The sequence below is a fragment of the Lytechinus variegatus genome, chromosome 5 (genome assembly GCF_018143015.1).
Source record: "Lytechinus variegatus isolate NC3 chromosome 5, Lvar_3.0, whole genome shotgun sequence".
NCBI classification, from domain to species: Eukaryota; Metazoa; Echinodermata; class Echinoidea; order Temnopleuroida; family Toxopneustidae; genus Lytechinus; species Lytechinus variegatus.
In genome coordinates, this window is record NC_054744.1 from 6,690,387 (window position 1) to 6,762,475 (window position 72,089).

Below are 72,089 nucleotides of genomic sequence, written 5' to 3' on the forward strand. Positions count from 1 at the left end.
AAGCGTGTATTGGTCGACTATGTAATTATTCCACTGATGGATCTCTTGCTGGCGCGCGCAATAATCGAAGAATAATAATAGAACATGTTTTTTACAGCGCATTACACCCTACAAAGGTCTCAATGCGCGTAGGATTAAAGAAGAAAAGGATGAGAGAAAGCTGAAAGTAATGCTTTGATGATAATTCTTTTCAGTTAAATAAATATGTTTTCAATGCAGAATTAAATTGCCCATATTGTATGAACTTGCCTTTAATTGTCAAGGGATACTATCCAGAGTTTCGAGGCTGCGTGAGTGTGCAAACCCTCGCTCGCCACAATACTTTGTCTTAACAGATTTTGAACAGGTTCATATTTTACAAGTAACTCAAACAGATAAAGGCCACCGCACGCCTTACGATTGGTCTGCGACCCGATTTCAGAATAAAATGTAATACTAACATTGAGACTTGGAATATCTTACTGTGTAATGTTCTAAATCATCGTACGAATACCTATGTTCAAATCTGTGACTCTGCTATTATCCTTCTTAGAATAGAAGCGAATTTCATATCTAGTCGTAATGACGTCATAGCAGTCGTAAGATTGGCTACGATTTGAAACTAATTTGGCCTTTACTCCAAAATAAAGGCTTGCAATCTTTCAAAATGGTTATTTTAGTATTCTTTGAATTAATTTTAACCTGAAATAAAATGATATGTTCCATTCACATTTTCAGAAAATGAGCAAAATGCGATATGTTCCAAAATCGGATCGGGAACAGTCGCAAGGTGTGCGGTGGCCTTAAGATTGAGCCATTTGTCAAAAACACTGAAATGAGGGTGTTAAGATCTTGAACTTCATATATGACCTGACCGACCGGCAGCCAATGCAGGATCTTAATACCGATACAATTGATTTGTGTGTGGGGTGTGTGTGTGTGTTTGGTAACAATCCTAGCAGCCGAGTTTTGAATGAGACCTGAAGTTTCTGGAGTTGAGTGTCTTGTACTCCATACAACAGCCCATTGCAATATTTTAAATGGCACATGAGAAATGCATGCACCAACCTTTTAGAGGAATCTGTATCAATATCTGATCGAATTTTCCCAATCTTATGCAATGCATATGACAAAGATCTACATTCAGAATTGATGTAATTTTGCAAAATAAACTGATCATCAAATAGGACACCAATATTTCTTGCTGTCTTAACAGGACCAACCTCTACACCCTAAATTTCAAAAGGGCGCAAAGGTTCATGAGGTCAAAATCGAGATTTTATAAGCATAACCTCTGTTTTTATACTATTCAACTTAGGACCATTCAATTTTGACCACTCTAATTCCGCTGATACAATTGCGCACTCTTGGAATTAGATCTTCTCTATCCGATGACTCTGACTGTCATAAACATCTTAATATTGCACGAGGTCAGCTGTAGCTGAATCCTCTGAATGTCATACCGGGATGTCACAAGACGCATGCACACTGTAAAAACTGTGTTGTTAAAACTGACACCAATTGGTGATAATACAGAACCACACCCTGAGGTGTTAAAATAACACCCTAGAGATTGAACATAACACCAATGAGTGTAAATGTAACAACCATAGGTGTTGTAGTAACACCTATATGTGTAAAACTAACACCACCAATATCACACCAGTGTAAAATAACTGGTGTGGTCCTCTATGTACACCGGTTAACACCACAGTTTTTGCTGTGCACATTCACCAAATCAGCTCTCAATAATCTTTCTAGGTGTTGCTGAGAGCCTTTGGATCGTTGTAACTACGCAGAAGATCCTGATCGAGTACCTATTTATCATAGGATGAGATTTTAAAGTGATAAGAGTGAAAGAGAGGATGTCATGGTCAAGGTTGTCAAAAAGAGTTCTGTTGCGCGCGGCAATGCAAGGACTGCAGTATCGGTCAAAGTAATGAAATGCCCCAGAGCGATGTCACGTTATGGCTTGTTCAATATTGATTAGCTGCGTTTGATGCTTTCAGGAGTGTCGTAACCAAACAGAAGAGCATCTCTAGCAAGACCCTGGCTGAATGAAAGATCTTTGTACTCCCCACCAGCCAATTGTGAATAGAAAGTCTGAAGGGTGTCTCCTTGAGAGCTGTTTGTCTGATGATGTCTCTGCTCCTCTGGAAAGGGCATCCCTATGTTCAGTAGGTTCATCAGATAACCCGAGTCCTCTTTAAGCGTCTCCAGGTGGCCAATGAAATCGTAGTGGATCATGCAAGGATGACATAGCTCAATCATGTCCTCCCAGTGGACATTCTTAACGGTTGACTTTGTATAGTAGTTAACAAATTGCTTGAATGTAAAGTACTTCGAAGAATTCATGCGTTTCAATTCGTTCGGGTCGTGAAGTTTGTACCACTTCAAGACCTCATGTCGGAACTTCGATTCCCCTTCAGAGAGAATTTTATTCTTATACGCTGAGAGAATCCTGGCATATGGATTTCGAACGAAAAAGAACGTTGTGTATGTCCTTAATATCCTCCTTGCTTCCCACGGAGGGAAGGATGCTAGGTTTGGAAACACTCGTTTGCTTTTTTTATGAGGTTGAGATGAATCTTCGTTGACGGCAGTCAGGAGAAGTCGTAGCCATGATGTCGACGCCACTTTGGGGATTGGGCAGTAGACGACTTTGAGCTCGGGTATCACGTGGACTCGAGAGAACTTCCTCAGAGTAGCACGATCAAGGTTCTTGTTGACGAAGCGTTGGCTGTATCCCAAGGCAGCACAACCCTTCTTCAAATGCTCCTTTCTCTGCTCTTGAATGTGCTGAACCTAGGACCACGTCAGATCGTCGTCAAATTGGAAAAAGAAAAGAAAATAATAAAGAAATTAGACATGATTTCGACCCTTAACTCGGTAGGATCATAGAGTTGTTTTCTGGAAGAGGGGCGAGTTCCATGGAGGCTCCTTCAACCTCAACGTAATATGACACTCCCTACCAAATATTGAACATTATCACAATTAGTAGGTTTTGATTTTGGTTGTTTTTGGAAGGAATGCTTCAGGGGAGTGGAAAATGTTCACCGCTGGCAATGTTTTGACTGCGTTCTGAGACTATGGGAAGCCGAAAATGTCAAAGTTTTTGTAAACATCGTATGCTTCACATATTCTCAGTGCTCTTTGGTCATGACACTTTGGCGAATAAAACTGAACCAGTCATTTTCCCAGACAGTTTATTATGAATGGCCTGAGTAAGAGATGAGCTTATATTCCTGTACTTTTAAAGATATGTGTTGCATTTGGCTACCCATAGATAAATGATCCCTAAATCACAGACTTTATTCCAGAGTTAACAATAAACCGGAGTTGGGAATAAGGATCAGTCGGTCTGCAGCTATTGATCGAGGCTACTTCTCCAAATTGCCAGATTAACCTAGATCTTTGAACATGCTGAAACAAGTGTCTGTATCCACTTTGACGTTCTGTAAATGAATAACCAGCTCAAATTGCATTCATATAAATTCAATGTTCAAACATTCAATACTCTTTTATCATAAATAATAATAATGATAATCCGCTTTTATAATTCACCCAGCCATTCCCGCACACAATCATGCATGCACATCCTCCACTCCCTGGGAAGTATTCCAGTCAGTACCCGTTGGGGCGCACACGCTACAATGATTTTCACGTCCTACCAGGTACCCATGTAGCACCTGCATGGGTCGCGAGTCGCGAAGTATTGAGTAATGCCTTGCCAAAGGACGCAAGACCGTTGTGGAATTTGAACACACGACCCTCTAGCTGTTTACAAGGCGAGAGTCAGAACCAATAGGGACGGCTCTCTCCCCCATTGATTTGAGGGCCTGATATAGATCTTTACCTCACATTCACTAATCCTGTAATGTATCTTATTTTTCTGATTTTAATGAGACCTATTAATGAAAAACCGTACTCACATCCTCAACTTGGTTCGCCATCTGATCCTGTCCATGTCCTACTGAACCTCGATACAGTTCAAGCCAAACTGGAGAAAATATAATTTTCAAACTGAAATTAGTCTTCATCTTTGTAACAGCAACAATATCAAGTAATGATGTTAGTAACTTTAATAATAATAATAATAATGATAATGATAAAAAATAATAAAATATTAAGGCGCTACAACTGGTGTTTCTAAGCGCACCACTTTCAATACTTGGGGACCAACTGAAATGGCCTGCAAGATTAAAAAAAGGGGGAGGAAGAGAATTATGAAACAATTATTCATAATACATGTAACTAATTATTTGATATTTACTCTCATAATTGCTGATAGACTTACCCAAATGCCCTCGTTTTAAAACTTCATAAGATATGGAAGATCGATCAATAAAAATATTATATAGGGCTACATTTTTAGAATTATACTAAAAATTCTCAGGGATTTTATCTTAACCCAAATTGATTGACATAACATTACTATTACGTTAAAACTGTACCTATCAATATGAAAGATTAAAAGTTTAATTTTGTACTAAATGTAACTGACTTATCTGCAAAATGTCTAATGATTTTAAGTATACATTCTAAATTACAGGGATTTAAAATAAGTCCAGATGGACTGTAGTTAGGGACCAATCGATTTCTGGATTTAGTTTTAATTCTAAAGACTTAAATTTAAATTCAAATCTCAAATGATTTAAATTTAAATCTTTCGAGATTTAAAAATGAATCTTAAGGATTCAAACTGAATCCGGAATTCGATTGGTCCCTAACTACAGTCCATGTGGACTTAATTTAAATCCCTGTAATTTAGAGTGCATGCTTCTGGAATATGATTATTACATTCCGATTTTAGAAATGTGTAGCATTTGTTCATTTAGATATCTTAATTTCACCCATACACTTAGATATTTAAGATTTTTATACATCGCATCTTTCTCAAAATGTTTTGTGACATATCATTTTTAATTTGAATATGAACTGAAGTTTAAGGATTAACAGTCATAAAAAATCATTCCAAAATTGATTTATACGATCTTTATCCCAAACAGATAATGTTAAATGATACTGAAAGAGAGCAAACCCGTATTTTTTTTCAAGAGGGTGTTATTGATCGCACGTACCTGTTACGTCATGAGAAGTGGTGTGAATGAAAATAACAGTCAAGAAGATCATCAAACCAATGATGGTGATAAGAAGAGAATTATTTCTGGTACCCATCGAATAGATTCCAAGTTTGTCTACAACACGTTATTAACCAGAATATCCTCCACAGTTTCTACGCATCATAAACATGATAAACCGTAACCCAGGAGCTCCATGGTTAGATACACCGAAGCCATGGCACACTACATTAACTTCAAATGGATAATAGACCGCGTACAGCTTGGTACAAATCTTTTCTCCAACTTCGAATGGGTCGTATGTTGAGACAGCAAAACTCCTTGAAGCACAAAAAGAAGGCCTAGATGTACACCTTTCTTAAAGCTTCTTTTGTACTCGTATTGACACAAAGTTGTTGGTTACCACAGACTCTTAAATCTTGTTTGGAAGGACGATGTACTGGCTGTGATTCCCTACGGGTTAACCATCCAGTTGAAGGGACGTTACGTGGTGGTGGCGGTGATGATGATGATGATGGTGGTGGTGGTGGTGGTGGTAGTGGTTGTGATGATGATGATGATGATGGATATGATGATGGTGATGATGATGATGACAATGATGATGATGATGGTGATGATGATGATGATGATGACACGAATTCAAATTTTAAGGGTTAATAATTTTAGAATTGTTTAAAAAGTGAGAGATAATTTTTTTTATCCTAAAAGTAATAATAGTTAATGACAATGAATGAGATCAAATCCGTGTTTTTTTTCAAGAGGTTATTTTAACGCGCGTACCAGTTAAGTTGTGAGAAGTTGTGTGAAGGAAAATAACAGTCAAGAAGATCATCAAGCCAATGATGGTGACCCGGATGGTGATAAGAAGAGAATTCTTCCTGGTACCCATCGAATAGATTCGAAGTTTTCTTCAACACGTTATTAGATATAACATCGTTTAGTCTAATTGCTAGGCATAATAAACTGGATAAACCGAAGCCATGGCACATGCTACTTATACCTTTGGATATACAAAAAATGATAGGCAATATTATTGCGAACGAAATAAAAGATGATTACAACTATTGCATTCATAATTTTAGTGTGATCCAAAGACAAAAAAGACGACAAAGTTCGGCAGGTATTTCAGCGAATAATAAAAATTTAAAATATTCACCACTAAAATGAAGTGTGGGGAAGATAAATGATGGATGTTGCAAAAAAAAATATTTCAAGACATGAATACTTTAGATCAGCTGGTATAAAAACCCTCAACCACGACTATCCCAACACAAGGCAAAAGCGATTTTGTGTCTCGCCCACTTATGAAAATAACCAGAAATATCGTGATTTGCGAGGGCACGCAACAGAATTGTCATAAGAGCCTTGCACGTAAACTTTAATCTTGACCTGAAAATGACATTTGACCTTACCATGTGACCTCCCACTGCAGCAAAACATGCAGGTCGCCTAAGTACCTCTACCATCCAAGTTTTGTTGAAAAGTGACATACGGTTGTGGAGTTAGGTGTCATAAGAGAGAGTTTTGCATGTAAACATTAACACTGACCTGAAAATGAACTTTGACCATACCATGTGACCTCCGACTGCATGCAACATATAACATGCAGGTCCCCCAAGTCCATCTACCATCAAAGTTTGGTTGAAAAGTGACGTACGGTTGCGGAGTTAGGTGTCATAAGAGAGTCTTGCATGTAAACATTAACATTGACCTGAAAATGAACTTTGACCTTACCATGTGACCTCCGACTGCAGCAAAACATGCAGGTCCCCCAAGTCCATCTACCATCCAAGTCATGGTTGAAAAGTGACTTACGTTTGTGGAGTTAGGTGTCATATGAGAGTCTTGCATGTAAACTTTAACATTGACCTGAAAATGACCTTTCACCTTATCATGTGAACTCCGACTGCAGCATAACATGCAGGTCCCCCAAGTCCATTTTCCATCCAAGTTTGGTTGAAAAGCAACTAACGGTTGCGGAGTTAGGTGTCATAAGAGAGTCTTGCATGTAAACTTTAACGTTGACCTGAAAGTTACCTTTGACCTTACCATGTGACCTCCGACAGCATGCAACATATAACATGCAGGTCCCCCAAGTCCGTCTACCATCCAAGTTTGGTTGAAAAGCGACTTACGGTTGCGGAGTTAGGTGTCATAAGAGAGTCTTGCATGTAAACTTTAATGTTGACCTGAAAATGACCTTTGACCTTACCATGTGACCTCCGACTGCAGCATAACATGTAGGTCCCCCAAGTCCATCTACCATCCAAGTTTGGTTGAAAAGCGACGGACGGTTGTGGAGTTATGTGTCATTAAATTTGTGACGGACAGACGACAGACGGACGATGGATGGACGAAATTTGGGCGATACAAAAAAGGGCACGGGGGCAAGTATCCCCACTCCTTTTTTGTCAAAATTTACTTGGAGGTCGATCATTGCTTTCTTTGAAGCAATTAGCCCCTTATACCTTGCCAGTGGGAAGTCTTACGAAATCGATACACTTTGCAAAGTGCCCCTGTGCCCTATATTTTTTTTGGGATAGTCGTGGTTGAGGGTTTCTAAACCAGCCGATCTAAACTATTCGATCTGGATTACTCATATCTTGATTTTGTTTTTCTTTCATTTGCAACATCCATCATTTATCTCCACCACACTTCATTTCAGTGATGACGCACTTCCATGGGTGTCGATCACGGGGGGGATGGGGGGGATATATCCCCCCCAATATTTCAAGTGGGGGGGGATGGCCTGTATTATCATCCCCCCCAATAATTTAGGGTAGAAAAATTATAATAATGATGATGAAAAAATGAAAAGTTTGATCATGATGATTATAGTATGCCATCAATCAGTTTGTTTCCCTCGCAATTTGTGTATATTGTTATTAAATAAAAACATTCTTTTTCAGGACTATTAAACAGATGGGTGGAGGTTCAAGATGAAAAAGAATGAAATGTTTATGTATCTGATATTTTTCAACACATGACATAAAAGGACCCCAACGAAAATCAACTTTTGTTGATAGGGTGTTCCATCCCACCAGTGGTGAATAAATTAATTTAAATAAATCATTAACTCAAAAGGGTGGAAAAATAAACGGGAGTAAAAGGGTGGCAAGATAAATAAAGGAATGACGGTAAGCCCGATGGCGCACGAGAAGCCACACAGGTTGTAATTTGTGCTAGTCTTAATTGGTCCGAATCTGCATTTTATCATCATGCATTAAGAGAAGAATAAAGATATTGCCAGTCAGGTTAGATTTAAGAGAGAAGTTGTTTACACAGAGGCGTCGATCCTGGGTTGGGGGGGGGGCAGGGGGCGATCGCCCCATCGATGAAAATATTGGGGGGCAAACATCGTTTTGCCCCCCAATAATTCCGCATGTGCAACTAAAAAATAAAATAAGATTGTAATGCTACACTGAAATCAGTAAGCGAGATTGAGATACCAACTCGATTTTGATTTAAAATCGTGCTCAAAATGTCCGCTTTTCAGATTGGAATATAAAAATTTTTAGCTCGCGCTTCGCGCTCGCATCATGTACCAAAAACCCATACGTTTCATGATTATACAGGTGAATATAATGTCCCGTTTTCAATTCTAAACCTCAAAATAACTTTGATTTTGCAATAATCTTTTGTTGGATATATATCTTCCATTAAAGTGTCCTTTTTTCCAGATCAAAATATCAAAATTTTCAGCTCGCGCTCGCATCTATTGTTCTAGATACCCATCTTAATCATTGGTACCAAAAAATGCTTAGAATATCAAGGTTTCAGGTCAGAATATAAAGAAATTTCAGCTCGCTCTCTAGTGAGATACATGTATCGACCCTCCTCATGAGTTACTACAAACAAACCTAAACTGGTACATTTTTCCTGTTTTCATGACATACTAAAAAAATTTAGCTCGCGCTTCGCGCTCGCATTGTTGGTGAAGGTAAGATATGTGTCTCCTTCTCATGAGTTTATATATATATATATATATATATATACATATATATATATATATTGTGATCGAGCGCCTTTGGAACGTTGATTCATAATTTTGCCCCCCCCCCATCTGAAAAAAGGATCGACGCCCCTGTGTATACATCATGCTCAATAACCAGATCACTATGTACATGGTCCAGTCAATTTTTGTCATTTTTTTCTCGGTATGAGTTAAGAATATGCTTACTTGTAACACAAATTGAATTTTCAAAAAAAATTATAGAAGTATAGAAGGAATTTCCAAGAACACCATGCATATCAACCACTCCCAAATGTCCTAACTTGTGATTTCAGTGGGGGTAATGTTGTAATATCCCATCCACAAGAACATTTGTGTCAATCATCCCCCCCAACCAAGAATACCGATCGACACCCATGCACACTTCCCTTATTTGTTTATTTTACCAGCAAACAGGACCGGTGTATATGTCTTTTCATAGTGAAATCTTGAATTTCTCAGATCATTGTTAATCCGATATTTCGCGATAAGGATTTATTTATAATAATAATAATAGCCAATTTTTATAAAGCGCTTTTCCCAGAATGGCCCAAAGCGCGTTACAGCATATTATTACCCCGGTCATTGGATTCATTTCAATCAAGCACGAAAAGTGCACAATTTCCACTCCCTGGGGAGCATTCCTTGCTCTCGTCGCAGCCACATTATTTATAAAATGATTTCAAAGGCAACTCTCAAAGAACACATGCCATAAGTTGTTGTTTTTCGTGCTCAATACTTTTCCCGATTATTGGTGTAGGGAGTTCTTTCTTAAATTGGAATCCACAACAGAGACAATCAAAACGAGTTTGCTTCAATGTTCTTTTTTTATGATAGTAAAGTCGCTTTTATTATTATTATTATTTATTCGGCAATTCAAAATACATAAATTATTGTACAATACAAATTTCATAAACAATTTCAATTAACATACGTGACATAGTACAAAGGACCTGGAATAGAGATGAAGGGGCTGCCTGGGTTTGGAGATTCATCTTTTTCATGGTTTCTGAATCTCATTCCATTTCACTGTCTCATTTTGTATACTTTGTCTTTTTTTTGTTTTATCATGTAATGATAATAATAATAATAATAATAACAATAATAATAATAATAATAATAGGTATTTGTATAGCGCCATCTATCTAGAAATATTCTATTCCGGGGCGCGATGTTATCATTATCATTACCCCGGCTTTAGCTCGAGCTGCCTTTCAGCGCTGATGCATTCAAGGAATTAATCTTCCCGGGCACCCATTCAACTCACCTGGGTTGAGAGCACCACAATATGGATATTTTTTTTGCTGAAGGAAAGTACGTCTTGGCTGGCGATTCGAACCCAGGACCTTCTGTTCAAAGTCTGAAGACTAATCCACTGAGCCACAACGCTCCGTGTATGTATGAATGTCCTTCAAGATTTAGGCGATGAGATGTGTGTATGTGTGGGTGTGTGTGTGTGTGTGTGTGTGAAGGGGGAGTAGTGCAAATATAATATCAGGGACCGTGCCGGGGTCTTTTGAAGGAGGGATATAAACCCTATAAAGGAGGAAGAGTTCCTTAAAAGAACAGAAACATAATAATAAAACTAAAAAATCGTTATTCATAAAGTCACTCACAAGGGCTATGATTCTTAAGGTTCGCAATTTGTAATGTTAGATGACGGCCATTCTTCAATAATCGGTATGACAGCTCCCCCCCCCAAAAAAAAAAAAAAAAAAAAAAAAAAACGAAAAAGAAAAAGGGATGGGTGAATTATGTCAAAATCTATCACAAAATTAGGTTTAAAAAAAAAATTTGCTCGCTTTCTTATAATTTTAACGTGATATACGACAATTTTGACTCATAACGCCACTGTAAATAAATAATTTGTTTTAAGATAGTGCCGCTTTAAAAAAAAGAACACCCACAGACACACACACACACCCATCTCCGCACACCACACATATTACGTTTACATCATTCAGTTGATATGGAATCAGCCTCCAGGTAGTATGGAGTAGTATTGCCCGTCTCAAAAGAACAAGAATAGTAACAAGTAGCCATTTAGATGTTTAATAATTCGACGAGTATCTTCAGGATATTCAATGAAATGATGCCATGTTCATGACGAGAGAGAAAGCCAGACAAAGGAGAGTCAAACGTAATATTGCACGAAAGAAGAAACATTGTGTTGGAGAATATTGTTCATAATTTAATCAGGCAATTTTCCAAGGCTGATGGAAACTTGATTTTATCCCTATTATACCTTTCTTCTATATTTCTTCCCATTTGGTCCACATGGAGGACCATTTGCACTGTATTGATGTAGATGTGATAACCTTCTCAAGTCTTCTTTTCTTTTTCCTTCTCAACTTGATGGTATTTTTTCGGAAATCAATGTTATACAGCAGTACTTTTATTCCTAAGAACATCATTAAACGATTATTCTAGGGTAGTTATTAAAGGAGAATGAAACCATTGGAAAAAGATAGCTTGTGTGAAAACAGAAAAATCAAAGAAACAGATCAACGAAAGTTTGAGAAAAATCGGACAAATAATGAGAAAGTTATGAGCATTTGAATATTGCGATCACTATTGCTATGGAGATAGCAAATTGGCAATGCGACAAAGATGTGTGATGTCACTTGTGAACAACTCTCCCTATTACTTTAGTATATATTTCACTTGAATTGCCTCTTTTATCACATCTATCCATAGATCATGCTTTCTTCTACATGAGCTGCATGTAATACATATTTTTAAGAATACATCATGGATAAAGAGTTTGTATCATCATAAGAAAAAGCAAAAAGAAACATTTTGAGGGTATTTTATAGTCCACCAAAGGGAAAGTTGTTCATCAGTGACATCACACATCCTTGTTGCATTGCCAACGGGAGGATCTCCATAGCATTAGTGATTGCAATATTCAAATGCTCATAACTTTCTCATTATTTGTCTGATTTTTCTCAAACTTTCTATTCTTATTCTTTGATTTTTCTGTTTCGACACAAGCCTATTTGTTCCAAAGGTTTCATTCCCCTTTAAAATATACCTACATTTAAAAAAACGAAGAACTAATTTAGCTCTTAAAGAGCGTGTATAGTGACTGCACTTTGGAGTGCTGATTTGTCGGTTACACTTCGTAATTCCGAAGGTTCTTTATTCCGAAGGTTCGTAATTCCGAAACACGTAAATTGCCTATACCTCGATGTTCGTTATTTAAAAAACTAAAAAGGGTTCGTAAATCCGGACATTTATGGTGTTATTCCGAAGGTTCGTTAATCCGAAAACGAAATAAGGTTCGTTGTTCCGAAAGTTCGTTAGTCCGAAAACGAAATAAGGTTCGTTAATCATTTTGTTTTCGGACTAACGAACCTCATTTCTTTTTCGGATTAACGAACCTTCGGAATAACAAACCTGATTTCGTTTTCAGACTAACGAACCTTCGGAACTACGAACCTTCGGAAATACGAACTTTCGGAATAACGAACCTTCGGAATAACGGACCTTCGGAATATCCGAAGCTTCGGAATTACGAATGTATGCGGATTTGGTTAGGGCAAATTTAAACGAGAAAAATCAGTCACTGAACACGCTCTTTATAAGAGCTAAATTATCTCTTCGTAGTTCTTCGTTTCTAAGAGTGTACTATTTTATATCATTTCATGACAGAAATAAACAAGAAAAGAATCTAAAAGTTTTATACTCGCACAGTGGGGGAAAAATGGAAAACTTGTGTCATAAGACTAATGCCTTTCTTGGATTACCTACTTCCCTCATGAAAACTGCAACTACAGGATTCATATAATTCTGAAATCGTTATGTGATGAGAAATAATTGTTCAGCGGAGAATCATTTTTTTGAGGCATGACCTCCTCAATCCCTTCATTCTTCTTACATCGACAAGATAATTAATTATTTTACAGTGCAGATGATTAATTATTTGAAGACAGTAATCATACACATTGAACGCATGCGTCATACAAACTTCATAACATGAAAACCTTGACGGAGCTAGATATAAAATACGTTATATAATCTAGAAAAAAGGGTCACTTACTTCGTAACATGTTGTTACCTATTTTCTGACCATTAAGGAATCATTTTCGGACATCATCTCCTGTGATTGGCCGGAGCTGCATCGGGGTTTACATGTTTTGAATTTTCTGTGAGGCATGCGCCAGCGAATAAAAAGCAGCACGATCCGAGAGAATCATGGTTCATGCCCGCCATAGGATTGAGTGCTGTCAGTTTCTGTGATCTGTGTCTTACCGAGGAGTTCAGCAAAGTCCGCGACGTAGTTCGTTGCTCCGTAAAAGGCGAAAAAAGGTAATTTTCTTTTCTTTAGTTTTTTTTAAATGGCATGTTTAGAGAAGAATCTTCGACCCATGATTTAACAAATTTGATGAACCTCTTCTTTATGATTTGAACGAAGCTTGCCTTCTCATTGGCGATTCTATGTTCCCCTTGAGAGTGACAGAGCACTAGTATTGCGCGTATAGCAATAAAAATAAGGTTTCGCTTTGGAAGTCTTAAAAATTGAACAAATACAACATGGGGATAATTTGTTAACATATATACATATTCTTGGGCTTCGGTCTCTTCTGTCAGATGACAATATGATTATTGACAGAATACTATGCTTGAGTAAGCAATTCTCTTTTTTGTGTGTAAAGCTGACAGATATTGGTTTGCGCCATGTTTATGATGCCCAAGGAGAGGATGATCAAATGAACTTATCGAGTTGAACATTTCTCATACTTTCGTGGAATTAAAGTCGAAGAAAATAAAACAGATACTTTGTTACTTGTTTGAGAAACTTTGCTACCAATATGAAAATTTAAAAATTTCAAGTTGTTTGTGCCAGCTGGATCTACGGACATGAAATGGAACAAATCCACTTCATTTCAAACACCTCAAGTATTTTATTATCATTATTAGAATTATATGCCATAGAATTTTCATCAATTGGATGAAAGTTATATGACATATAACTAGTTGAAAATTTATTATAGTTATTTTTCACGAACTTCTTAAATGTACATTAGTGGCCACCAAAGCAGAAATTTCGTAGACAGTAGTGCACATTTAGAATAAAATTGTGCAAATAAAAGAATGTGTAAAAAGGATTCAAAATATTACAATATAATCATTTTTTTTATCTATTTAAATGTGAAATTTTGTTGATTTCTGTACAAATTTCAACCTCTTAAGGGCTGCTAGGCAATAGCCTATTGCAAAAACTAAAAAAAATATAATAAAAACGTTTCAATGACTTTCAGTTGTGATATTTGATTGAACTGCAATATAAAATTCACGTTTAGAATATGTCTTTACTTTCTTTTCTACTGATTCGCATGATAGCATAATTTTGTCGGCTTCATATACATTACATATATATATATATATATATATATATATATATATATATATATATATATATATATATATATATATATATATATATATGTATGTATATGAACCTACTTTTTACCTATTTTCAGATCAGGGGTGTCAGGATTTCAGCAGATGTGATGGCTGTGAATACAACTTTAAGATCCTCTTCAGTGGTATAGACTTGAAAGGAGACATGATGGCTGAAAGTTATCCTTCGCAATATATAACCACTGCGACCATCCTTACTTTGGTAGCCGTCACTGGCCTGGCGGGGAATGGCTTGACCATCATATCAGTGTTCCTGTCCACCAAACTACAGACCAAGACCAATGTCTTCGTGGTCAATCTGGCGGTCGGCGATGTGATAACCTGTACTGGCATTCTTGTCCAACTCGTGGCTCTCTTTTCACGGGGTGAACCATTCATTCCAGCCAGTTTTGGGGATTTGATTGCCATTCTTGGATCAGTGTCAATGAGTTCCACCATTTTGACCCTGGCTATGATCGGGATAATTAGGTGCACGAGGGCTATAAGGTCTCCGATCATCTTCGACAGACTCTTCTCAACCCTGAAACTGACGCTGATGGTTTTTCTCACCTGGGCCATCCCCGTTTCAAGCAATGTTCTATACTACCTGGGAGGGGGGCGGAATCTGTACGACTCGCAGATCAAAATGTATAAATTCGCGTTATTGGAAAACACCGGATTTGACATTCCAGTCGCAATCTTCTTCGTCATCGATGCAACGTTGGTCATCGTCTGTACCCTGATTATGCTGATTTGCTATCTGAAAATCGTCCTTCATGTGAGAGCTCACACGAGGAGAATATCTGTTGAATTGGGAGGTGTATCTCCGTCATCTCAGGCCCTAGAGTCAGGAAATCGAGCCGAGCCCCCACTAAGTCATCAAGCAGAGAACAGTCAACAGCGATCTGGGAGGCCTGCACGACCTCCTCTTCGGTTTGAGGTTGATTTGGTAAGGGCTCGTGAAGTCGCGATCACAAAAATCCTGGCACTGGTTACTATAGTATTTCTCGCCTGCTTTCTGCCTTTTATTATTCTATCAATCAATCCCAATCCATTCAATTCCAATCCATACATCTTTAATATTGTTTTTGTTTTGCTCCTGAGTAACTCTGCCATGAACCCGATAATATATACCCTCACACACGCCGAATATCGGAAGGTGTACCGGTGTATACTGACCGGGTCTTTTAGGGAAATTCACTCACCTTCTCGTTCACTGAGAGCGGCATTACAATGATCGGATCACATCTAGATGCAGGAATATGTACATACAGGGGTAAGATCGCTCAGAAAAGTCGCATCGCAAATTCACTCCATATAAAAATACCCTCACCAAAATATTGCGGAATGAAAAACGAAAATATTCTACAAACCAATTAATTCGTTTCAAGCATAATATCAATAGAAAATGAAAAAAAAAAAATAGCATGAATATAACAAGAAATTGCACATGATAACAATAAAACACGACAGTGTCAAAAGTCATGATTCTTTTCTAATACCAGATATATTTAATCAATATCATTCACAAACTCTTGCCGACAATATATGTCGTTAACACAAAAGAAATTTACCTACTTCAGGCACCAACCAAAGCTCAATTCTCTATTATTAGTACCAGTACACATGAATGAAATAATAGATACAGTGAGCAACTTTAAGAAAATAAAAAGAGTTGAGGGCACGATAGCATCGATAATGTTTTATTAAAGAATGTTATAGAATAAATTGTGTATAACTATAGACCGATATCATTATTGCCTAATTTATCCAGGTTTGCCTAAAGATTATTGAATTACTTGAATGAATGAATATAATATAATGTCTGACTTTCAATTTGGATTTCGCCAAAAATATAGTACATCGCATGCTACTCCCTCGTTTATAAAGAAAATCAAATAAGCTATTGATAACTTTGGGGTGTTTTTCTGGACCTCCTCAAGGCATTTGGCATTAATATTTCTATAGAAACTATAAAATTAAGGAGTTCGTGGGTAGGCCCTGGAGTGGTTTAGAAACTCTCTCAAATCGTAAACAAAATGTAAGCATAAATGAACCAAACTATTCTCTATACTATGTTAACTGGGTGTTCCCCAGGGTAGCCTACTGGGTCCTCTTTCATTTATAATCTATATTAATTACATCCAGAACTCTTCTACAATAATATCTTATATTATTTTTGTAGTTGATTCAAGTGTATATTCTCATCCTAATCCCGATTTGAAATAATGTATTGAACACTGATATGGATAAGGCTTTACATATTTGCGTACAAAAAAAACGAAATGCATGCTTTCTAGCAATTCTTTAGATCAATTATCATTCAATATCTTTTTTCAATTGTTCAATATAGACATTGACGTGGTTACAACGACAAAATTTAATGTATCACATTAAACAGCAAATTATCTTGAAAAACACATATTGATTCTATAAGTCGTACAATTTCACGCAATATTGGTGTTAAAAATTCGGTTTAGTTTTTTTTCCCAACTTCCTCCCTTAAAAATGCTTTACTCAATATCAATTTTGCTTTATTTACATTACGGGAGGATTGTCTGGGGAAATACACACTCATTTTACCTAGATCGAATATTGCGTTTACAGACATGACAGAAGAAGGAGTTGCGTGTTATGTTTAACTTATTCTAAACGTTACACTTCGTAATTCCGAAGGTTCTTTATTCCGAAGGTTCGTAATTCCGAAACACGCAAATTGCCTATACCTCGATGTTCGTTAATCCGAAAACGTAAAAGGGGTCGTTAATCTGAACATTTGTGGCGTTATTCCGAAGGTTCGATAATCCGAAAACGAAATAAGGTTAGTTAATCATTTAGTTTTCGGACCAACGAACCTTCGGACTTGCGAACCTCATTTATTTTTCGGATTAAGGAACCTTCGGAATTACGAACCTCACTTCGTTTTTCGGACTAACGAACCATCGGAATTACGAACCTTCGGAATGTCCCAACCTTCGGAATAACGAAGCTTCGGAATTACGAATGAATGCGATTAAAAAGATCCCATCCCATACACATCACTATACCAATATATACTTGGTCAATTCATGTATCAATTAAACTATAATAATCTACCACCCATCTTGAATTCTCAATTTAACAAACACAAAGCTATTCACAAATATCACACACGTCAATCTGATGAATATCACCCACCACAATACCCCAGACTATCCTTGCAAAAGCAATATTTACTTTCAAAGGCCCAATATTTAGGCTCTGGGGAAACTAATAATAATAACATTACAGAATCTCCAATAGTGAAATCATTTAAATCTTAGTTTTAAATTTTTTTCCAAGATATTCACTGACTGATTAAACTCTTCATCACCCAATCTCTCATACTTTTTAATGTATTATGGATACCTTTATGATACATACACTTTTGCATCCCTTTCTTAATCCTGTTCATCAGCGAGATCCATTTGTGAGTGCCGGGACAAGATTCTAGAGACCTTTAACATGTTTAATCTCTCTCTCTTTCCCATTTTATCTTTCTATTTTGAGTTTCCTTTTTTTATCATTTAACTGGTTTTATGCTATAGTTGTCATTTATATATATATATATATATATATATATATATATACTATCTACAAAAATATTTTTGTTAGCAGGCTGCATCCTGCAAGCTCCGCTTTTTAGCAGCCTACTCCATTCCCAACCTATTTGTATGGTAATATTGATTTTATTTTTTGTACAAAGCAATTTACTTCGTGTTTTCTTGCTTTAATTTGTCTATCAAAATGAGCGAAATATATTGTAAAGGTTGAAAATGAAAATAAACGAAATTAATTTCCAAACGGACTATTGATAACCGTACGTAGAAGCGTATGTTTTTGAAGAAACCCCGAAACCGACGAGCAAAGTGACCGAGCTTGTCATGGAGGCGCTTCTGTATTTTGTAAAATAAAATCGAAGGATAAATGCATACTTTTGGTGATTTTTGCGAACATTTCCGAAAAAAAAATAATTAAGTTAGAACTATGGTAACTTTGCCAACATGTCAATTACTATGGTGACATTGCTCAGCAGTAAATTGCAATCAATGTTTCCATGGTAGTTTCAATAATGGTGGCGTTACCATTGCTTTCTTAATTTATGAAACGCGCCCTACATAATCATTTTGGCTAATAGCCCTATAATACACATGAAAATGAGCTTACATATTCTGAAAGGAACTTGGGTAAAAAAAACCCCGAAAGTCAAATGTAACGAAAGAAAATAATGCTATCGTTGGAGTTGTTTTATTGGTCATTCGAGGAAATTCACTTTGTTACCGAATAACTCAACATACACAGAAAATTTATCCTTAAAATAAAAGAAGTTACTGCAGCAGAATCTCGAGAACACCTGTAATCTTACCAGATTGCGTAATCTTACAGGAAATTGGTATTTGGTTCGAGGAACCTTACAAATTTCATGTAATAAAACATCCTTTCCCCTTTTATAAGTAGACCTGTCTGAAAAATTCCCGTTTTATGAATTTAAAGAATAATTCTGTTAATGCTTTCTGCAAAATATTAAAAAAATAATAATAATAGGGCTTGAATATAGTCACAATTGTATGTATGATACATCATCCTATAGTCATCATCATTCTAATCATTATTATGACTATTTTATTGTGTAACCGTTTCCATCATTATTTACTATTCTTGATTATGGGTATTAATATTCTAACAAGTTCATTATTATTTTTGTTGAAATTGCTGTTGGTATATTAGCATTCTATTCCATAAGTTATTTTCTGCTGCTTTTCTGGTAAATTTTAACAGGTAGGGTCAAGCACCAAATTTATATTCATACGTGTAAATCCGTTTGCTTCTTACATTGTTTTAGACTCCTAGAGGGCTCAAAAAGAAGCAAAATCAAATGATATGATGTGTAATTGTTTACTGTTATAAATGATATTTAAACTTTCTTGAACGATTTTATTTTCCCCTAACGGTAAAAAATTGCCTAACATTTGCTTAGATGTAAAAGTTTTTACTCACCATAAATTATAAAAGTAGGCTTACCTGTAAGCCTACGCCTCAAAAGTACACCACAAAATGATCATCTTTTTACAGAGAAAAATATCACATCAGTGTCAATTCGAAATATGACTCTTTTTATGTATTTAAAGTACTCTGTATTTAATTAGTGTTCATTATTTCATGAGTATGTAGGCCTTGTGATGTGTTTTCCTATTAAACTTGTGATGTGTTTTCCTATTAAACTATTAAGTATACGTCAGTGTGGTCAAAATGGCTTGACTATCCTTCGATATATACTGTGTTCCATCTTTGTAACCACAACCTGCGTCAGGCACACTGCTGTCTTGTTTTATACAGAAACACAGAAATATCCAATATGGTACAGGCCTAGGTATCTCTTATCAGGGAAACATTATAATAATGATAATTATTATAATGATAATAATTGTAAATTTATATTGCGCAATTTCTATTTGGATATACTCAACTGCGCATTACAATACATAACAGATAAGCAGAAAAACAATTATTAACAGGATACGCACAAATTTAAAAAATAAATTTAAGTTCGATAAATTAATCGAAGAAAAATAAGTAAAGATTAATTATTTCTACAAAATACATAACAAAAAAGTGACTTATTTATTGAAAACTCTGTTGAAAGAGGTGGGATTTCAGTTTGGTTTTAAATAAGTTGACAGAGGATGCATTTCGTATTGAGGAAGGGAGACTATTGCAGAGTTTGGGTGTAGCACTGATAAAGGCACGGTCACCTAGCATGCCTAGTGTAATCTTTGTTTTACCTGGTGGAAGACTGAGGAGCATTGTGTCATGGGAACTACGAAGCGTGTGTGACTGGGTGGGTGATTTTAATTTAAGGAGTTCACTGAGATAGGTGGGGGCCATGTCATGTAGTATCTTTTATGTTAGGAGCATTATGTTGAATTTGATTCGCTGACATACTAGAAGCCAAAGTAGATTATTGCACTTAAATCACTGTTAAAGCATTGTTGTAATAGTGTCTACTTCGTGAATGTTTCTTTATTTAACCTAGTGATTATTGTCATAGATGTAAAATACCAGTTTACATGGTGAATAAATAAGCATAATATTATACTCATCTCCTTTATGTTGTATTTACTGATCTCCGTAGTACATGTATGATTGAACTCTCGAGGTACTTACAATATAGTATGATATACTACGTATTAGTGAGTATTTACTTAAGGAATTGTTTGTTTACATTCTTTTAGATGAATACTATTTACTGATGACCGGCATGAGTAGCCTATGGTTCTGATATCATTAGCGAGTACATTTTGTGCTAGTAGTAGTAGTAGTAGTAGTAGTAGAAGTATACAGTTAAAATAATTTGAACAACGCTTTTTACTATGTGAATCGCACAGAAGTTGTTTAAACATGTTAAACAAGTGTTTAAAATCTTAAACAACACAGTTTGAATTCAAATAAGGCTCTTTAAGACTTTAAACACTTGTTTAAACAACTTCTTCACATAATAAACTGCGTTGTTTAAATTGTTTTTAACAGTGTAGTAGTAGTAGTAGTAGTAGTCGTAATAATAATAATACTAACAACAATAATGATAATAAGAATAATAAAAATAATAATGATAATACTGATAATAATAATAGTAACAATAATAAGAAGAAGGAGGAGCTAGGGAGGAAAATAAGAAGGACAAATAAAAAAATAATCCTTTGAAGTCAGTCTGTCTACTTCTAATTTTGTATTCCCTATGGGGTCGGACGCCCAAATAGGGTGTTACATGGTTAAAACCCCCATTCCACAGAGAGCAAGACCTCTGAAAGACTGCCGTAAGAGCATGAAACCTGCTTGGTCTTTCAAAGGTCTTTCAACGAACTGCCAAAGATCTCCAAGGTCTTTCACGATTCTTGATGGATCTTTCATTGGTCTTCGTGAGTCCCAAAACTTTTTGAAACGGTTCAAAACAGTCTTTAATTAAGGTATATTTGTTGCCATGTTCGTGGTTGCCATGGTGATATCAGTAGGAGGAGTTGTTTGTTGAAACTGGAGGAGAATGGTAAAGTAAGTGATCAACGCGCTGACAACCTGTACAAGAGATGAAGAGAAACAATATAGCAGTTCCAACATTAAAATAAAATCGAAAAGGAAAAAGAAGTATATTGTAATCATGATTATAGAAAAATAAAATGTTTTCGTGGCAGTAAAGTAAAACATTGATCAATCAGAACACAAATGAAAATACCTACCTCTAAAACCCGTTCCTTAGTAATAACGAAGCAACCAAGAGCTGTCATGCCGATTTCTGGTCCGTCCAACCGAGCCAAGAATAGAAGCTGGACCTAAATTAAACCAAAAATAAAAAAAAATGCATTATATCATATTTGGTATGTTTTATAATGTGATTATACAGGACATACGCATAAACAAATGTGTTTGGTGGAACAGTAACAGGTCCAGAAATGCTTGGCTCAGTATGTTTCTTGATGAAACATGGCTCCATCACAACTGCCTGTTCTCTCACTGAGCGTTTCTTGGTCTTCACACGTCATTTGGTTCATTTTGTGCTGGTTGATGCTTTGAGTGTTGATTGTCCGCATGTTGATCTTCAGTAGGTTGATCATTTCCAGATTGACTGCTTGCACTGCAGGTTGATCATTTCCAGATTGATTGTTTGCAGGTTGAGATAAATTTGAATTTGAATAAATTCTCGATCATTACATTGTACCATTCTGTCGACAATATTTAATAATTGTCTTTATTGTGAATTGTGTCACTTCGGACAGGCCAATTACTGAACGGGTTGCTTTCTGTAAATCTCTGGAGTATCAGAATTATAATAACAGTCGAGAATGTAAACGCACACAGCCATGTCTGTCGATCTTATAGCTGATGAGGTATATATCCTTTCCCCAATGACTTAATTAATGTAATTATGTAAAAATGAAATTAATCCCTTGATAGAGGAAAATAGTGAAAGCAGCCATGGGCGGAAATCCCAGGGGGGGGGGGGGCAGGGAGGACGCCTCCCCCCTACCCAAAATAGTAGGGGGCACAATATCAAATGTCCCCTTACTATTTTGGGTATTCAATGATTGAAGAAATACATCATTCAAAATCGTAAGAAAACATGGCTTTTGAATGAGATGACTTTTTTTGGATTTTGCCCCTTTTAAAATATTCAAAGCAATGGCATTTTATGATTTGGGACATTGTAGGCGGAAGTACATTCATGCTCTCATCGGGTCATTTTCTCAACATATGATGTCATCGATTTTTAATTTTTAAGCTCACACACTTTCAGAAAACAACCTTTAAAATCAAAACGACGAAATAAAAATTGCGACATGGAACTTCTGTCTAGCATTGAGACGGTCATTGCTCTACATTCTGCTTGATTTTTTTTTTTGGTGAAATTCAATAAACTAAAAGTAGTAAAAATGTACCTGAGATAGATCTGAGTCAAACGTGTCCATCTGTAGTTCGTGCACGCGTCTGCGAAAGGAATGAGCCTGCATTGGAAGGAAAGAACAGAAAGAAATTAAAGTGATTGGTTAACATTGGTTTGACTTTTAAAAAATCTGAGCTAGAAGGTCACACTTGTCACCTGTGTCTGTTATATGTCACAAAAATGAAGCCCAGAAAAAATTGCGTTCTTAAATAATTATTTAGTGCTTCAAAAATTGAAATATATACTGACCGTAAACACCATCTTAATTTCATCCCATACACTTATGTGTACTATTTAGGCGTCTATAAGACGCCTATTTACAAAATCAGGGTTTGCCTTGTAGTTTTAGCTTTTCATTCTCAATTTAATGGTTGTTTTCAGGGTTTATTAGTTCTAATACATGCACTTGTACACATGTTTCATCTTGGTTTGAGAATTTTTTAAATCGGCTGCTCATAAAGTTAAACAATACCTTTAACTGTTTCTTCGTTTTCGTGATTAATCACCCAAGTCTACAGTAGAATAATAACATACATTTTATATACCAATATATTTTGGAACTAAATACCAGTTAGGGTAACGATCTCAAAACGAGTTCGAATAGAATCCAATAAAATGACCACCCAAGTGTTTGTGTGTATAAACACAAAAAATATGTGCCAAATTGCTTTGGAAGAAAATGCGTATTTGCTGAGAAATGAGCAAAATAAGTACGAAATTCTATCAAATTTCGGGTATTTTTCAGGTTATTTTAATACACTGTCCCACATGTGCTTTTCTGTATTTTTGGTCATTAGAATTATCGATTTTGATTTCAATAATAATAATTAGCATTTATATAGCGCTTTATCAATCTACGACTGTTCAAAGCGCTTCACAATTATTATTACCCGGTCAATGGATTCATATAGCATGTCAAGCAGCCTGTTAGGCACACACTTCTTGGCTCAGATTTCATGATTTCACAAAGATAATTTTACATTAATGTACCAGATCTAGGTATATGATAATATGGGACAATCAACCTTGATTTAAAAGACTTTCTTTTCAAATAAATGTTTGCTGCTATAATGCTTTCTTTCAACTTTAATGTAAGGAATTCACGGGTGCTTTCGCTTTTTTTTTCTTTATTTTGTTTTGTTTTACATTTATGAGTTAAAGATTCAATTTCAATTATTTAATGTCTAAAATCACATAACATGCTATCTACGTTTATGTATTTGATTACTCAAGATTTATCTCCTTTCATTTAAATAGCTTCATTTCCGAGGTTGGGTTTCCTTTACATTTACTAAAATTAATCTACAAATTTATCCATGTCAAGAAACATAGGCCTAATTAAAGTAATCCAGACTTCTTTTGTCGCATTTGTCATAGTTTTATGAATTCAAGTAAAGCTGGTCCTTTAAATTATACTAATCATACTAATGGTTCTATATGATTGAAACAATATTTCTGCCCTACATAAAGTGAATGAAAAAGAAATGTGCCACCGGTTTGAAGTTATCTTGTCTGAAATAAAAACATTTAATCATAGCTTTATCGATTGATTGAGGGGCTCGTAACACAAAGCTTCGCAATCATCTACAATTGATTGCATTGACTACAATGTACAATCGATTATGAAAATGAAGCGTACGATTAATCGCTAAAATTTGTATTACGGTACCCTGGTAGAGTTATCCTCCCTGCATATTTTGGTAACATTTTCATATGGATCTTAGCGGGCATGACTGACTATGAGAAAGTCCTTAAAGGACAAGTCCTCCCCAACAAAAAGCTGATTTGAATAGAAAGAGAAAAATCAAACAAGCATACACTGAAAATTTCAACAAAATCTGATGTAAAATAAGAAAGTTAAATGCACATCCTGTTCGGTATGCAAATGAAGGAGCCGATGACATCACTCACTCACTATTTCTTTTGTGTTTTATTATATGAAATATTTTGATTTTCTTGTCACTGTTATTTGAAATAAAGTTTCATTCCTCCCTGAACACATGGAATTCCATTATCTTAACATTTTGTGGTTCAAGCAAGGGGGTCCTAATTGTAAAATTCGTCAAAATTGAAATATTGTATAAGTCAAACAATAAAAAACAAAAGAATAGTGAATGAGTGACATCATCGACTCTCTCATTTGCATATCACTAAGTTGAGCATAGAATTGTTTTGTGAAAAATAAGCGGTACTTTAGAATGTCATAACTTTCTATTTCACATCCGATTTTGATGATGTTTTCAGCATTATTCATGTTTGATTTTTTTCTCTATTTATTTAAATCAACTTTTTTCTGGGATGGACTTGACCTTTTAATATCAGTTGCTCCAAGTTCCAGACACACACACACACACACATCCTCACACAAACACCCTCCCACCCGCCCGTACATGCACATCTCCCTGCCAAACACAACACAAGTCATTACCTCTCCCATACACCACCAACACCCCCACCCACACATACCCTTGTGAAGGGCTCCACATAAGTAACTGCTTCCAAATCAGGCAAGCCATTTTTGAAGGTACAAGGTATAAAAAAAATCAGACATTGTCCAATTGATGATCAATGACGTTACCAATAAGATAGGGGGAAATGTAGGTGATGTGTTAGGTAATGGTGTGTGTGGGTGTTTGTGAGGGTGTGCGTGAGTATGTGCGTGGAGGGATTGACAGGTTTTTTCTGCTTGCACACGAGTATATTTAAAAAAAAAACTCTTTTATTCTTATTCTCCTCCCATGCAGTAACTTAGCGCAACTGATATTTTTCGACCTTACCACAAACATATGAACACAAGGGGTAGTTACCAAACCATGAATGGTTAAAGTGACATTTTACCTTTTCATGAACTCGCACTGAGAAATAAGACAGAAGTGACACATTCGTGAAACAAGAAAGGAGCCAAAAAGACGTCAAACTAATGTAGAAGCCGTCGTCAGCAAGATAAAAGAGCTGATATAACAGAAAAATGATGAGTGGAATGTTCGTCGAGTAAATAACGCCCAAAAGAGGAGAGAATACATCATCAGCAACCTCGACAGTGTGGCAAATTACAGCGTGTCTTCGCCGAAAACAATTCAGTGTCTTTTTATCAAACCGACGGGGGGAGTTGAGAGACTTGTCGAATTCTTCTGACAAGTTCTCAAATTGCGACGATATGTTGTAACATATGAGCGAGTAAAGAGCGATCGGAAATATATAGGTAGCAATTGCAAAGCCTCCGAATATCAAGTTGAAGCCGCAAAAGTATTCCGAAAGCCATGGCCCACAGATGCCACTTGAGCTCAACGGGTTAAGTCCGAAGCCAAATGTTAAGAACCCAAGAGAAGCAACGTTGACAAGCGTGACACAAGTACATGTTATCGTTACAAAAATGGCCCATTTGTCGTATCTTTTGGAATTTTCGTGCCGATTCTCATACATTTCGTTTTTCGTGTTATGGGTCGTTTCATCCAGTGAGCAATGTGTTCGTCTTGTGTTGAGAGATGTCACTGAAGAGTTCCAATGATGCCTGAAGTAGGGCATGTACTTTTCTTTGGCACACACTGCAAACATGACGGTATTGCAGATAGAAACGATGTAAAAGAACACTTGCAATGTTATCTGATCTTGCTTGAACATTCCGTACCTGTCATTCAGAACAATAGAATATGTCATCCGGATCGCGTTCAGCCACAAGTATATACACAGAAAGGCGTGGTATACCCGAGAAAGGCTATTCCGCCAACTCTTCGACCTCGGTGGCTCAGGATGAGCATCCGGAAACCTCTCTGAACCTTCAGTCTGGTCCTGGGTTTTTAGGGCGCCCTTGAAAGCTGTTTCGTGATAGACTCCAACGATCTTCAAAGCCAAAAGGAGGGGTTCTAACATCTCATCCCAAAGAAGATTTTCTTTCACATCTTTCCTTGGAGGTTCATCTTGTTTGGTTACAGATTCCATATTTCCAATAACATCAATGCGATTCATTTCAGAAGCTAGAGTCTCTTTACTGGTTACATAAACATGCAAAGCACACTCTCTTCGAGAAATCTGGGAGTAGTTAAAAGATTATACCCTATGGATCCTTCTAAATTATGCAGACGAATCGACTAGGTGTTCGTGTTTGTATCGAACCTTCTCAATAAAACACCGTAATAGCAACTGACAATAACTCTTCACACCGTAAAAGCTCAGTGAAATCTCGCCAATGATGTAAAAACATAGGAGGTAACTTGCTTAAGTGCCCGTTGGATAATTAACCATGATTTTTTCCAAATTAGTTACCCCATTAAAAGGACAAATTAATTAACCTAATGGCGAAAGTGGTAATAGCCTTTGTCATGCATATGAATCGAATAGATAATTGATCGAGATGATGCTACCGCAGGAGTTTGTGGGTAAATATAATTAGGATGACTGGACTTTGTGTTCTTCTCTCTCTTTCCATCTCTGTTTAATGTTTTCCTCCCTATTTCTCTTAAACTCCATTCCTCAGCTTCAGATGCCAATATGAGCGGGATTTAGTTCTCCGGCTACGATCTTATCGTATGAAACGCATAGATTTATCCAAATCTCACTGACTAAAAAGAGAGACAGAATTAAATAGATAGACAGAAACAAAGAAAGATAGATAGATAGATATATAGATAGAGAGAGAGAGGGAGAGAGGGGGAGGGAGAGGAAGGGGTGGTGTGTGACATATAATTATAAAGAGAGCCATGGAGATTTTTGTCATTAGGGGGGGGGGGGTGAGATGGATAAAGTGAGAGGGGTGGGAGAAAGCAAATGGGGAAAATTATTCCATGAGGTAATTGAATGTCTTCTATGTTTACCACATTAAACTACATTTATAAAGATGATTGCTGTTTGTACTGAGCATTCTTCAATTTTTAATTACTAATTTTCGGTTGATTGTATTTTTTTTTATTATTGTTTAAAGAACCAATAATTTCAAGCTTACTCTCATCATCCCCCTCCAATTGTCCATGTCTCTCTTCTGTTGTATCTCCCCCTCTCTTGATAATAATAATGATAATAATAATGATAATCTGGTTATTCATAATGCAGATATTAAAGGTATCTGCGCATTCCCAGAATTATTATTACCCCAATTATTAGATTCAATCAGTCATTCACGCACACACCGTATGCATATCCTTCCCTCTAGCCAGTCGCCAATGAGGCGCACACAGTAGGTCGACAAGCCGATACCGGGTACCAATTTAGCACGTGGGTGGAGAGTGGCAAAGGGAACGCCTTGCCAATGGACGGTAGGTCGCGGTGGGATTCGAACACCCGACCCTATGATTACAACTCGAGCGTAAGAAATTCTACACCATGGTCCCTCCACTCTCTCACATTTCCTTCTTGTTCTGTCTGTCCGTATCTCTCTCCCTCTCTCTGACTTTATGTTTATCTTTCTCTCGTCCTATAACTGTACAATTAACCAAAATGAAGTTTTAAAAAATATATACTTTCCGATACAATTGATTTATTTCAAGATTATCCATAATTGTTAGGTTCTTAAGCCAGTCAACATAGTCGCAACTTCAAAGGATTCATTGCTTTTACAGATCACATCCTTTCAAACGATTCAAACGAAAGTAACGCTAGGTGATCGAGCATTTTCTTGTTTGGCACCAGTAACTCTGCAATGACTTATATACCCTTAAGTCAGGAAAGCGCCATTCATAAACCAGGGACGGATCCAGCCTTCGCCAATAGGGGGCGGATTTTTTTTCCAGCCATATATTTTCCCCGGTCGGCTGCTCGAAGATGATTTTTGGTTTCTTTAAAGGGGTACTCATAATAGTCACTTCTTAGCTTTATTCTTATATATCAACATAAATATATACATTATCCTTACTTATATAATGCGAGCGCGAGGCGCGAGCTATTTTTTGTGGGGAAATCTTGTGTATTTTTGCATTTTTCCTAAAATTTAAACATTCTGGGCGAATGTTTGTTATCCTGAAAAAGATGTATCTGCAGTAATTACTACGAACGCGAAGCGCGAGCAGAAATGAACTGATAGAAAAGGTTTCTGTTAAGTTAAAGACTGCGTGCAATTAGCCATAAAGACATTACGTATTTAAAGAAAATCAAATAATGCGAGCGCGAAATAATTTTTTTTTGACATTTTTACCTAAAGAATGGAAATTCTATATTTCTTGTAACCTAATCAGAATAGGTATATAACTGAACAATTGATGCGAGCGCGAAGCGCGAACCGAAAATTTCGAGATTTAGACCTATTGAATGAGACACTCTTTTAATGTTGTGTAAATCATGAAAGGGATGAGTAATTGGGAATCTTCCTTACATTAATAATGCGAGCGCAAAGCGCGAGCAGAACATTGTTATACAGTGCGTATAAAAAAAGGGACAGATTTGAAAAGTCTATAAAATTTTTGTTTCAAATAATGATGTCTATATTTTGGTGTTAATAGATGCTCTAAGGTCTTATCTTTGACATGCAATTTGAAAAAATAAATTTTATGTTTGGAACTGATCGGAAAGGTACACCTGTTAAGGATTGCTTGCAGTTAGCCATGAAGACGTTGCATATTTCAACAATCAAATAATGCGAACGCGAAGCGCGAGCTGAAAGAATTGGCGGAAAAATCGAGAATTAGACCTAAAAGCGCGAGCTGAAAAAAATGGCGGAAAAATCGAGATTTAGACCTAAAAACGGGACACTCTATTCATGTTTTGTAAATCATGAAAAGAATGCGTAACAGTGGATCTTCCTACATTAATAACGCGAGCACATTTTTTTAATATTGTTATCTGAAACTGTATATTGATTTAAATAGAGAACAAATTGAGCATCTGAAAATGCACGCACGAGCATAAACTATTTGATATTCCGATCTGAAAAAAAGAGTCAATTTCAGCTCTATCATTTCAAGTACTTTGTAGGAAAATTGTGAGGTGGATATGGATTGCACTTAATAAAGAGCTGATATTTTTCATTATTATTACTTTGAGTTTTGGCATACAGCTGTAGGACCGGGACATCTTGAGGACATCTCATCATATGAAAATGATGACTATCTTCCTATTCCTTTCGCTAAGCGCGAGATGAAACAAAAGAACAATTTAATTATTAAATTAATATCTTATTCATTAATGCCTAATGAAGGCGCGTAATCTGATGATATTGCGGCCTGAAAACTGGACATTTCAAGGACTTTTGTAATTATAAATGTAGGCTAAATCAGTTAATATATCTTTAACCAGTAAATCGATCGAGCGCAAATTGCGAGCCTTTTTTTTCAATAAACTGTCATGAAAAGAAGAATTTAAGTAGTTTGTTGTATAATCAATACACATTAATCGCCAATGAAAATGCGAGCGTGCAGCGCTAGCTGTTTCGTTTTGACAGTCAGACATGAAAAGGGATATTTTGAAAACTTAATGAAATACACGAAAATAATAGGTATCAGATAAATTAAAATTTGCGAGCGCGCAGCGCAAGCAGAAAATGTTAATATTCACACCATAAAACTAACATTTTTGCAGAGCACTTAAAAAAAAACAATTTGTAAATCATACAAAACAATGAAAGTTCGATTTCCAAGGTGAAAAATATTTTGTATATTGACTTCCAAACTTGATATTGATTATCATGATATTGAACAAGATATGAAAATCATTTAACAGGCAAAGCGAGCGCGATCGAAAATTTTATATAGTGATATGAAATATTCTTTTATTTTCCAAGTCTTCCCCTCATCTTATTTTATTCAATGGTCTTCCTCTTCTTCTTTTTTTCTTCTCTCTTTTCCCTCCCTTTTGCTCCGCCAATAGGGGGCCCGGGCCCCTCGGCCCTGGATCCGCCTATGTAAACAACTTAAAAACAAAACTTGAATCACATTTATATCATTTATTTCATTCATAATAATCTGTCACACCCAAGTCAACCCAAGAGGACATACAATCAATTCTCGCAACCAATTGTCACACCCAAGTAACTCAAGAGGACATAAAATGAAATAATTACATGAACAATAAAAATACAGTTCCAAGAATTTATTAAAACTGTATTCAGGTTCTTGTAGAACAATGATTCAAAGGCTTTGTTTCAAAATACAAATCACAATATAATATAAAATAAAAGCCTTTGGAATAACATACAAAGTAACCCACTTTATAAGGTGATATAATCACTCCAGTTCAATGTTCATTGATACTGACGAATCGTTACATAATTACATCATCTGACGACGGAACTGTCTTCCCTCTGACTCTCTTTACAAATCTTGTCCATAGCGGGATTTGAAAGTCATAATCATGGTGGATCCGAAGATGGGACCGGAACGGCTACTGGAATGGCGGTTGGAACCAAACTCAGAACCAGAAATGGAATAACCAGTGGAACCACAAGTGGAATCGGAATCGGAACCGGAACCCATCTAAAAACAAACATTTTACCCAAACTATAAATAATCTACGGAATAATAATATCTTCACATCTTCACAATATTAATAAACTTCCCTAGATTAATTCTCGACTGGTAAACTATAAACAATCTAAGGAATATTATCTGTAAATCTTCAGAATATTCATACAGGTGATTCCCTAGATTAATTCCACTATTCAGTTGAATAATGTCTTCCAATCTTCATAATACTCAGTCTTAATTCTCACAAATGATTAATAAGCATGATCAGTCCTCAAAATGTTTTACATATAACAAGAAAATGACTCCTTCATATTAATTAATTAACATGACATTTATTAAATTGGAAATAGTTTTAGTGTAAACTAACACTCTTCTCTTTTATATAGAATTCAATGGTCCTTTTTAATGACCTTGACTTTCTCAATGACACAATCATAATACAAAATGAACAGTAATCAAAAATCATTTTCACTTACAGTTTGACGTCTGTGACTAAAAGCAGGAAATCATCAGGAAGGCCTCAATTCTCAGCAGTCATGTTCTTGATGCTTAAAATGGAAAATGCAGCGCTATCTGCCCTAAATCCAAGTCTAAAACTTCAATTTTCTAATAGCATTTCTGAACCAATGACCCATAGGTCCTCCCTGTTTGACTTCTGAGCAGATAGTGAGGCCTGAGAGCTTGGTAAGGCAACACACCCAATGCAAAAATGTTACACCTGTTAAGCCAGGGAGAGTGCACTGGAGCCTATTTAAACAATGGTTTATTCAGTCCCAGGACTTAATTGAGCATAACAATAGGGGATAGCATAGGGGAAGAAGGTTGAATCCTTAACATAATCATTATGACAACAGTGGAATTATGATTGATATATGAAATGATATGATATATGATTAGTTTCTGCACTCTGTTGATATGGTACCAGGTAGGACTTATTCATTGACGCTTTAGCGCCGATATGGCGGCTCAGCTACTGCCGGGGTAATGATGATGCCAAGTATCAAAGCGCAGCTGTATAACTGCGCTATTTAAATAGGCGTGTTTTCATTGTTTTTTATTTCTATTATTATCATTATCATCATTTTATCATTATCATTATTATCAATTTTATCATCATTAAATGCGATTATATGTAATTGAGAATCTACATCGCCTTTGTTATCTGTCATCAAGATGACACCTTTCTTAAGTGGTGTCACACCTTGGCGTTTTAGACAGCGTATGCCCGACGTATCAAAATTTCTCTAAAACGTCGGCATACGCTGAACTTTGATTTTTTTTTCAACTCTGGGCGTATACTTAGCGTATTCATAACGAGTTGGACGTATACATAACGTCTTAGTAACTTATATCGAACGCTGCGTTAACTTATAAGTAACGTATTCCAACGAATGCTTAGCGTATTGCTGGCGTACACAACTTATGCCCTACGATAGCCTAACTTACGCATAGCGCGCGGCAGCGTATCGCTGACGAACACGTGTCGTAGCCTATAAAAAGGCTGCCGCTCGACTATTCAAATCATAACCGCACGATACATCACCGTATCAACACCACCGCCATGCCGAAGAAAACTCCTTTGAACCCCACCTTTATATACCAATTCCTATAAACGTTGTCAATACGCCATTATACGGTAGCTGTAAGTTATAAACACGTTCAGTAAGTTTTGTGGTCGTCCGGAGCACGTCTTCATACGTCAATATACGTTGGAGTTAAGTTACACATACGTTCAAAGCACGTTACTCATAGGTTAAAAGTAAGTTTTAGGGTACGCTGGACATTATCTCGACGTACATCGACTTATGAGTAACTTACGAGTAACGTGTGTCAACGTGTTTCAACGATCGCGTAACTTGCCTACAACTTTTGGCCCGCGTATGCGGGACGTATGAGCCATACGCTGGCATACGTCGAAAAATTTTGTGCTTGCACAAAATTTTTCGACGACCTCGCTATATGACGACGTATACCAGCGTGTTTTAGCGTACTCTTAACGTATGCAAAACTTTACCGTAACGTATTCGACGTACGCCAGCGTATTCGCCAAATTCCTCATACGTCGGGCATACGCTGTCTAAAACGCCAAGGTGTGACAGCGCCTTAAGGAAGGGGATGGGTGTATGTATGCTTACATAATATAAGTATATCACTTGATAAAGACGGTAAAAATTGTGGACTTGAATAAATTTCCCTTAAAAGAATCATATTGCCCTCGTATTAGAGACTCTGGCCAATTCTGTTGCGGGAAATATATCTGGTGTTCCCTTCAAGGCCAGTCAATATTACAAATAATATACAGTATAATTATAACCATGATGATCATATTTATCCTTTACATCTAGATTGAAATCGCATCTTTCAACTTTCTCAGTATTCAAAAATCAGTTTTCATTCTTTATAGTAAGTACAGGAAAATTTATTACCACAAGACCGTACACAATACGCGTAAACATATATATATACACACACTATAAACATTCCACTTTTCTTTTGCTACATAATGATCTTATCATATTGGTAGTAGAACTATCTAGATTTGCCTTAAACAATATCAAAGAGGCTATGGGTCATATACAGAGATCGTCGAACTAAACGAATGTAATACGATCGTCATACGCCAACCCACGTAGATCATGTGGAAGGATGCGTCCGGGATGCGCGATACGTCCAGTTAACGATCACCTTCCATTGATGGTCCACCAAATGTCAATTGGACATAATCATCACGGCTCAGGAGAAGTATGGCTGACAGAGGGTATATTTGTTGTCATGTTTGTCGTTGCCATGGTGATATCAGTAGTAGGAGTGGTTTGTTGAAATTGGAGGAGGATGGTGAAGTAAGTGATCAAGGTGCTGACAACCTGGGAAAAAAAAGAAAAAGAAAAATGGTTCCATGACATTTGCTCAGGCGACAATATTGTCCCGCTTCAAATTCTACACATTACTTAAAGGGGAATCCAGCCTTGGCCATAAAATGTTGCGTTGGGAAGAAGAAAAATAAATTAAACAGAATGGTGAAATTTTGAAAGAAATTGGACAAGCAATAAGAAAGTTATGGCTGCTTTAATAATACTATGTAGATTTCAAATTTGCAACTGGGTAAGTAAATTATGACAAGGGGCAAGGACAACTTTCCCATAGCTAGCCATGTACTATTATTATCAGGAATTTGTGGTTTTCTCCTAAGTACCCATTCCCCTGGGGCAGTAATCTAAATATAACCCATGTAGTATATTGTTTTATGTCCTCATGAAAGAAAACTATAATTTGAAATAAAACTTTTGGGAAAAGTGACATTTTAGCCATAATATGTATTGGAGTACAGGGAAGAGTAGTCCTTGCCTTACATCACTATGACATCCCATATGCGGCCAATCTGAAGTATCCATGGGTATAGTGATTACCAATATTTACAACTTTTAAAAATTCATATCTTTCTTTTTGCTTGTCCAATATTATTCAAACTTTCACCTATCAACTTGTCTGATTTTTTCTTTTCCTTATAAAAACAAGTTTTTATTTGGGTTGGATTCCCCTTTAAACCCTGGATCTAACACTATACCTAAAACTAACCCTAAACCGAAACATAAAAAACATTATTTTAACCCTAACCCTATATACTTAGACGAAATAAATTGTCGCCGGATCAAAGGTCGTGTCACCAGAAAAAAAGCAGTCCAATATTTATATAATATTGGATGGCCTTGAGGTTAATACAAGGAAATATTGGACGAGCTTTGCATAAATATTGGACGAGTCGAAGACGAGTCCAATATTTTGCAAAGCGAGTCCTATATTTCCTTGTATTGACCGAAAAATGGGACATCCAGTATTATGATTATTATTCATACAGAGAATTTTAGCAAATAATTTTTAACTTACCCTCCCGCCCTGAGACTCTGATTCTGCTGTATGATGGGGGGGGGGGGGACCTAAAGCTACGCACTTTGTTTTCAAACAATGAAAACTGTCCCAACTTTAATATTTCAACAAATTATATTTCACTAATTTGTGGCAAACATTCTATAGATCATTAACCAAGTAGAAAATATCACAAACTCACTATTAATACGAAAATCCCGTCGTGTTTTTCGAACACCTCTTGATTTCGCCGCCCGATATAGAAGGGGTCCTAAAGCTACGCACTCGATTTATCATGCAAAAAATAGTATTTCCTGTGCCTCAATTTCTAAAATATATTCAAATTATTATAGGATAAAATGAAATTAAAGCGAATATAACTCCAAACTTCCTAACAGTTGTTGGTTTTCTCTGCATTTAGAGATTTACTGCAGCCTCTGTAGAAAAAATTTAATTGTTCATCACTCTGCAGTCACAGTTCCACACACAGTGCGCATTTGCCATTGAAAACTGCATGCGCGCGCGATGAGTGGTGCGTACATTTCGGGAATTCCCCTTCTAGTCGTCCAATATTTTCAATATTGTGTCACCTCGGAAAAAATATTAGGCGAGTTCAACAAACTTTTTAAGTGGGTCGAGTGCACCAACAAAATAACACTTGTATTTGGGCTCTAAAATTGTCTGTATGAATAATAATATGTCTTATACAAGACCAAACATTCTTATATTATTATTCATACAGACAATTTTACAGCCCAAATACAAGTGTTGTTTTGTTGATGCACTCGACCCACTTAAAAAGTTTGTTGAACTCGCCTAATATTTTTTCCGAGGTGACACAATATTGAAAATATTGGACGACTAGAAGGGGAATTCCCGAAGTGTACGCACCACTCATCGCGCGCGCATGCAGTTTTCAATGGCAAATGCGCACTGTGTGTGGAACTGTGACTGCAGAGTGATGAACAATTAAATTTTTTCTACAGAGGCTGCAGTAAATCTCTAAATGCAGAGAAAACCAACAACTGTTAGGAAGTTTGGAGGAGTTATATTCGCTTCAATTTCATTTTATCCTATAATAATTTGAATATATTTTAGAAATTGAGGCACAGGAAATACTATTTTTTGCATGATAAATCGAGTGCGTAGCTTTAGGACCCCTTCTACATCGGGCGGCGAAATTAAGAGGTTTTCGAAAAACACGACGGGATTTTCGTATTAGTGAGTTTTGTGATATTTTCTACTTGGTTAATGATCTTTAGAATGTTTGCCACAAATTAGTGAAATATAATTTGTTGAAATATTAAAATTGGGACAGTTTTTATTGTTTGAAAACAAAGTGTGTAGCTTTAGGTCCCCCCATCATACAGTAGAGTCAGAGTCAGGCGGGAGGGTAACTTAAAAATTATTTGCTAAAATTCTCTGTATGAATAATAATCATAATACTCGATGTCCCATTTTTCGGTCAATACAAGGAAATATAGGACTCGCTTTGCAAATTATTGGACTCGTCTTCGACTCGTCCAATATTTATGCAAAGCTCGTCCAATATTTCCTTGTATTAACCTCAAGGCCATCCAATATTATATAAATATTTTCTTTCCTTTTTGAGACTATGAAACGTGAACAAATATCGAAAATTATTTTCTTGGTTAGCGAAAGTTACCCTAGTTTTGTGGTTTCGACCCAATAATTTTGTTGCAGAGTCTTACAATTTATACAAAAGCAAGAGGAACTAATACCATGGTCACATTTGCTACGGCCGCCGTAGATTCTAAAATTTCTACGGCGAGTAGCAATTCTACGGTCGCCTCAGTATTTCCACGGCCACTTACGCTAGCGGTCACATATGTTACGGTCGCCGCACGGCGTATTTTTTAATTTATGGAGAAAATAAATCTGCGGCTGACGTAGCCCTTGAAATCATGACGTACGGTCGCCCTAGGGCGACCCTGCGCTGGCCGTAGGTTTTTGACAAATACTACGGCAGACGCAAGGTGGCCGCAAGGCGCCCTCACGGCGGCCGCAGGGGGACTATACAGTGAGAAATACCATCATGATATTTTACATTAGACATTTCATTTCAGAAAGTTTTCAAAGTGTCGCACCATGCCCATGCGCATATTCTGGGCGGGAGGGAGTTTGGGTTCGGGGCCTGGGCCTCGGGTAGGCGAAAAGGGGGCGCCATAAAGAGGGAGGAAAGAAAGGGAAAGAAAAGGGAGATAAAAAGCAGGGGGAAATAAGAGAAAGAGAAAAGGGAGAAAAGAAAGAGAGAATGAAACAAGAAGGGAAAAGGAGAGAAGAGAAAAGGGGAAAGGGGAGGAGTAATAAAAGTGTTTGGGCGCCAAATTGATGTTCGACTTAGGAAGGGGGTCGCCAAATTAATGTTTGATACTGATCTGAATATTATATGTTCGACCTAGGAAGGGGGGGGGGGGCAATTCGACCTTTGTAGTGATTCGCGCTTCGCGCTCGCATCGAATGATTAGTTAGATGACATCATGTTAATGATTACCTAATGATTACCTCAATTGCGTAGAATGTCTAGTTTTGGAACGGAATATAATCGAATAATTTTTAAGTGCCCATCCTGATCATGATTACCAATAATGCTTAGAATTTCCAAACTTTGGGTCATTTTGGAATATAGACAATCATCAGCTCGCCCTGACAGATAGATAGATACCCATCCTGCTCATGCTTACAAAACTTCTCAGAATATTCTATTTTCAGGTCTATACACAAGCTATCAAAAATCGCGTTCGCATTATTTATTTGGACTTATGAAATAAATCTCCCTATAACCATGTTAACTTGTTTGTATGAATAAAGTTAAGATGTTAATAAACACGTTAGTCTTAAGTAAGAACTACACCCTAGGAAACAACAACAAAAATCAGCATTTAACTCCCCATATTTTACCCAAGTTAGCCGCTAGTGAAAGGGCAATATCTGTGCTTCCTGGTCACATTTGTTTTTTTTTTAAGTGGTATTACAGTATATCATATTCATGGATAGTTTGCTTTTTATTAAGTCATAATTAAAAAGTTGTCTGCAGTTGTCCTTTTCATGTGATTATGAAATAAGATAATTCAACATGCATTTAAGGCACCTGTTTGCCTGACGAGGAGGGGTCACCATTTTTTTCCGAAAAGTACACATGCATATGGGCCAAAATTATAGGGCGGGCCCCCGAGGTGCAAAATTCTGAATACGCGCCTGGTGGCTTCCGAGCAGATAACACAATAGGAGAAGGGGAAAGGAGGAAAGAAAAACACGAGGTCAGCCGCACGGCCACCGTACGCTCAACGTACGGCCGCCGTAGACCGTTCTACGCCATGCCTACGGCTAGTCTAATTTCTACGGCGAGCGTAGAAAAGAAAAAATGTTATAACTCCGAGTTAAAATTCTACGGCCACCCCTACGGCCTGTAAAAAGTAGGAATCCGCCGTACGTCGACCCTGCGGCCACCGCAGATTTTCTGCGGCCGCCGCAGAAATCTCTCGAATTCATGTATCTACGGCCGCCGTACGGCCGCCGTAGAGCATATGTGACCAAGGTATAAATAACTACCTAGCATTTTTTTATTGTATGAATATACCAGGCTTGGTGAAAGAATCCGAAACAATGGAAACAATTTTGACTAATCTTTTTTTTAAGGAAACGCCATGGTTTTATATTCTCTTCAAATCTCTTCATGGACATGCTCCAAAATATCTCTCCGAATTGATCCAGGCATATACTCCCAGTAGGTCCCTTCGTTCTGCAAATCAAAATTTCCTAACATTAAAAAAGCAAAAACTAAAATTTTTGGTGATAGGTCCTTTTCAAGCTCTGCCCCACGTCTTTGGAACACTCTTCCATCAGCTTCCCTTCGTTGCATCTCAAATATCACTTCATTTCGATCAAATTTAAAAACGTACCTTATGAAGAAAGCATATCCAACATTGCCCCATTTACAGTGTTCTTGATTTTTTTTCCATCTCTCTTAGTTTAATGATTTCTAATTTGTATATTTTGTATGTTTTACATTGTAAAGCGCTTTGATATGATTTCATGAAAAGCGCTATATAAGTTTAAGTTATTATTATTATTTCTTTAAGTTCGAACGATAAATCTAGGCCCATATTTAGTTGGCCTAATCCTTATTCAGGAAGAAACTAATTTCAGCCACTGTGCTGTGCGGATTCTAATTCGTGTCTGCACTATAAAATCACCGCGGGGTTGAAAAACTATTATAGATATTACTATTATATATCGCCGAAACTCGACGATACTTCATCATGGGTAGATTGAATTGCGCATGATCGAGCATGAGCATGCGCTGTTCTACCCAGAAAAAAAATGTGTAAAATATTTGCAGCTCTTAATGAAATTTGTCCGACACACAATTTTTACTCTCAGAAATACTGAAATTCATCACCCTCCCCCAAAAAATGCCCTCTTCAGAGTGATTTATCAATGCAATTTCAAATGAAAACTGATAGCTGTCAAACACTAACAAAATTAAGGAACCTACCGCTAAAACTCGTTCCTTTGTAATAACGAAGCAACCAAGAGCTGTCATGCCGATTTCTGGTCCGTCCAACCGGGCCAAGAATAGAAGCTGAACCTAAATGAAAAGACGTGAAAAGATTGTTGTGTGAATATGGTACATGTACATACACAAACGTAAAACTAAAATTTGATTTGAAAACAAAAATCAAAGATCTACAATCAAAACACAAATCATGGCACCATTAAAATTTTCCCTCGATTTTTCTTCCCGCTTTTCTTCTATAAAAAAGATAAATAAAAGTACCTTTGCAAATGTTTCATCGAGATTGTTCTACCCTCGTTCATATAATTATAATATTGTTCAGTGTTAATCGTAAACATTTACCAATAAATATTTATTTTGCATGTTCGTATGCTTTACATTGTATATTACTTTAAATGGTCATCATTTCATATCTTATATCTTATATTTCGCATGTTGAGTCGAAATGAATGAACCAAATTTGAAACTTGAAAAGTTTCGCATTGTCTTGATAATGAAATCTAAGAAGAATTGATTTCTAAAAGCTGTATTTTGATCAAGCTTAGACTACCATACATCTTTTTTATGTTCTTACTTTGATAATTTTAGTTACACGAAGTAGTAAAAAAATCGAGAACCAATGAGACAGTGAGACTTGTGGAAAAATAACATTGCATATTACCTGAAACAGCCAACCCATGCAGTCTTACAAAACATGAGAAATTTAAAATATTTTCTAATATGTTGTAAGCAAAGTCATACAATGATATTATGGACCCCTTTTTAATGAATAATGTTCCTCTCTTGATGTTCTCTCCCTTACAATATTTTAAACTAGAAAATCTCGATAAAAGATTTATTTTCTTCATTCATTTTGCTCGCTCGTTATAAAAAATATTAGTTTGGGAAATTTTACATATTGAACGAGAAAGATGACATAATAGGTCGCTATTTGGAAGTGAGGTTATTGAAAATAAAATTCGAATAGTGGTCTATATGTTCAGGGAATATAATATTTGATTTTTGCTCACTCGCTTTAAGAAATATTTATTTGAAAGCAAATTCTTTCATGCCCATAGATTTATAATCAGTGATTAGGATGTATACATTAGTGAATATCTTTTGGTACATGGTAGGGACAAACACTGTTGGTTCCTATATTCTGTCCTAGCTGTGGTCTAGTCTGCTATGCAGACTCTGAATGGCTCGTGAGGTGAGATCTGCTACTGGTTTGCGAAGCAAACCAGCCTGAAAGGGCGAGCGAAGCAAGCCTCAGTAGACCTAGTCTGCTATGCAAACTCGTTGAATCAGCTGAGTTACACACACTGCAGATGTGGGTCTACATTTGTAGACTAGCTGTGGTCTATTATACATATTGGTTCCTACATTCTGTTCTGGCTGCGATCTTTAAAGGGGAATAAAACCTTTGGAACAAATAGGTTTGTGTAGAAAAATCAAAGAATAAGAATAAAGAAAGTTTGAGAAAAATCGGACAAATAATGAGAAAGTTATAAGCATTTAAATATTGCAATCACTAATGCTACGGAGATCCTACCATTGGCAATGCGACAAGGATGTGTGATGTCACCGATGAGCAACTTTCCCTTTGGTGGACTATAAAATACCCTCAAAAATGTCTCTTTTTGCTTTTTCTTATGATGATACAAACTCTTTATCCATGACGTATTTCAAAAAAATATGTATTACATGCCCTCATGCAGAAAGAACACATGATCTGTGGATAGATGTGATAAAAGAGGTAATTCAAGTGAAATATATACTAAAGTAATGGGGAGAGTTGTTCACAAGTGACATCACACATCTTTGTCACATTGCCAATTTGCTATCTCCATAGCATTAGTGATCGCAATATTCAAATGCTCATAACTTTCTCATTATTTGTCCGACTTTCCTCAAACTTTTGTTGATCGGTTTCTTTGATTTTTCTGTTTTCACACAAGCTATCTTGTTCCAATGGTTTCATATTGATGCGAGCACGAAATGGTTTCATTGGAACAAGATAAGTTCTCTAATTCACTTAGCTCATGGACCGTAACACCCATTGGCTTGATGGTGAGTGTCCGAGAGAATAAGACTCGCGCCCTCCTCAAGAAATATTTTCAAATCTAAATGCTAAATGGTATCATCTTTAAATCATTGCAGGCCTATTGAAGTGTCATTATCATAACTTGCATTCATTTCCCTTGAATAGCTAGCCGTCTATCTTGACACTGCCCAGCATACGAAAGAATCGGTTAGCTATTTCAAAAACAGTCAACGTTGGACATCTTTTGTAACTACTATCCTCTCAATATTCATCAATTTAGCGTGTGTGTGTGTGTGTGTGTATTTGAGTTTTTTGTCAGACCTGTATCAATCAGGTATGATTATTTACGTCGGGGACCGACCTTTAGCGTCACCATCCGAAAGACGTGATCAGGGCTCGAACCTCGAACTTCTGCATCAATTTCTAACTTCCCCACAGCTTGGGTTCAGGCGCACGCCACAACATCCGGCGTAATTTGAGCCAAGCTTTTTGAGGGAACTAGGCATGGCGTTCGAGGGAAAATTCCTATAAAACTTCGAGGGAGCGAAGCAAGCGAGCAACTTTTTTATAACTAGAATACAAAACTGTAATTGTGTGAAAGAATTTGACAAAGTATTCAGAAAACGATCTCCTTTTCACCCCTTTTTCTTTCGCCTCGAATTTTTTAAAGGGTCATGGCCCCCATGCCCCCCCCCCCTTCACCTGTACGCCAGTGATATTCATTATGATACATTCAGCGTGAAAAAAAAATATGTAGAATAAAAATAGTGAAGTTATTACATTAAGTACCTGAGATAGATCTGAGTCAAACGTGTCCATCTGTAGATCGTGCACACGTCTGCGAAGGGAATGAGCCTGCATGGGAGAGAGAGAACAGCCACAAACAATTTGCAAAATTTGTTTCTTCTCTTTTCATCACTAATACCTCTGTCACATCTCCTCTATGGCGGTCGTAAGGCGAGTCGAAAACAACCGTTTTATTAATCTTCATTCGAACCACCTGTGTGTAGCTATTACCAAAAAAAATGTTAAAACAGTTGTTTTCGACTCGCCACCATTTTGCAAAAGTGACTGAGGTATTAAACTACTAAGGCTATTGAAAAGCCAACATATTTTCATGAAAGGATGCATAATTTTCTCTCAAAAACAATTACCTCGTTTATATTGAAAACATTGAAATTTGAAACATATATAACTATTAATGACTTGCTTCTATATGATTTACATTCTTTTATGAATCGAAATAAGGGTAAGACCTCATAGAATGTGAATAAGAATAAGTTCTTGTACAGCCCAAACATAGGGACCGGCACCAAAGTATTCATTTTACCTTTTCATATACTTGCACTGCGAAAAGGGACGGCAATAACACATTAATGGAACAGACGAGGACCCAACAGAGCGTTATACTGATGAAGATTAGGTCTCCATTAGCAAGATAAAAGAGCTGATACAACAGAAAGATTATGAGTGGAATGTTCGTCAAGTACATGACTCCCACAAAAGGAGAGAATACATCATCAGCAACCTCGACAGTGTGGCAAATGACAGCGTGTCTTCGCCGAAAACAATTCAATGTCTTTTTATCAATCGGGTGGGAAGAGTTGAGAGCTTGGTCGAATTCTTCTGACAAATTTTCAAATTGCAACGAAATGTTGTGACAAACGAGCGAGAAAAGAGCACCCGGAAAAGCATAAGCGGCATTTGAATAAACTGTGAATATCAAATTAATGCCGCAGAATGGCTCTGACAGCCACGGTCCACAGATGCCCATCGAAGTCAGCGGGTTTAGTCCGAAGCCAAATGTTGAGAACACCATACCAGCAATGTTGACAAGCGTTACACAACTACATGTTACCGTTAGAAGCATAGCCCATTTGTTGTATCTTACGGGAATTTTGTGCTGATTTTCATTAATTTTGTCTTTCGTGTTTAGGGTCGTTTTGTCCAATGAGCAATGTGTTCGTCTTGTTTGAAGGGATCTTACCGAAGAGTTCCAATGACGCCGGAAGTAGGGCATGCATTTGTTCCTGTAACACACTGCGAACATGATGGTATTGCAGATAGATACGATGTAAAAGTACACTTGCACTGTTATCAGTTCTAGCGAGAATATTCCGTACCCGTCATTCAGAACAATAGCATATGTCATCCGGATCGCATTCAGCCACAGGTATAAACACACCAAGGCGTGGTATACTCGGGAAAGACCATTCCGCCAACTCTTCGACCCAGGTGGCTTAGGATCAGCATCAGGAAACCATCCTGAACCTTCGGCCTGGCCCTGAGATTTGAGGGCGCCATCGAAAGCTGTTTCGTGATAGACTCCAACGATCTTCAAAGTCAAAAGAAGGGGCTCTAACATCTCATTCCAAAGAAGATTTACTTTCACATCATTCCTAGGACGTTGATCTTGTTTGGTTGCAGAGTCCATCTTACCAATAACAGCAATATGATTCATTTTAGAAGCTATTTTATCTTTCTTCGAGAAATATGGGGTAAGTTTAAAGCCTATACCCTATCGATCTGTTTCAAATAATGCAGACGGATCGACTAGCTTAGCTGTTCATGGCTTAAGTCGAACCTTTTGGATAAAACCCCGAGACGACTACTGACAAACAGAAAATTACTACTCACACCTTAAATGCTAAATGGTACCTCGTCAATGTTATGCAACGCAAAATCGTAACAGGGGCCCCGTCTTACAAAGAGTTGCGATTGATCTTATCAATTGCAACTATGGAAAGCCAGCAAAGTGAACATATAAAATGCATGCTTGCTCAAAAAAATGTCTAGATATGAATGTACATCCATAAATTCATTGACAATTTGGTGTGTTCTTCTTTGTTTACAAAGGACATTTTGCAAATTTCCTTTAAAAAATTATGACAATGATGGATTTCCATAGAGTTAGGATTGATTGGATCATTAGTAACTCTTTTGTAAGACGGGGCCCTGGAGTTAATTATCTTAAGTGACTGTTAACTAATTAATGGCAAATGTTCCAAATTAGTTATCACACTTTAACGCCGGTAAAATTAATTTAGATAATTGCGAGAGAGCTAATTGAAGGCCTATTTGTCTTTTATGAATAGATAGTAAATAGGGATGATACTCCAGCAGGAGTCTGTTGGCAGTGTAAAAGAATGAATTGTTTGTGAGTTCTTCTTACCCCCCCCCCCCCTCTCTCTCCTTGTATGATCTTATGAAAACGCATTCAAATCGCAGTGACAGAAGACAAAAAGATACAGGGATAGAGAGAGCTCATTCTGGGAAGGGAAGGGGATGCGGGAGAATTTAGAAAGAGGGAGAGGGGTTGAGTGAGAAAGGGAGAGAGCGAGAAGGGGGGGGGGGTGGCGGGGGGGGGAAGCCTCGGAGAGGGAATGGAAATGAAATTGAAATTGATTACATAAATCTTCTTCGTTTACGTCAATAAAACGTATAGAGATCATAGCCATTTGTTTTTATCATTCTTCATTTTATCAGTTACCCCCCTTTCGTTATTTTTTTTCAAAGTAGTATTTGATTACTTAAAGAATAAGGAATCAAATTTTAAGCTCCAGTATACAATATCGAATGTTTATGAGTGCAATGGACAGAATACTTCATGAGGTTACGGATGAATGGGACATTCAACGAGGCGCAGCGGTGTTGAATTGATCATTTATTTCATCTTTCACCGAATGAGTACTTTGTCCATTCCACGAATATTTGATTTATATGACACCTAAAACTAGATTCTTGTAATTTACATATTTGAATGCAGATTAAGTGCTTTTAGTGCGAACGCGGTCTATCGTATGGATAAAAAAATTGATTATGACGTCATTGTAGAATGTGCTGAATGATCGACATCGAAAAACCAATCAAGTGACAAGGATCTATCTAGGTGTCATTATAATGACATATAAACATAATGATATTCAACGTGCTCAAGTATCTACACGGCAAACGCATGCCGACATGATCCTAGGAAGTCGGGGGGGGGGGCGTTTCATAAAGCTGTTCGTAAGTTAAGAGCGACTTTAAGAACGATTGGTGAACCTTTCTTTTTTTCCCCCGAATTGACCGTCGAAGAGTGTTGAAGTGTTCACGCGGTACCAACGCGGCATATACACGATGTTTACATGGATCTACAGAGACCATGCCTGCAGACAGTGGCGGACCGTGACCCGGAGGAGACAAAGCATTGGAGTGGCACAGCATTGTTCACAAACAAAACAGTGACCTCCAATGCTTTGTCTCCACCGGGTCGCGAACCGCCACTGCCTGCAGAGCACGACGTCTACACCATGTACACGGACCGTCAGTGCGTCCGCACGGACTAACACGGCAGCTCTACGACGAACAGGAATAATTATACATGAACCATCCAGGATTACTCTGCAAACACGGCAATTCACGGATATGACGCCCGGTGTTTTTTTTACTTTCCAAAGTCTTCTGTTCGTGCCTCTCGGACGTTCATGGCCTTCATGAACAACGATGCCCAGGCACAGAGATGGATAAAATGATAAATGATAAATCCATGATTTATTGTTCGAAATAGACATGAAATACTCCGAAAATTTGCTTTGCCCAATTGATCATGGGCCCGGCGGCCGCTGCGCAGCGCCAGATCGACGAGGCTCTATCCCTGTAATCGTTGAACGCCAAACAGGGTAGCAGCAACTCCCATCTTTTTACGTCTTTTGGTCTGACGCGGCCGGAGTTCGAACCCCCGACTTCCCGGTTGTGAGACGGACGCTCTACCAACTGAGCCAACACACCGGTATGTGCCCGAGGCGTCTATCTCTTCCCGGATCACTCCGGAATTGGTCCGGCGTCTACTTGTGACTGATCCGGATTGATCAGGAGGAGATACCCGGACATAAATTTTGAACGTAATGAGTAAAGGTATAAGTTTTAAATGTTTCGGGTGTATATTTTCAGTGTAAAACATGGTACAAAGAGGAGAGTTGTCCTTCTGTGACATCACAAATCTTGGTTGCCTTGTCAATTGGAGTACCTCTGTAGCATAAGTGATTTCGACATGCCAAATGCTCATTACTTTCTTATTGCTCGTCCAATTGTCCTCAAATTTCCATTCATTACCGAATCGAACCTAAATAGAAAGTTGAAGCAAATAACTAGAAATTAAGAAAATCGGACAATCAATGAAAAAAGTCATAATGTGAAGTTTTGAAGAAAAACATTATTTACCGGATACCTTCAACTTATTATTCTTTCCTCTTTCTTCGAACTTCTTTGTAGTTTCATTTGCTTTATGATTTCAAATAATTGTAGGCCTATATACAATCAAAGTAATGAATCGTTGTACAGCTCAAAATAAAGGTGGGTTAATATTTCATACTGTTATTATTGTTATTTTGATATAATCGCCAGTTATTACCACAATGAACGAAAGTACGTCATCATTATAAATTTGGAGACAGTGATTAATGTGTGAAAGAAGCCATTTAGTAATTTCATCAGGCAATGGGTGATTTCAAGTTCAGTGTTGATCTTTTGGTGTTGGTGTTAGGTCAACTTTTCCACGATTATAACACCCAACATAAAATGAAGATGGTGCCGAAAAGTCACTCACTAGTAGTTGAGATGTCAATAATGTGATCTGGATCAGTTTTAAAAACTCTGAATAAGTTTTTTGAGAAAGAGGAAGCAATCTAAATTTCAACATCAAGGCCAACACCGGACTTGAAAACACACATTGCCCCCCCCCTCGACTCCGATGTATTCGTTTTACCTTGTCATGAACTCGCACTGTGAAAAGAGACAGCAGTAACACACTGGTGGAACAGCTAAGCAGCCAGAAAAGCGTCAGACCAGTGTAGATTAAGTCACCGCCAGCGATATAAAAGAGCTGATACAACAGAAATATGATGAGCGGAATGTTCGTCGAGTAATTGACGCCAACAAGAGGAGAGAATACATCATCAGCAACCTCGACAGTGTGGCAAATAATAGCGTGTCTTCGCCGAAAACAATTCAATGTCTTTTTATCAATCGGGTGGGAAGAGCTGAGAACCTGGTCGAATTCTTCTGACAGGTTGTCGAATTTCAACGAAATGTTATGACATATGAGGGAATAAAGGGCACCCGGGAATATGTATGCAGCAGTTGCATAAAGTGCGAAAATCAAGTTTATGCCGCAAAATAGCTCTGTAAGCCACGGTCCACAGATTCCACTTGAACTCAGCGGGTTTAATCCTCCGAAGCCAAATGTCAAGAAAGTCATAGTAGCAAAGTTGAAAAGTGTCATACAGATACAAGTTATCGTTACAAAAACAGCCGATTTGGTGTACCGTTTAGGGTTCCCATTTAAGTTTTCTGCCTTTGTTTTGAGGATCTTTCCATCGAATGAGCATTTTGTTCGTCTTGTGTTAAGGAATGTAACAGAAGAGTTCCAATGACGCTGGAACAAGGGCATTCTTTTTTCTCTGTAGCACACTGCGAACATGATGGTATTGCATATAGAAACGACGTAAAAGTAAACTTGCAATGTTATCAGATCGTACCTGACACTGAGAGAAATAACATAGGTCATCCGAATCGCATTCAGCCATAGGTATATACACACGAAGGCGTGATATACCCGAGAAAGGCCATTCCGCCAACTCCTCGACCTAGGTGGCTCAGGATCAGCATCAGGAAACCACCCTGAGCCTTCAGTCTGGTCCCGGGTTTTGAGGGCGCCCTTGAAAGTTGTTTCGTGAAAGACTCCAACGACCTTCAAAGCAAAAAGGAGGGGTTCTAACATCTCATTCCAAAGAGGATTTACTTTCACATCATTCCTTGGGGGTTGATCTTGTTTGGTTGCAGATTCCCTCTTCCCAATAACAGCAATTCGATTCATTTCAGACGACACCTTCTCTTTACTGGTTACAAAAGCATGCACAGTCAACTCACTTCGGGAAATCTTTGAGAAGTAGTGGGAATGTCCAACATATAGATCGATCTCCTATTTCAAAAATGCATATGAAACGACGAGGTGTTCTTGGGTTTTACGTTAAGCCTTCTTGTAAGAGCGCATTGCGACAACCGAGAAACAACTGACAATAATCCAACAAAATCAGTTATTCCCACAAAAGCTACTCACCGGGGTAATTAATTACCCTGCGTCATTGCTTGAATATTGTTTGTAATTGTTCTGTATTGGTTATCGCACCCTAATGGGTAAATTGACTTGGGAGATGGAGAAAGCGCTAATTGTGTTTGTCTTATATAGATCGATTTTCAATTGTGGTTGTACTGGAGAGGAGTGTCTTGGTATAGGAAAAGAAAGGGCCTTGTTTGTCTCTGATGGGGTGTTGCAAGAAACTTGCGATCAATCGCAAGTCTTTTTTGGTCCCGAAATCAGTCATAAGTCTTGCAATTCATTGAAAATTAGTGATTGATTGCTAATCTGCTCCTTGAAACAAGAAGTTTAATTTTATTTGCTATAACTACATGTAACGTTGATCTATCAGTTGTAAAATTTAAACAGAATAATTGCACTTGATCTCATATATTTTCTTGCAACACTCCCTAATTCTAAACAGAGTACCCCCATCTCCCCATCCCCCCCCCCCTCTCTCTCTCTCTCTTCCTTTCTCGCAACCTCCATTCATTTTCTTCTTCTACACTCTCTTTCTATTAGTACACCACTTTGTCAATAATAATAATTATAATTAGTATACGGGTGGTAATATTCGTAACAAGAAGAATTGTAATGAAAAATGAGACTGAACGATTTTCTTGAAGTTGGGCAAAAAAATAATTTTGGCATACGAATTCTTTGTTGGAGGTCACATATCTTATAAATAACTCATTCGTGGTTTTACTCAAATACTTAGCAGCCGGGCCGCGGAGCCGGGGGCAGGGTACTCCAGCCCCCAATCCTTTTCAAAACCGTCTTCAAAAACGTACAAATAACCATCTGATTGTATTTTTTTTGGCATGGTCGGCCCCCCTCCCACACTTTCGACTCAGCCCCCCTTCAAAACCGTTTCTAAGTGTGACATGTCTCAAGGAAAGGGAAATATGTATATTGACAGAAAAGATGACAAAATGAAAAAGGCTTCATTATTAAACTGTACTAAATCCTTGAACACCAATTAGGGACATTTCCATCAAAACAGTGTGCCGTTTATCCCTGATAGTTATATTTACACTTTAGATCTCATAATGAATGTCTTATATCTTTATTATGAGCATGAAGAAATCTATTTTCTTTGAATTATAGTTGGTGAATGAATTCTTAAATATGAAATCGGAAGCATAATGAGTCTGTAATTTTGAGGGGATCAGACCTGGTTTGTGGGCAGTGGCGTTCCTAGGATTTTCTACAAGGGGGAGGGGGCAGTTCGCCCGCCAAAAAAAATGACAAGCAAAAATAGGGTCTTCAACCACAAAGGATTTTGTAAAAATTGACAAGAAAAAAAGGTCTTCAAGTTCAAAGAAGCGGGCCAGGGATCAGTTGGAACTCGTCAGGGGGGGGGGGCAGTCTGCCCCCGTAGGTATCCTAATGATTGTTGGCCAAAATTTGTAAAAGATGCGAGTGAGCAAAGAATCCAATCTTTTGAATTAAAAATAATAATGTTATAGATTTCGTCACGATATTCAAAAAAAATAATATCACATTTTTAGCCTTTTCCTTTCCTTAACGTTCTTTACTCTCTCTTTTCGTTAAGAAAAGAAATTATTAGGAGGTCCATGTCTCCCCAAGCCCATCCCACATCTAAATGCCAGTGTTAAAAGTATGAAATATCAAGGCAAAATCCAGACGTCCGTGTGTATGATTCCAAACAATGGCATTCTGTACGGCTCAAAAAGTGAGACATTCTCACTTTTTGTAATGATAATAATGAAACGTTTTCGTGTAGCGCAAAATACATAGGCAAAATTGCAAGCGCTTTTTTAAAGTGGAGATTGAGTGCAAGGAGAACGCTTGGTTCCAATTTTTTACAAATTGCTACATAAATGTGTTTTTAAAAAATTCTGAACTTTTTTTTTTCATGGATTTTCTGGCAGATTATTCCATTAAAAAATGGACGCATATAAGAAGGATCTTTCCCCGTATTACCTTGTCTTCAATAAAGAAATTCTTGATTAAAGTCAGATAACTGAACTTCAGTTGAATGGGGTCTTTGCCATTATTTTCATGAATCTTATTATCAATGGAGCACCGTTAACTGACTAATGTCATTATGTGTAATTATGGGCCTTTTCACACATGAATCTTGCATCATCATTGTATTGATAATTGCTATTGTAATCCTGACTGTGATTAACGTTCATGATTCTAATCACGTTCTAGTTTGGTTTCACACGCGCTAAATATTGGTCACTAGCTTTATTTTTCACTGGAATTATTCAAATTACGATTTTTTTTACCGTGTGACAGGGCGGTATGTCGCGTGTAATCTATGGGCCTTTTTACACGTGAATCTTGAATCATCAATGTAATGATGATTGTAATTCGTTTTCAGAATCATCGGACCTTTCACACGGAAAATTTGTACCGCAATTTGAGTGAAACTTAACTGGCCGCCCTTTCACACGGTAAAAAAAATCGTAATTTGAATGATGATTCCAGTGAAAAATAAGGCTAATGGCAAATATTTAGCACATGTGAAACCAAACTCGAACATGATTAGAATCACGAACGCCAATCACAGTCACGAGAACAGTAGCAACTAGAACTGCAATCGTTTCAGAACGATGTGCATGCATTGACGCCTCTGATTTAATAGAGGGCATGAAACAGAAGGAGATAGAGAGAAAACTCTAGATGATATACATTCTAAAAATATTAGAGGGCGCTATTTCTTAAAGGAATGGTCACTGATGCGTAAAACACAGTTGGATTATGCGAAATGATACAATTGGCAAACTCTGAAAATATGAGACAAAAATAAATTCAAACAAGGAAGTTATGGCAATTCAACTATTTTAAGACTTTGCAATAGAGGGCGCTATTTCTAAAGTTATGGTCACTAATTATGGATGACATGTCTACCAAATTAGAATGAATTTGGATGAGGAACGGTGGCAGGGGAGGACTAACAAAAATTACATTTTAATCAAATTGGATTTTAGCACATTTTGCTCTCCATAGGAAGTTACATTCTCGAGTAAAATTTTTTAGACCATTTGGCACCCCATACGTTGTTGTTGAAAATGTGTGCATTGTGAGCAGTATACCATATGTTCAGATTGACTTATCTTGAAATTTTCTGTTGTAACCTATGTCGTATTTGGTATCACTGGAAAGAGTATTCCAATGCGGTGACATTGATATCACTTTTATTTGTGCGCAGGCAATAGACCGGAAGTAAATGCCATATAAAGAAAGACATTAAAAATGAAGGTTTTGCACAATAATTTGAAGCTGACGTCAGATTTTTGTCAGTTTTTGTTACAAAAGGTTGACGAACGGTTGAAGTATATATCAATACTCATATCTGCCAAGTTAGAAAGAATAAGCTTTAATAATAAGGAAATATGAGCAAGTTGAAGTTGTGCTGGCAGTAAAGTGCATTTTTGGGTATTTTGCTGATTTTCGGGAGCATTTTTGAGATATTTCGTCAGTTGTAAGGTATATATTTTTTTGAATGGCATGAAAGATCATATCTTGAAGACCCTAAATTCAAAAAAGGGTACGGGTTTGGCCACGCATGACGCAATGAGGAGCATTCAAAGGTAAGCGTTTTTGAAACTTTAGAGGGCGCTATTTCGATGAAGGAAGGTCAATGATGCGTGAAAATTCAGTAACTTGTATTTTATGATACCGTTATCAATTCCTGAAAAAATGAGCTCAAAATGAATAAAAACAAGAAAGTTATGGCCATTTTACGAATTTTTTACTTTACATTTCAATAAATATGAACTTTTTGAAGGAAGGCTATTTCGGATTTGAATTTAGGACATGAAGATGGCATTTTGAAGGTCAGGTTATACGTCGCAGATGATGGAGCAACTCTTTGACTATCTATAGCAATTTGTTAGAAGTCTGTAGCATGCAGGATAATTGAGATATGAAAGAATGAAGAATGGTATGCAAATGGACTTGAAATGGACAAAATGGCGCCTGGATGGTCATGCATGAGTGATTTTGGAAAATGGAAGACGAGAGGCACAACTAGGGATGCTGGACAACATGTCTACCAAATTTGGATGGATTTGGATGAGGGACGGAGTCAGGGTAGAGCTAACAAAACCATGTGTTAAACAAATGGGATTTTGGTGGAAGAAGAAGAAGAAGATTACGGAATAGGAATATGGAACAAGAACAATGCATTGTCGCCATTGGGCGTCAATGCAATTATGATTACAACGATGATTCAAGATTCACGTGTGAAAAGACCGTAAAATTCTCCTCCGGAGTAGAATTTGAATTCTTGATTATGATTAACGTGCGTGTTTTAGTTTGGTTTCACACGTGTAAAAAAATCGTCCTTAGCCTTGTTTTTCACTGGAATCATTCGAATAACGATTTTGTTAACTTGTGAAAGGACGGTCAGTCTTATGTAATTAATGAAATGTGTTCTCCATTCACGCGTGCATACACAGGATACATTGCACGTAATCATGAAGGGATCTTGACTCAAAACCACACGACCCAATGAACATCCCGATGAAAGATTTAAAAATAACAAACAGTATGTAGGTTTGTCTATTCTGAGTATTTATTAATCATGTTTGGTCACGTCAAATTATAGTCTACATGTATAGTTTTTATGTATACCATTCACCACAAGAAAGGAGAACTATTCGTTCTTAAAGTCGCTCTTACAAGTCAAATCCACCTCAGAAAAATGTTAATTTGAATCAATAGAGAAAAATCAGACAAGCACAATGCTGAAAATTTCATCAAAAACGGATGTAAAATAAGAAAGTTATGACATTTCAAAATTTCGCTTTTTTAAAACAAAATATGAACGAGCCAGTTACATCCAAATGAGAGAGTCGATGATGTCACTCACTCACTATTTCTTTTGTTTCTTATTGTTTTGAATTATATACTATTTCATTTTTTACGAAATTGACGAGTCGGACCTCCTTGCCTAAAGCACAAAATGTTAAAATAATGGAATTCGACGTGTTCTGGGAGGAATGAAACTTCATTTCACATGACATTGACGAGAAGATAAAATATTTCATATTTCATATAATAAAATACAAAAGAAATAGTGAGTGGGTGATGTCATTAGTTCCTCATTTGTATACCGACCGAGATGTGCATATAACATTTTGTGAAATGAAGCAAAACTTAAAAATGTCATAATTTTCTTCTCTTATATCTGATTTTGATGAAATTTTCAGTGTTATGCTTGTTGAATTTTCTCTTTTTTATTAAATGTCAAGTTTTTGTTGGGGGTGCATGGACTTGTCCTTTAACTTACGAACAGTTTAATGAAACGGCCCCTGGTCTCATCCTACAACGCATGTGTTTAGAGTTAGGATTGTAAAACATTTTTTTTATTCTGAATGATGTAAAGATTAGGATATTAGGGTTTATTCAGTTCCGGAGGTTATGTTTTATGTTTGGCTCATCTAGCAGAATTTCCATCGGAGCAGTTGTTGCCGGAAAAAGTGCCATAAAATCGTCAAAACAACCACCTTATATAGTCTCAGTAAAGTACGACAATACAAAAATGCTAATGAGGTGATACAATACAATTCAATCAATTTAATATTTGTACAATCAAATCAAATCTTAAAACACATTAAAACGAACAAACCATTGATATCCACAGCTGGAAAGACCTACAACGCGCTCTTTCGAGGCAAAAAAACAAACAAATCTATAATTGTTATTTATAGTCGATAAGTGATTGGTATTTTTTTCTTCTTTTCTGTTTCTGTTTGTGGTAACTCCCGTAGGAACTCGGCAGGACAGCATTTTTTTGCTGGTAAACGCCAAGCTGGTATATAACCAATTACCTTGGAAACATTTTACGTCTAGGTTAATCAGTCATAGTGGCAGACGTAATAGACGACAGATATCACTCTTGGGCCTTTTTATCAAAGTGGAGACAATGGCAGAGTTGGGATTCGAACTCACAACCTTTACGTGCCATCTGTTAGAAAACGTTATGTGTCCGTTGTGTACTCTTTGCATACGTGTTTCATACGCTCTATATCCATCGAGCATCTGTCCACTGCGATTTCATTGTTCGCCCATTTTGTTCATTGTCCGGAGCGGTTGTTCATTGTCTTGAGTGGTCCACACTTTACAAGCTTTGCTTTTCAGCGGGCCACTCCATTTTTCCAAGATTTTGGATATATCATCTTCTGTATCATGTGTATATTCTTTGTATTTGGTCTATTTGAATATTTATGTCATTTGCATTTTCTGATGTTTTATCTTTTTATTGTAATTAATGCATTATAAATTTTGTTCGTAAAATGAATAAATGAATGAATGAATGAATGATGAAAACTGATGGAGCCACCCCGAAATTTTGCTTGTCTGCTGTATCCGTTGTGAATAAGTTTTGTGCCGGTCGGCCTTTAGATTAAAAATAAATATATACATGTATATATAGAGAGCCTATCAAAATGATAGACTTTTTTAAGTACACTACAAGCCAACCCTTCAGTATCAAGTAAAGAGAACAGAAAATACATAAATGAATATCAATATATGTATTACATATTTGCATAATTGTAGTAACGTTGTTGATTTGACTACAGTGGTTTAAATATTTACTCTTTGAAACATAGACCTAGTTGGACGAAATTCACACGATTAGATTATGCATATATACCCATAGACCTACTATAAATAATTTGTATTTACAATAATATTCACGTACATTTATAGATAAGTCTTTTTGTACATGACTGAGATAAAAAAAAAATACCCTCCCTACACAGTGTATGTGACAGTGTGTTCATAGTGTGGAACAAACTGAAATCACTTTCACACTGTTACATTTTAGTATATATTTCAACTGTGTGAATCGCATATTCACATCGTCGACCATGTGAACATGCTGTGAACAGTCACACACACTGTCGAGAAGTCCACAGCGTTCAAAATATCTTCATACTGTGGAATCTGAGCATTATAATAGTGTGAATAATATTCACATAGCCCAATTTGTGACAACACTATGATCACACTTTGACACTGTGTTCTCTTTAACGGGGTTGATCTTGCTATCGTGAATCCATTAATTATTATGGTGGAATTAATACCTCGGTCACATTTGCTCTACGGCGGTCGTACGGCGAGTCGAAAACAGCCTTTTTATGAATTTTATTTTAAACCATCTATAATGTAGCTGGTTAAAAAAATTGCTAAAACAGCCGTTTTCGACTCGCCTTACGGCCGCCGAAGAGCAAATGTGACCGACGTATTATAAGTAAACATATGACTATTTCCACTATGAGAAATGAGTAGTGGTCCGAAATTCTTGAATCGGTAAGCAGGGCCCTGTTACATAAATCCTAGCGATTGATTGTAGGACTGTATATAACCATTGATCATACACCATAATCAATTAATGCAATCAATCGTAGAAATCAGTCCTAAGATCAATCACTAAGTCTTTAGTAAGGAGGCCCAGATGATGCAGTCTCCTTGACGGTAATGAGTAGCGAGCTAACATGTCTAAAGAAATAAAGGAATGTTTTTCTCTCGTCTGAAAATATCGAAACATTCATATTGATTCAAAACAAGTTTTATTTCAGTAATTAGTATCAGATGCCTTTTGTTCAATTTTACTCTTTTTTCTCTCTTCTTGATTGTTGAATGATTTGGGTTATCAAATTTTATAACTAAATTAGCTTTAAAATAGATATTCACATAAAAAAATCATACTCTAACTAGTAAGCAAACAAAATTCCAATACTTTGCCTAGCGATATTTATTTGTAAAGTTTCTACTCACATCTAGTGTGATATGCTCAATGATAATTAGACTTCTGATTCCCTTCATAAATTATTACTATGTAAATGATACCATACACTCAAGTTTATATTTTACAGTAATTGTGTTGTCTACAGGATAAATATTTTCGTTTCACCGATTCCTAGAAAATTAAATATGTTAGCTTTGAACAATCTTTGTATTAGTGATAATTTTTATTTTAGTACTATTGAATATATACACCAAAGATAAAAAGTGACTTGAGTTGTATACAAATAATGATTTATTTGTATACAACCCAGGTTACTTTTTATCTTTGCTGTATATATTGTTCTTTACGTAAACAGGACCATACTGAAAACCGTCAATCTGAGCTTGTTATCCTGTATAAAGATATTTAAATAAATGAATGAAATAATAAATAATATTTTTAAAGATCATTCTAGGGAGGACCCTATTCAAATAGTTAGATGAGGGCCCCCGTCTTACAAAGAGTTACGATTGATCTGATCATCTTAAGCTATATGGAAATCCAACAATGTCATGGTTTTTTTTCTCCAGGAAGTTTGCATGATGTCCTTTGTAAACACAGAGAAGCACACTGAATTCTCAAGAAAACAGTGAATGTATGATTATACCTCACATCTATAGAGTATACTTGGAACAAACATGCATTATAGATGTTGACGTTGCAGGCTTTCCATAGTTTGATTTCATTTGATTTATTTTTTTCACTCTTGTTTTCACTTAAAATTCTTAATAAAACGTACCTCATAAAAACGAATTCTGATTTATAATAATACATACATACATACATGATAACATGAAAAGGCGAACATGTATAGAAAATTAACAAAGTATCCACTACTATATAATTACTATAAGTTTGAAAACGTTTCTACAAAAGGAACAATAGTGGCGGAACCTTAATAAAAAATAATGCTTGTATTTCTTAGGTCTAAATGTTTTTCATAAGGTAAAACACAATAGCCCAACATTATTTGGACTGATTACATAAGTTCAACAACTACACAGTGGACAGAAATAGAGTAAAAAGTTGATGTAAAAGAGTAAAAGAAAGAAAGGGATCGAGAGAGTTGTGGTTGATCGATCCTAACTCTTTGTAAGACGGGGCCCATGCAGAAGCCCATTCGTTGGCTCAGTCTTAGGTCGTATAGGCGGTCGTAGAGGTCGGAAAGGTGGAGTTTCTGATGCCATCGGATTCATCTGGACACAGGCCCTTAAACTGCAGGAGGATGGTGAAGTAGGTTATGAGTGTGCTCAGTCTTAGGTCGTATAGGCGGTCGTAGAGGTCGGAAAGGTGGAGTTTCTGATGCCATCGGATTCATCTGGACACAGGCCCTTAAACTGCAGGAGGATGGTGAAGTAGGTTATGAGTGTGCTTATGACCTGTGAGAAATACGGAAAGAAGAACCAAAAGGTGACGCTTAGAATAACTATTCGAAAATAAGTATATCACGTCAAAATCCATTTTACCTTGGTCGAAGTTTCGGAGGTTATTTGGTTCATACAACTAGTTGAACCAGTTGAAAATTCCACTATAGTTCAAAACGATGCTTTGCATTTGGCGATCATACATGTGGCAAGTTCTTTAAGTATTTCTGGGGAAATGTGAGGTTAGTGGGTTTAATTAAAACACAATATGAATGGTTTCTCAAAATGAAGTATCAATGTTAAGCTGCCGGAACAAAATGATGACTATTTCAGCAGGTCACTTACCGCTAAAACTCGTTCCTTTGTAATGACGAAGCAACCGAGAGCAGTCATTCCTATCTCTGGTCCGTCGAGTCGAGCCAAAAACAGCATCTGAATCTGGAAGGAGGAAGAATATATAATTGTCAAATAAAGTTGTAGGCAAAGTGACGCAAGGTCTTACCAATAACTTTAGTATGAAGTGCCAAAATTATAATTTATTCCACGTTGCACGGCTTACATTTATGCATGAGGTGGTAAGGTATGAACGCATTTCCAGTGATTCGAAATTCGAAATTAAAAAAAAAGCTTTCGAAGATAGGGTTATCATAGTCATGGTCATGACAGTTCGTTTCTTTACAAAAAATACGATTGCATATCTGAGTCTGTAAATTCCAAATTTAGTTTAGATGCAGTATTAGTATATAACAGGTACGAAATGGTTAAAAATGTGGCTCCTGATACTGAAGTCAATCCTTTGCTGATAGTCTGCATCTGTGTTAGTCTATGGTTGTACTGTTCAAGAAAACCAGAATTAGGAAAAATAGTTATAGTAATGATAATAATAAACATAATACCAATAATGCATAAAATTTGTAAAGCGCACTTCCCATCTTAATTAGATGCTCAAGGCGCTACAGATCAAATTACAGAAAAGGGGAAAATAGTTTACATAGGGACAATTATACAAAATGATCAACATTTTTGTACGTCCGACCCCCATCTTTTCCAAGTCTTACTTCACTTCATAAATTACTAACCCAGCCATGGTCCATTGAGAACATTACAGACTTTGAAAAGAACCAGAAATCAGAGACAGAAAATGCCATGAAGGTCGGCGTACACACGACTTGCTATGGAATTGCCCATAGTAAGTTTGAACTATACAAGGACAGCGATCAATACATAGAAGATTGTCTGTCCAAAACCACATAGAGGTACGTCTTCGGACAGCCCCTGAAAGTGGTTGCACATGTCTGGGTTTGTAATAGTACGATATTAAGAAGAAATACGGTCTACTAACCTGTGCAATTTCTGGATCAAATGTTGCAGTCTGGAGATCGTGTACATGGCGTCGAAGAGAATGTGCCTGTGCATTAAATGAAAAAAAAACACACAAAAAAGTCCGCCATTAATATCTACAATATTTGTGTGAACTGTGTATAACTGTACGATACTTATTTTAGGTTCAATGGTAGTTTATCATTTGATGCGACTATTCTAAATCACAAATTCAAGTTATGATATGTCGGTAAAATATCTATTTTCGAAACCTTTGATTAATTGATGCAAGGATTTATTGTCTTATTGTCTATGTAGCATGCATGCGGAATTGTCTTGCTTTTCTTTCACGGGATCTTTACTCACGTACCCACAATGCATTTTGAATAATGCCTTAAATGGAAATAAAGGGGGAAGGAAGGAGGTTTGGTTTTGTCACGTACAGGACGGCAGTGTTTCGTTCCACACAGAGGAACGTCTTGATCAGAAGTGGGATCCTATAGTCCTACATAATCTCTCATCACGTCCTAGAATAAGTCTCTTTTGGTCGGAGGAAGTGTCAGCGGAAGCCTAGTCGGAGTAGTGCCCTTCTAGACATAGTTACTTACTCCTCCTTCTTCCTATAACGAAGATACTCCTAATGGTTTCCAGGGCCCGTATTCTGGAGACATGTTTAACTTAGACCATGGTCTAACTCTGTGCTAAAATTAAGCCAAAAGTGTCATTTTTTTATTAAGTTGTATGTTTCATATGTTTACTGCTCTCTTTTCTGATTCATCGATGGTGAAGACAATCATACTTCCTACACATTTAATGAATGGTTTGAGAGCCAAATGAGCTAAAATATTAGATCTCTACCTTTAATGATTTATGTAACAATTGGCTGTCCATACTTAAACCACAACATTAAACGGGGTTTAAGTTAAACCTGACTTCAGAATATGGGCCCAGGAGTTCATAATATTTTAGTCGGAGGAAGGTCGTATTACCTGTGCATCCCGTCTGGACAAAGTTACTCCTCCTTCTTCCTCCAAACAAGATACTCCTATACGGATTTTTAGGAAACAGTATAAAAACGCTGCTGTTTAAAAGTTTAAGCACTTTGTTTAAGCCCGTCTCTCTAACAACTTGTTATTAGAGTGACAGGCTTAAACAATGTGCTTGTTCTTTTTTTTTACAGAGTATTTTGGTCGGGAGAAGGTCGGAGTATATATCTGTGCATCGAACGGGAACATTTTTTGCTGGGCGGGTGTTTTGCGCTGTTGGTTACAGCAGCAAGAACCGACTGTTGTTTCAGAATGTGTTCATATCTACTCTGGATATATACATAATATTCTAAGAAAGATGTCGGATTTTGCGCAACTAATGCGCTGCTCTGCACCGGTTGAGCTTCGTGCGCGCGTGTCGCGAGAATTCCCCCATGTTCTCTCCACCATTTATTCCAATATTTCATTGCGGCCTAGGTTAGTCGGGCACGTCGCTATGTCCGTCACTTTTACGTGAGGTTACGCGTTATATAAAAAAAATCAAATTACGAAAAATTATGAAAAAGTGTACAAAGTAACTTCGGCCATGGAAGCAGTATATTATATTTGTTTCCTGATGTTCATTTTGTTTAATTGGTGTGAACCAAGATACTAGTATGACGGACTTAATACCGTGGGTTAGATGCTCACCGGCAGAGGACGTAATACCGTGGTTTAGATGCTCACCGGCAGACAAACCTTATCATATTGCACAGACTCTGAGGAACCAAGACTCTGTATTTCTAATCCGTTGTGATTGTGATGTCTGCACGGGTGGGTCAATTTTATACTGCTACACCGGTGGAGGGGTTGTGGGCTGTGTGTGCAGCTCCCTTATGACTTCCTAGCTCATTCAAATGGTCGAGAAATGGATACTTATAGTGTATATTCTGACCTCAGAGAGTTTGTTGTTGATTCTTAAGATGTGAATCATCGTGGTAAGGAATGCTGTCATTACATTTGAAAATAAATCATAGTTTGGAAACATAATCTGCTAACTTCCATAAACAGAGCAGGGGATGCGGAAACGGGTGGGGTTGGGAGAAGAAACCTTTAGGTCATCCCGACCCCCCCCCCGTCCTATTCCATCTAAATACCATGATGCCGTCTGGTATCACTGTTTAACACGCGTCGTCATTGGAATTATAATTTCCTGTATTGCTGTCATCATTACGAGCAAGGTGGATAGTGCTGTTCTGCATTTCATTTTATAGTCTACTTATGACTTTCTTTCATTTGATTTCAAACTCTTAGTAACACGCCAGTTGACAGTAGTAAGCCGACTGGGTGTACAGGAAAGAACCATTCAAAATACCAATTTTACATGTTTAATAAGAGATCCATCATTTTGGGGTTAGCTCTAGAGAAGTTCCTGTCAACTAGGATATTGCATGGAGCTCTTTTGAGTGACAATCACACTCAACCCTAATGGGGATAATCCAAACGGCGCCAATAAGAACTGATTATACAAACATGAAACTAATATCAATATCCACCTTGCATCATTGGGGAAGCTGAAATAAGCAAACATCTTCCCCGGGTTTGCTTTTATTGCTCAAGTACTCAGTAGTAATTATAACATGCTTTGAACAATTTAGAAAGACATATAAAAAAACTGTGTTATTCTGTACAGAAGGCATATGCCATAGATCATGTAGTTATCAATCTAATAAAACAGAATTATGAGACCATAGAAGCTATTCTACTTTGATGTGGCACTGTGATTCAAATGCAGTTTGCTCGGCCTAATCAAAATTAGAATCCAATCCTTTTTTATGAATATTGTAAACAGGAAGTGGTATTTTTTTGTTTAAAACGGGATGAATATTGTATAGATTGTAATAGACCAATAGAAATAGTCATTAGCATGACTCATAAGCAAATTGGTCTGTTTGCTACAATAAATATAACTGGTCACGTATCAGATTTCAGCTGATATTGATTAGGATCCATGTTAACACTTGATAACATGAAAATAAATAATACTAATGTGTCATTATTTATCAGGGTTAATGATAATGCTAAAAAAAATTCAATTCATTTCATTTTATTGTCATGTTAAAAAAACACACAAAAATCGTCCTCGGACACTTTTTAACAAAAAGTGCATTAAAATAAAAAATAATATTTCGCAAACTATAAATACATCAAAATAACACATAAATGTAGTATAAATATATAAATAAAATAAATATTCATAAATATATATTCCCTGTCTGCATGCTTGAGCACCCACAACACAACACCAACCCTGTGTGAGACAAAGTGTCAACACAGTGGAACAATGCAATCTATATAGGGTGGGTACTCGAGCATGCGGACAGGTACCAGGAGCCATTAACTGGATACATGAATACATAAAGTGAGTAGAGCAGTCATTAATGAGACAATTGATGTCCACTGTATGCACTATATGCACTATATAAGATAGAACATTGAAAGTTATTAATTAACATTGAAAGTATTGTGTCAATCTATTCGGCTACATGCTGTACAGGCGAAGGGGTAGAAAGCCCAAGTATCTCTTCAATCCGAGTGTATCAGGTATTATGCAATACATGACATGAAGTTAGGTTTCAAGTATTATATGGCAAAGCCACGCGAAGTATATTATCTCACAACTTTTGCATTATAACATGTTATAACACTTTGATGCCCAGGGTAGAAAGGACGTTCTGAATCTTTCTGTTCTCACCCTTGTGAGTCTAATGCGACCAGATCTGTTAAAGACTAGCTCCCCATGGAGCGGGTGGGTTTCATCTTTAACAATGGCATTGAATTTGGAACATATCGCCGATTGTACAATTTCTTCCAGCTTTGTTAAAGAAATTCCAGTGATCTTGCTTGATTGTGAAACTATTCTTGCCAATTCGGTCTTGTTTTTCTCTGTTAGGCCACTGAACCAGACAATCGAGCAAAAACATAGCACAGATTGGATCACATAATAATGATTAGTATACAAATAATGCACGTGAGTGATTGCCTGCAGGGCGAAATATACTTGAAATAATGAACGATGTGCGAGAAGAGTCAATGGATATACGGCACCGAGGTCCACAGGACCGAGTGCGGTATATCCATTTGGCAAGTCAAGCATGGAGTTCATTATTTAGGTCCTCTATGCACAAGAATGCCCGTATTGTTTGTTTTAAACAGCCCCCCCCCCCCTCATGTTTACCCTAATGATATATGTTGATCTAAATTCTAGATAATTCCAGAAGTCGCACTAACAAGAGGATAGTACATTTGGTATGACGTCAGAGTACAGGATACTGGATTTTGGATGCAATAGTGCAATTCGCTAAATATCTTGTGATCCGATTTGGACCAATCAGATTACAGAACATTTTTGGGAGTTGTATAACACCTATGCTCGCACGTTGTAAAACTTTTGACATAATGACACTTATAACGACAGTTTTCAGTTTTATACCTGTTCTTTCGTGCGGTATATGGTATGAATTCAATTTCCGCCATTCAGGGGGCCATAAAAAATAGTGCTGGGAATGAAATGAAAAAATGTCCACGTCATTATAATCATCAGTATATTGCACGGAATACCTTTCATCTAGCAATTAATAATAGCTATTTTTTATATAGCGCTTTTCCAACAATTGCCCAAAGCGCTTTACAACATATTCGGATCATCGGATCCTTGCATGCCCGCATACAATGTATGCACCTTCTCCACTTCATGGGAAGCATTCCAACAAAAGTTCCCAAACTCAAATGCTAGGAATATTACATAGGCTTTCGCATCCTATTCCGGTATATCCATTTAGCACCTGGGTCGAGAGTGGCAAAGTGTGGATTAACGCCTTGCCAAAGGATTCTAGACCCTCTGTTTTCAAGGCGAGACTCAGAACCACTAATATTCCAGTCAATATAGGGTTTGAACCACCACTAATTGCAACACTTGATATTCCACTGCAATGCTTTCCAGGAAGGTCCCCTGAACAACATACTAAAAGTCCCCAAAAATCCAAGGTGTGGAAATTCATGAAATTTGCATATTATGCAAATTAGCCATAAAAAGTTAGAAAAATAAGGAAAATAGTCCAAAAATTACAAATTAAGTGTCCAAAACAATTTTATTTGAGAGGAAATTTATGATAAATAATTCTAATCAATGTTTTTAATCAAAAATGCAAACAAATCTACCTCATTTGCATAATATGCAAATAAGCATCCATATATGGAAAAAATGTCAAGATATTGTGATTTTTCTCTCATTGACTGCTTGAAAATTTCAATAATGTTGAAATTACTATGCTTCTATCACTAAGGACGTTGAATACATTAATATTAAGCTTAGTGTCTGTAGTGTCATTTGCATATTATGCAAATAAGTATCTAACATGTGATAAATATTCAAGAAAACACACTGGTGATACATTCCTCAAAAATTGCAAGTAGATTATCTATTGAAATTGGAATATGGAAATGCCTTACAGGAAAGTAATACCATATTAAAAGTCATTAAATAGACAATCATAGGAAAATCACAAAATTTGCATTTTATGCAAATTAGCCATAATAATTTGCAAATGAGGAAAATAATCAAAAAATTGGAAATCAAGTGCGGAAAACATTATGAATTGAACGGAAGCTCATGGTAATCTTTACAAATTTAATAATTCTTCAAATAAAAAATGTAAATAAATCTACATCATTTGCATATATAATTATGAGCATCCTTGTATGAAAAACCCCCCAGAAATTTTGATTTTTCTCACACAAACAGTTAAACCCCCATTCAACAGAGAACAAGACCTCTGAAAGAGTGCTGTAAGACGATAAAACTTGCTTGATCTTTCAAGGGTCTTTCAACGAACTTTCAAAGATCTCTGATGTCTTTCATGATTCATGATAGATCATTCAATTGTCTTTATGTTCCTCGTGAGTCCCAAAACTTTTTGAAACGGTTCAAAACAGTCTTTCAGTGGTCTTACAGTAAAATTATTTTTTGATGATTTTTCAGTGGTCTTTCAATGAACTTTCAAAGTTCTTATTAGTCTTTCTATGATCTTTCGGCAGTCTCTCAAGATTTTTACGGAGATTACTGTAAGACTCATGAGAGATCACTGAAATTTTTACATTACATTTTAACATTTTTCCATATAAGGATGCTTATTTGCATAATATGCAAATTAGGTAGATTCGCTTGCGCTTTTGAATAAAAACATTGAATACAGTTATTTATCATTACTTTTCGCTCAAATTAAATTGTTTTGGACACTTAATTTGTAATTTTTGGACTATTTTCCTTAATTTTTCTATTTTTTATTGCTTATTTGCATAATATGCAATCTTAATAAATTTCCACTGCTTGGATTTTTTGGGACTTTCAGTATGTTGTTAAGGGGACCTTCCTGGAAAGCATTGCAGTGGACAATCAAGTGTTGCAATTAGTGGCGGGTCACCCCCCCCCCCCTATTCTGGCTAGATTGACTGGACTATAAACCACGGCTCTTCTGACTGAATTCTTGATTCGCTAATGGTTGTTTCCCTCGACTCCCTCATTCACTTGGTTTTGCGGGATGTCCTTCCGAAATCGGTTATCATTGTGCCTAAACTTTCACATTTACACATCAGTCATAGATGCTCTACGAATCGAAAACAGCCAAGATATTCATTTCTATTCAAACCACCTATATGTAGTTGATACCCCCCAAAATGGCAAAACGGCTGTTTCGACTCCGCCTTAGATCAAATATGACTGAGGAATTACTACTCATTCGCACTTTACAAGCGCATGCATTTTTGCATCACAATTGAAATCTAAACTATAATAGAATCACTATTCAAATCATAATGCTAGATGTAATGTAAATTTCAATATGATTCTTGTCAGAATATGATCATACTACTTTTCTCACAAACAAGCTGTCAAGCAGACTATTACTCCTCTTGAACTGATACATGAATGAATCTACCTATGTATGTACCTTCTGATGAACAGTAACAGCGCTGTAGGATAGGACACTTATATACATGATGCTCCCACCAATGAAGAAATAGAAAATAAACAAATCAAGAAGCTGGGCTTTACGAAACCAGACTTGGTAGAAGAGGACTATGATGGTGGTGATATTTGTACAGTACGCGACAGCGAATAACGGTGACAGCATTTTGTCTCCCAGTTCTACAGATCGGCAAAGGATGTTGAGGGTTCGCCGGTATTTTTCCAGGTGCCTTGCCTCGATGTTTTCCACTCCTTCGAAGGATTCTGTAAAATCACGGGTCAGTTTGGAAAACTGATCTGAAAGGATGTGGCAAGTCAAATATACAAACACCACGGGAAGCACCCATGCTGCTGAGGCATGTGCTGTTATGAAGGAAGAAAGACCACAGATCAGATCGGGAGGCCAGAGCAAGCATCCTTTCTTGCGCTCTAACGAAGACTCTAGAGTACCAAAGCTCAAGACCATGGTACATATCAAGTTCATACATATGACACAAATGCCAGCGATGGTTCCGGCTAATGCAACAGAACGGTATTTCATCCACGTCTGCCCGATGTGCCTCTGACCTGACTCTTCAAGACAAACTCTTGATTGTGAAGAATCGAAGCAAAGCTGGGATTGGTTATCGGTGAGTTTGAAAATATCCCCTCTGTAGCAAATCTTCAAGAGAATAGTCCCGTTTATTGTCGTAAGTAAATCCCACGCACAGCCCGTGACGTTGTTATAAATTGAGTCTGGGTAAATCAAAGTAGACGCTACAGCTCGAAAGAAGTTTAACCAGAGAACGATAACCACTAGAATCTGGTAAATCTCGGAAGCCAATGACAATAGGTCATGCTTCTTTACTTCTGACCCTTGACTTACTTTCTTTGTCCGTTTCTCGTGATAAAGGCCAAAGATGATCATCAAGATTTTCAATGGACGAGCTATCTCGTCCCAGAGCAATTTGGATCTTCCGAAAGAATTGTCAGAGTTGTTAGAATTCTGAATTGCCTGTTCTCCGGACTCTTCAGTACCTTCCATAATGTAAGTTTTCTATTTCTCTTAATACCTTAGTCGGTTTGATTCAACTGGAGATTCTGCTGCTTATACTATCCTTCTCTACAAAAGGATGGATCTATGAGGCAGCTTTTTAAAATAAGTTGATCGAACACGATAAAAGTCTAACCTTCTCTCTTTATCTATATCTGATTCACATTTTCACTTGAGTTTTCTGTGTTTCTGCGTGATAGACATGGAGGTAATTACATGACGTCATACTATTCAAGTGGGGTAGGGGTGGGATGGTACAATAGTTCACCCCCCCCCCGAACAATAGTCTTGATGCTTGCATTTATACGCCAGTGGTGATAGACCGCATAATAAGCACAAAAATGACTCGACTCGTCATTTCGAGTACGCATGTCCCCTGTAATTGGACGAGCGCTCATCGGTTCAATCTCAGTATTACCATGATCAGAGTAAACAGAAACAGTTTCATCGTGATTTGGCGAAACGGATCAATCAAATACGAAAGTAATGAAGTTTTGATTGAACGTATGAAACCTTGATGAATAAAAAGCAGGAGAGTAATGACTCTATCGACTTAATGAGTGCCGACAATTTTTTCCCCCAAACTAGGACAAAAGCAATCCCACGGATTTGATAAAAGCACTCGGTTCCAATCAATTCGATGTATCAAATTTCTTTCAGTTTCCGAGCAAACATTCTAAATATCAGCATAATAGCATTTGCGCAAATCACAGGCGTAGATACATAATGTTAATGGATGATTGATTGATTGAATACATTGACAAACAACATCAAACAGGCCTTGACCATTAAATTAGCAAAATATATCGTAAAACTTATACAGTATATACAAGACAAATTAAAGTTTGTAATCAGAAGTTTCATATAATTGACAAGGATGATAAAAGAGTAAAACATGTTGGTTCGATAGATCATAACTTCATAGTTTCCTTATGTATAATGATACACGCTTCAAAATGTAGTTAGAAAAAAATAATTTACATTGTAGTGGTAGGATCAGGCCGTCACCCCCGATAAGTTGACTTTTTCAGAGATGGAACAAACTTACAGTTATATTCAACTTGTGGTAGAAGCGAAGAAGAGATGTGCATTTTGACAAGTGTGTGCCACAATGATTCACTTTTAGAAATTCGAATATCATCGATATCAGGTTTATTAATGATAAATAGGACCGGCTTAAGTATCGCACATTGTAGTAATATACAGTGCGTATGAAAAAGAAGTTTACACTTTGGAATAAATCTGTAAAATCATATATTTGCAATATGCTGAGGCTTTTTTCACATTTAAACTGCGGTACAGATCCCTTTGAGCAAATGACCATAGAACTGTCAAAAATATTTCCGTTTGAGTGACCACCACTTACTTTGGAAAAGTTTGTGAAAAATGATTTTCGCAGAACTTGGAGATCGTTCTATCAATAAAAGTAGGCACTTTCAGGTTCAGATTCATATTTTATTTTCATCAGAACGTAAAGAATAATAATAAATACATTTATAACAAACATTCACAATATGAATCATTGCCATTTAAATTATGTTCAATAACATAAATGATAATTAACACAAGTATTTACATAACATGGTAAATTTTGTAGATAAATTATAATACATAATTTTGATAGAAAAGAGAATCTGTGAAAAACGTTAATCATTAAGAACACATGGACCTTAAAGCTAGGAAGATTTATTTGAAGATATATTCTACATTGTAAATTGTTTCCTTGCCCAATACACTTCATAGAGTAAAAAGTATTAAATGAAATATAAAATGTAAATCCAATTTCAATGATACAAACCCAGTGAAAGGATGCGGGAGGTGTCTAAAAGAAACATATATTCAGCTATGTCCTCAGATCCAGCTGACACACAAAAAAGTAAAGCTTGTGCTTACCTCGGGTTAAAATGTTAAGTTGGGTGGCAAAGTTGTTTGTTTAGATGTATCTGTTTTATTTCAATTCGCTAAAAATACAAGAAAAATGTATGAGGGAAATTCCATAAAATATATTCGTCCGACCCCCTATATGTGGGACGTTAATGATATTTTCTGTCTCTGATTTCTTGCTCTTTTGACAGTCTATATATAATGTTCTAAAAGGACCATGGCTTGGTCATTTTATGAGGTGAAGTAAGACTTGAGAAAATGGGGTCAGACGTACAAAAAGGTTGATCATTTTATGGAATTGCCCATGAGTAATGTTGCGCACGGTCAGTTTGTTTTCGCCTTTTTTTTCCTTGACACAGTGTGAAAACGAGCATTTCTGCGAAAACCAATATCTGCGAGCTTTACAATAATGGACAGTGCTCACTCAAGTGTAAAAGTCTGTCAAAATTGTTGTTGTTATTTGATAGATGAGACCGAAACCCAACAATACATGTGTAAAAATATTCCCATTTTGTATATTTGTCAATTCCCAGGACTTTTCAAAGTGTAAACTTTTAATTGATACGCACTGTATAGTTACACATCTCTAACCAATGAAATAAATCTCATATTATGATATCTATATGTGCCCACCTTTTCGTGAACTGTGACAGCAAAGTAAGAAACGATGGCTAGATTCAAAACAGTTCCAACAATCCAGAATGATGCAATCAGATGATAGGATGTGCCAGTACCAATATCCGGAAACCAAACTTGATACAAGAGAAATATGATACCAGGGATATTTGTGCAATATGCAATAGCGACAAAAGGTGATAGCATTTCATCCGCGAGCTCGACGGACCTGCAGAGTGTGTTGAAATTTCGTCGAAAGGAGTCCAGAAGCTTTGCGTCGAAGTTCCTCCTCTCGCCAAATGTCTTGGCAAAGTCTCGGGTCAACTGGGCAAACTGACCCGACATGATGTAGCAGATGAAAGCTATGAAAACGACTGTCAAGGTCCATGTTGCTGAGCCATAAACCGCAAAGACTGCGGAAAGGCCACATGCAAGATCTGAAGACCACGGGAAACACATTACCCTATGGTAGATGGACGATTCCTCTAAACCATAGTTCATAAAGAGAATGGCTGCTATGTTAGCGCATGATGCACATAGGCCTATAATAGTTCCACCTATTGCAAACGAGCGGTACTTCGTCCAAGATGACTGAATCTGCCTTCTGTTAGAAGCCCCGTCTTCTGATTGTACGGCGCGGAAACAAAGCTTTGAATGGTTAGCAATGAGTTGAAAGATATCTCCTTTGTAGCAAATTTTCAAGAAAACAGTGTTGTTTGCAGCAACAAGAAAAGCCCAAGAGGAGACGGATATATTATTGTAGGTTAAATCTTGAGAATGATGAGAACCTGTCATCTGAAACGAAACCAAAAACCGCGCGAAATTAAACCATAGATATAACATAATTAGAATGTGGTAGATCCTCATAGCCAAAAATGGTAGAGAGCCGCCTTTGAACGCAGACTCCGGATAAATTATCTTTGTTCCTTTCTCATGATATAGACCGAAAATAATCATTGGTATTTTCAATGGGCGAGCCACTTTTTCCCAAAGTATTTGTGCATCCGAAATCGAATCTTCTTTAGGTTCCAACGGAGGAATCTGGTTTCCTTGTTCTCCAGATGTACGACTATCCATCACTTCGTCCCTTCCGCCAATTTTTTTTCAAAAGAAGTGGTTTATATTCCAGAAGCAGTATTTAGCTTATCGGCCGAAATTAAATAACTCTCGTAAATCAAAACGGTATTTGAGAAGCGAATGTCGGTGTTTACAGAACATAACTCCCATTAAGAAGAAGCGTCGAAAGTGAACAAAAATGGTGCATGGATCGACGATTTATATCCCATTAGTCAGAGTCATGTCTATCAATGAGGTAACAGTGCTTGGTTATTGAGCAATGCCTTTGGATTCTCAGATAAAAATCCGTGCCATCTCATCCCAGTGTCACCTCTCGAATCAATGGACATGATGGAGTTGGATGGTTTTAAACTTAAACATTTATTCTAATTTACCCTGGGAGCACTTCGGCGCCTTTTCGCGAAATTAAATGTACAGGCAACCATCCAGCGAAATGTATGCATCATCCGTAATTCATGCACGAGGTTAGAGCACTATTACCACTTCACCTTATAATTTTAACAGAATGTGTGAGGGTGGGTGTGTGTGTGTGTGTGTGAAACAGGGAGAGAGAGCGAATGAGAGAGGAGGCAGTCCCTGTGGCGGAGTGAAATCAGTGCATACATGTATCACTAATTTCAATAAATTTGTTATAGTTAGATCATTATATACCGTAACATCGTTGCCATTTGTATCAATGTTTTGGTATCGCCGTTGATGTTGTAGTAATTTAGATCACCACAATTCGATAATTTGTAATCATTGTTAGATTATTCTATGCCGAAACATCAAATTTATATAAATATTTTTTTCGTCGTATTCTCAGTGATGTTTCTGTTGCTTCTTCTGTCCTAGGGGTCGTTTCATTAAGGACTTGCAACTGTTGCAACTTTGCCACTATGCCAACTACCATGGTAACCGGGCTCAGCAGCCAATCAGAATCAAGGTTTCCATGGTAGTGGCCATAATGGCAAAGTTGCATCAGTTGCAAGTTCTTTATGAAACGGGCCCCTGATGTCCACTATTCACTTTCATTTTAATTCCATTGATGTCTAATATTATTTTCCACTTTCAACACGATTTTATAGGCTCTATTTACAATATTTCCAAATAATCGTTTTATTTACATGATTTACAAATCTTCTTTGAATTACACGTTATTAAAGATTATCTTCATTTTTATCCATTAATATCACAATCTTGATCGTCA

General features: G+C 36.9%; 6 protein-coding genes across 7 annotated transcripts; 1 reads left to right on the forward strand and 5 right to left on the reverse strand.

The window, feature by feature from the left end:
* Nucleotides 1-1,633: 1,633 nt before the first annotated feature.
* Nucleotides 1,634-5,340, reverse strand: LOC121414739 (carbohydrate sulfotransferase 12-like). The gene is made up of 3 exons (XM_041607804.1): nucleotides 5,061-5,340; nucleotides 3,912-3,979; nucleotides 1,634-2,784 (listed from the first exon to the last, which is right to left on the reverse strand). The coding sequence occupies exons 1-3, from the start codon at nucleotides 5,155-5,157 to the stop codon at nucleotides 1,966-1,968; spliced, it is 984 nt and encodes a 327-aa protein (XP_041463738.1). The 5' UTR covers nucleotides 5,158-5,340; the 3' UTR covers nucleotides 1,634-1,965.
* A 9,286-nt stretch (nucleotides 5,341-14,626) lies between these two features.
* On the forward strand, nucleotides 14,627-16,885 carry LOC121414844 (melatonin receptor type 1A-like). The gene is made up of 2 exons (XM_041607899.1): nucleotides 14,627-15,406; nucleotides 16,811-16,885. The coding sequence occupies exons 1-2, from the start codon at nucleotides 14,627-14,629 to the stop codon at nucleotides 16,883-16,885; spliced, it is 855 nt and encodes a 284-aa protein (XP_041463833.1).
* A 4,174-nt stretch (nucleotides 16,886-21,059) lies between these two features.
* On the reverse strand, nucleotides 21,060-27,061 carry LOC121414740. Its single transcript, XM_041607805.1, has 4 exons — nucleotides 25,748-27,061; nucleotides 22,905-22,970; nucleotides 21,708-21,800; nucleotides 21,060-21,546 (listed from the first exon to the last, which is right to left on the reverse strand). Exons 1-4 carry the CDS (start codon nucleotides 26,873-26,875, stop codon nucleotides 21,436-21,438), a joined length of 1,398 nt encoding a protein of 465 aa, XP_041463739.1. The 5' UTR covers nucleotides 26,876-27,061; the 3' UTR covers nucleotides 21,060-21,435.
* A 6,908-nt stretch (nucleotides 27,062-33,969) lies between these two features.
* LOC121415159 lies at nucleotides 33,970-48,812 on the reverse strand. Of its 2 annotated transcripts, none has more exons than XM_041608295.1 (4): nucleotides 43,057-44,279; nucleotides 42,516-42,581; nucleotides 39,680-39,772; nucleotides 33,970-34,160 (listed from the first exon to the last, which is right to left on the reverse strand). In XM_041608295.1, exons 1-4 carry the CDS (start codon nucleotides 44,185-44,187, stop codon nucleotides 34,023-34,025), a joined length of 1,428 nt encoding a protein of 475 aa, XP_041464229.1. In that variant the 5' UTR covers nucleotides 44,188-44,279; the 3' UTR covers nucleotides 33,970-34,022. The 2 variants fall into 2 exon arrangements, with proteins under 2 accessions (XP_041464229.1, XP_041464230.1); XM_041608296.1 differs by lacking the exon at nucleotides 43,057-44,279 and adding an exon at nucleotides 47,473-48,812 and having other exon boundaries at nucleotides 33,979-34,160.
* An 8,559-nt stretch (nucleotides 48,813-57,371) lies between these two features.
* On the reverse strand, nucleotides 57,372-67,023 carry LOC121415160. Its single transcript, XM_041608297.1, has 4 exons — nucleotides 66,275-67,023; nucleotides 59,324-59,389; nucleotides 58,327-58,419; nucleotides 57,372-57,996 (listed from the first exon to the last, which is right to left on the reverse strand). The coding sequence occupies exons 1-4, from the start codon at nucleotides 66,830-66,832 to the stop codon at nucleotides 57,874-57,876; spliced, it is 840 nt and encodes a 279-aa protein (XP_041464231.1). The 5' UTR covers nucleotides 66,833-67,023; the 3' UTR covers nucleotides 57,372-57,873.
* A 2,761-nt stretch (nucleotides 67,024-69,784) lies between these two features.
* Nucleotides 69,785-71,226, reverse strand: LOC121414845. The gene has a single exon (XM_041607900.1). The coding sequence runs from the start codon at nucleotides 70,898-70,900 to the stop codon at nucleotides 69,785-69,787; it is 1,116 nt and encodes a 371-aa protein (XP_041463834.1). The 5' UTR covers nucleotides 70,901-71,226.
* Between the last annotated feature and the right edge of the window lie 863 nt (nucleotides 71,227-72,089).

Excerpts from the sequence above, each read along its gene's own strand:
- LOC121414739 (XM_041607804.1), bottom strand. The coding sequence starts at position 5,157 with ATGGGTACCAGAAATAATTCTCTTCTTATCACCATCATTGGTTTGATG. Across the intron at positions 3,980-5,060 it reads CACTTCTCATGACGTAACAG|TTTGGCTTGAACTGTATCGA; the intron begins GTACGTGCGATC and ends TATTTTCTCCAG. Across the intron at positions 2,785-3,911 it reads TGGCGAACCAAGTTGAGGAT|GTTCAGCACATTCAAGAGCA; the intron begins GTGAGTACGGTT and ends ACGTGGTCCTAG.
- LOC121414844 (XM_041607899.1), top strand. The coding sequence starts at position 14,627 with ATGGCTGAAAGTTATCCTTCGCAATATATAACCACTGCGACCATCCTT. Across the intron at positions 15,407-16,810 it reads TTCGGTTTGAGGTTGATTTG|ACATTGACGTGGTTACAACG; the intron begins GTAAGGGCTCGT and ends TGTTCAATATAG.
- LOC121414740 (XM_041607805.1), bottom strand. The coding sequence starts at position 26,875 with ATGAATCGCATTGATGTTATTGGAAATATGGAATCTGTAACCAAACAA. Across the intron at positions 22,971-25,747 it reads CAGTGCGAGTTCATGAAAAG|GCTCATTCCTTTCGCAGACG; the intron begins GTAAAATGTCAC and ends CTTCCAATGCAG. Across the intron at positions 21,547-21,707 it reads CTAAGGAACGGGTTTTAGAG|GTTGTCAGCGCGTTGATCAC; the intron begins GTAGGTATTTTC and ends TCTCTTGTACAG.
- LOC121415159 (XM_041608295.1), bottom strand. The coding sequence starts at position 44,187 with ATGAATCATATTGCTGTTATTGGTAAGATGGACTCTGCAACCAAACAA. Across the intron at positions 42,582-43,056 it reads CAGTGCAAGTATATGAAAAG|GCTCATTCCCTTCGCAGACG; the intron begins GTAAAATGAATA and ends TCTCCCATGCAG. Across the intron at positions 39,773-42,515 it reads TTGACTCAGATCTATCTCAG|GTTCAGCTTCTATTCTTGGC; the intron begins GTACTTAATGTA and ends CTTTTCATTTAG.
- LOC121415160 (XM_041608297.1), bottom strand. The coding sequence starts at position 66,832 with ATGAAATACCGTTCTGTTGCATTAGCCGGAACCATCGCTGGCATTTGT. Across the intron at positions 59,390-66,274 it reads CTGTTACTGTTCATCAGAAG|GCACATTCTCTTCGACGCCA; the intron begins GTACATACATAG and ends TTTAATGCACAG. Across the intron at positions 58,420-59,323 it reads TTGATCCAGAAATTGCACAG|ATTCAGATGCTGTTTTTGGC; the intron begins GTTAGTAGACCG and ends TCCTCCTTCCAG.
- LOC121414845 (XM_041607900.1), bottom strand. The coding sequence starts at position 70,900 with ATGGATAGTCGTACATCTGGAGAACAAGGAAACCAGATTCCTCCGTTG.